This window comes from Acomys russatus, chromosome 1, assembly GCF_903995435.1.
Source record: "Acomys russatus chromosome 1, mAcoRus1.1, whole genome shotgun sequence".
NCBI classification, from domain to species: Eukaryota; Metazoa; Chordata; class Mammalia; order Rodentia; family Muridae; genus Acomys; species Acomys russatus.
Window position 1 is genome coordinate 83884204 of NC_067137.1, and position 72089 is coordinate 83956292.

Consider the following 72089-nt stretch of genomic DNA (forward strand, 5'->3'; position numbering starts at 1 on the left):
AAAGGCACAATTTATTCAGAATTTCTGTCTTTAATTCTGCAAAGAACTCGATATGAAGCTTTAGCCTAGGACTCTTCCTCTGACATGTCACCTGCTGCACACAGCTCCAATTTTATCTTCTCTTAAGCTACTGAGGATCTAGCCCACGGCAAATGCTCTATCCTGAGCTATGCATATAGCCCCTTCGTGGTTTTTTAACTACAAAAAAAATACAGTAAACATGTGGTCAGTATGTATGTCGTATGTCTGTTATATTCAGTTATTCCTTATTGTGTTTTCTAACACCTGCCTTGAGCCCACTTTTCTACTAGGTAAATAACATCCTATAAAAATCCCTTTGGGTTTTAAGACTCAATTAAGATGGTAAGAATTCTGCTCTTGTCCCTACTTCTTTGCGAATGCATCTCCCTCTGTAAATGTCTCTGTTCTTTGTTGTTGTTGATGCTCTCTGCACTTTGACACGACCTGAATCTGGTCAGGGCTGCTTCTCTTCATTCATTCTAGTTAAGTATCCAAGAGTTCCTTCAACCCAGAGGGTTTTTGTTGTTGTTTGTTTGGTTGGTTGGTTGGTTGGTTGGTTTTGGTTTTTCCCAGACAGGGTTTCTCTGTGTAGACTTGGCTGTCTTGGAACTCACTCTGTAGACCAGGCTGGCCTCGAACTCACAGAGATCCACCTGCCTCTGCCTCCCAAGTGCTGGGATTAAAGGTATGCACCACTACCACCAGGCCCAGAGATTTTATTTTTACAATCATGAAAGCCTGTGCTCTTCTCCCTTCAAATATGATTCCTCATAATTTTCCACTTCAGAAATGATATTTTTCCATGGATGATAGTTGTCAGTCAACTTACGTTCCTCAACTCTTCATATTTTAACTTTCTCTATTTTAAGGCAAATTCCCCACTATTACTTTCTACTTTATTAATGTTGTGTACAACTGTATACAGTTTATCTTGTCGACCAAAACTTTCCACTAAATAACTATAATTTTATTTTAAATATTTTAAGTTTTATTTTGTCTTATACTCAACAATCTCCATGTCTATGTCTTCTGTATTAATGCTTGCTATATAGGCTTTGATCTTTCACAAACTCACTTTATTTGGGGTTCTTTAATGCCTATATCTCTCTTCAACCCACCTACCCTACATAGAAAAGAAAAGAGGTTAATAGGGTCAATAGAAGTAGACCTTTTTTAGACCCAGTTCCTGGGCTGATTCCACTCTTTGTCATCAGGATTCCAGCAGACCCATTAAACAGCAAATCCTGCAACTCAGTAAAGTGACTGCCACTCTAGCAGCCGGAACCTGGGATGTTGAAGGGTCCTCTGGAGTGTCTCTCTCTTGGAGCATCTCCTAGGAGCATCTCAAATCACGAGCGATGAGCAGCCAAGTGAAGGGACATATGTGAAGCTATGCAAAAACCAAGACCCAAGCCTCTGTTTAGGGGCTCATATTTATCTCCTCTCAGAGTCCATACCAGGATGATTATCAACTGGCAAGGACCATGCCCCTGCAAGAGGCAGTTCCCTTTCTAGTGGACAAGCATCATACGCCTTCATACAAATCCATTTCACATCCCACACTCGAGATCAAAACAAAAGCATGTTTGCATCCACTACATTGCTATTTGTTTTAAAATGGAAGCTTGGGATTTGGAAGCACTTCTGAGGCCAAGACTGAAGTTGGAAGTAGTTGTCATACCAGGAGTCGCCAAGCTTTTGACGTCACAATAGATGTATTATCTTTAAATGTAGTTGGCCACATTCATATCAATTGAGAGCATGTGAGCTGTGGCTGCGCGTTAGACACACCTGATTGCAGATGTTGTTTAATGGGTGATTATCAAGTCTAAGTTGTCTCCAACATTAAGGGTAGAGAAGAGGTGGGACCATTTAAAAGAAAAGAGAAAGGAGCTTAGGAGTTCGGTGGGAAGCCAGGTAAGAATTATCTTACACAGAAAAGAAGAAAGGGTCGTAGGATCCACTTAAGTCTGCCTAGTGAGAAGTGAAGACTGATAGTGGGTAGAATGGTGGAGGAAATGGCCGACAGAAGTGATTGTAAAGAATGTTAATGTCCCTTTAAAACATGGCAAGAAGCAGCTGTGTGGCTACGCCCACCAACCCTCACCCTCAAGCCATGATGAGCTTTCATGGTCCGCCTCAAATGGAACTTGTCAAGTCCCTAGCTAAGTCCCTTCTCTGCTCACGCTGGGAACAGTGGGTTTGTGGTTTGGAAGGATGCGTCTCTAGGATCCAACCACACCAGTTTTCATTTTCTATTCTGTCTCCTGGTGCTATGGTCTCACAAGACCAGAACTGTGTATCAAAGCAATTTGAGAAGAAGTTACAGATCGATTCGAAGTTCCTTACATTCTTTAAGCACCCGAACATCTTGGTGTGATAGGAATGTCTGTGGAACAAGCCACCCCCAAAACTTGGTGGCTTAATAGAGTAACTATGTATTGAGCCTGTGGTTCTTCCAATCAGGCGCTGACTGCCTGTCAGCTGAGGCGACAAGGGTGGCAGGTTGTCTTTCTGGCAGGCAGGCTTCCCCACGCGGCATCTGAGCAGACGTCTTGGAGAGAGAACAGAAGTTCACAAGACTTCTTAATGTTGAGGCTTGCAAGTGGTACAATATCCCTTCTGATACCAGCTACAGAGCCAAGCGGGCCACATGGCCAGGCTCCACTCTAGTGACATAGCAAGAGGTCATGGATACGAAGAAGGGAGGATTGGCGACATTTTTTGTCAAGTAGATGCTGTAATGGTGTATGACATGGGAGTTGACTGTGGTGGGACGCATTTTAATTAGACGTAAGGAGAAAAGACACCAACTCCAGAGCACATTAGTAACTTTGGAGTGCTGCATATGTTCAAGGAGTTGGTTTAAGACTAGGCCCAGCAGGAGTTGGTTCTACATGCAATTTAAGACCAGTTCCTCACTGGCTGCTATAACCAGAGAACAGGCTGGGAGCCCTGGGGAGACAATTACTCTTCTGCCTTTTAAGGGCTATTACTTGAACAGAGAACCCTGGCCAAATCTCTGGCTCGACAAGGAAGCTGAATATTAAGTACTCTGAGTGGATGAGTCAGGGAGAAAAATCACTGGAAAGAGGTAGACTGTATGTGTGGGTGGAAAGGAGCTATGGGAGGAGGTTAAAAAACACAAATGGGGACAAAGATGGTGGAGAGTGCTTGTACTTTGGCCAGCATCCTTAACTGATGGAAAAGCCAAGGGCTTGAGCAATGCTTCAACTCTCAGGAGACAAAGGGACTAGGATCCAAGGTCTCCCAGATGAGTTTCTTTTGTAGCTAAACCAGAAGGAATTTATTGCTTTTAACACTGAAGGAACACTTGTATCAACAAGAATTCTGCACACTTCAGCAAAGGTGGGTCCTTGCATGTGATTGTTTGGGCAGATTTTTAGGGAGTTACCAAGACACCCTCTTTATAACATGACTGCCCAGTGAAGACTGAAAACAGCCCAGAGGCCCATGCATGGAGAACATGTCAACCTGCGGGGTCTTTAGTTCAACTCTGCAGTCACAAAAGTTTTTCTTTGTGTAGTTATCTGCTTTCTGAGGTCTGCAGGACCAGAGGCCATTCCTCATGAATTCTTCCGGTTACTTTTTCTTCTGCTTAAACCACTTAGTGAATTTTTTCATGCTGACCAAATCTCACTAAGATTCCAATTCCCAGACAGAATTGGCTAATCTGGCTTTCTTGGCGGTGACTGGTCACTATTACTATTATTGTCGCTGTGTGCATGTGCATACATGTGCACAGGCACACCCACACTCTGGCACTCCTGCAGAGGTCTGAGCACAGCCATTGGGAGCTGGTTCTTGTCTACGGTGTTACCTGGCAATAAAACATAGGCCATCAGGCTTGCAGAGCAGGCAGTTTTACTGTTGAGCCATCTCACTGGCCCTGGAATGTCTTTAATGGGGTGATCTTTAACATGTCTTTAAAAGCTCTTAAAGAGCCAAGTCTATCTGAGCCGCTTCTCCAGAGTCAGATTGCTCACAAACTTCTGTTCTTGGAAACCACCAGAACTCCACCCTCTGGAGCCAGAATGGAGATGGCGCAGACAAGCCTTACATTCCCGTAACACCCAACATCTCCCTCCAAATATGAAGAGCAATGACGCAAACACAGTCAGTCATTTCACTACAAACCCCACCAGTCATCTGATAATGAAATGGCAAGGATTTATTAATGGTGTCCTTTGTGCCTTATCTCTGAAAGGAATTTAACACCACACTACATTGTGAGTATGAATGGATGCTACGGGAAGGGCTCGGAGATGGAAACTGAAATGTTAGTGAGCTGTGCTGAGGATCTGGGGCTTCGCTTTCTTCATCTGCCAAGGCTAGTCCATTCTCCCGTCCTTTCCTTTCTGCTCCTTTAATGATCCAGGGTCCCCTCTTCCCTGGCTTCTTTGCCAATGTCTTTACTCACAGGGGCAGCATCTTTAGGAGTTGTAACAGCCCCTATCACAGGCTGTGTGGCTTCCCTCCCGACGTCTATACCTCCCACGCCTCTGAAGGCAACTTTGAATTTGGAGATGGGGTCTTGAGGGAAGTACTGAAGGTAAAGTGAGGCCAAGTAGATGGCCCCAAAGTTGATGTCCTTATAAAAAGGAGCAATCGAGACAGAGACACATATAGAAGGAAAACTGTAAGGACAGGAGGAGAGGTGGATAGGAGAGACAGCCATCTATAGACCTAGGAGAGAGGCCTCTCGATGACCTCTCTCTCTCTCTCCTCTCTCTTCTCTCTCTCTCTCTCTCTCTCTCTCTCTCTCTCTCTCTCTCTCTCACACACACACACACATTTTTGACTTCTTGCCTCCAGGATTGTAAGGAAACCATTTCGGGAGACTGGGTACATAGATCAGTGGTAGAGCTCTTGCCTGGCATGTGCAAGTCCCTGGGTTCTATCCCTAGCACCAACACAATAAACAAACAAACAAGCAAACAGGAAAAAGGTTGTCTAAGCTCTCTGGCCTATGGCTCTTGGCTATGACAGCCCTAGTGAAACAATACAACCTCCAGTCTGGGCTCCATGTTTTTCTTTCCAATCATGGTGTGTGTGTGTGTGTGTGTGTGTGTGTGTGTGTGTGTGTGTGTGTGTGTGTGTGTAACAAGTGCTTTTGCTCACTAAGCCATCTCCCTGGCCCCCATTTTTGTCCTTCTTAAGTTGGTACTTGTGAAACTGGTGTTATCTACCTCACCTACCTCACTTGACTTTGTCACCTGCTAGTTTAAAATCTTCATAGCACACTTCTTTCCCAGGAGTGCTTCCCACAGTGAGATCGCTGGGGTTAACAGTTCTGTGCAGTGTCTCCCTGGCATGAGGGTTTGAGAACTCCCCATCTCCAAGTGAGGCACCACTGTCCATTATCTCTCAAGGGACTTAAGGAGTCTTGTCATCAAAAACCTAGTTAACTTCATTTTATCTTGGTGTTTTCTGAACTTATTTAACTATGGGATTTTTTTTTCTTAGTGTAATACACATTTCACCTTCTGCAACTTGTGTCTATAATGTAAAGTCATAACCCTGCTATATATAATCAAGATGCTTTGATAATTAAGCAGAGTTCTGATGATCAGATTTAATAAGCAAAGCATAGGTAGCCTAGTTAAATCTGACTTTCAAATAGGTCGGAAATTCATATTCAGCTGGCTACTTCACCTGGCAGCTCCAGTCTCAGCATAGTGAATAGCCTGAACCACAGCAAACTGGAGAAGACACCCCACTCCAGCCCCACCCATGCCAGGTAATAGACTAGGAAAAAAAAAAAAAAGGCAGTCAAGTTTGATTGCTAGCACTTGGTGTCTTCCTTCCTAAATGTCACCAATACTTATTCATATCTTAAAAATCACAGAAAGAGCTTTGAAAAAAATGCCCATAATATACCCCTGGCTAACAAATTTAGAGATAACTGAACAGGGAGTCAGAAAGGCAGGGCAGGAAAAAGAGTGAGGTCTAGCAAGCATAGAGGCTACGCCCAGACACCAGCCCGCCCTTGACCCACTCTCTATGCAACTGTTGCCCCAGCCCAGTCCTGTTGAGAGATAAAGGTGGACAGAGGACTGAATAGAAGAGTTTGGAGGGGATTTCTGGGCTGTCTCGGATCCCATCTCTACATTCCATTCCTTTAAAAGGAAATGTCAACGTTTCCAAGCAGTGGCCGTGAAGTCCGGCCCGTGAGGGTGAGTCAGGACAGGCCTCACCAGGCCGATCTCCTGCAATGTAAACTCCCAGCAGGCTCTGGTTTCCTCTAGAAAACCACTCCTAATCTTGTTGAACTGCCTGGATTCCTCATTCTCCCTCAGTCCAGATTGCTCACGTTGCTGTAGGCTCTGTCCCTAGTGTCCCTAGAAGTTCTGTTTCATACTCACACACGGTTTTAAGTTTCTGCGAAGTGGCATGGATGTATACATTTCACTCTCTCCAGGGTTTTATGGACCTTCAGCCCCATGCTGTCCACCCCACCCCCACCCCCGCAACTTCGGCCCAGTTTCTTGGCAGTGATTTTTATGCACCGTCACTGGAAGACAGGTCAGAAGCGCATCGTTCATCATAGTCACTAGGACAGCTTGTCCAGGAACTGCCAAGGCCAACCGTGAGCAGCTGACACCCAGCACTGTCTCTTCCTTCAGCCCTGAGTCCCCTGATGTCATTAGCGCTCTGCTCTGGCAGGTGGCCAGTGCCTTAGCTGGGATTCTTTCTAGGCTCTCTGTAAGTTTTTAAAATGCTTTGCACAGGGAGGGGGGAATCTTTGTACTTTTCCAGCACAGAAAAGGGGTGCTAGTGGTTAATGGAAGCTTCCAGGAATGTTCAAGTTTGCTTGTTTCTATTGTGATAATTAAATGATGTTCAGTAATGTTCTCCCTATAATAGGACTCAAAAAATATTCCTCCTCAGGGGAAAATTTGGAAGAGGAAAATGCAATGGAAAGGGCCGACTCAGGCAAGGTCTGCAGTAATTTCCTTGCAACACGGAGATCATAGAATTGCACGGGAGTATCTGTACTTTGTTTACTAACCTAAATTCCATTTAAGAAGAATTTGTAGGTATTAAAATCATTGGAAGTGCACCACACTTAAAATGTATTACAAGGTATTAAGGCAGCCTGTGGCTGGAGAGATGGCTCAGTGGTTAAGAGCACTGTCTGTGCTTCCAGAGGTCCTGAGTTCAATTCCTGGCAACCACATGGAGTCTCACAACCATCTATACCCTCTAGTGCTCTCTTCCTGGGTGCAGGTGTACATGCAGATAGAGCCCTCGTATACATAAAATAAATAAAATCTTTTTTTTTTTTTTAAAGGGCAGCCTTACATGACTCCCTTTATAAAGGGAATTATCTTGATGCAGTTCTCAGGAGCCCCTGTGCACATGGATTTTTGTTACAGGCTTGAGTTTTGCATAGGCTAACCCCCATCGGATGGGGTGTCTCTTACAATGACAACTGGTCTAAGATCACAGATGGCCTCAGGCTCTAAGGCAGAACTTTACCAAAACTTTCTCTGGATTATGAGTAGCTAGTAGAATGCCATGGGAGGCTATACTCAGGCAACTGTTACCCAGAATCCTCTGGTCCTAGCCCCAGAGAGATGCAGGAAATTCCCAATGGGGGAATGGCCGGAGAGCCATGGCAGGCACACTCTCAAGTGTCTGGTGATGGTGGCAAGAGCACGAGCCTGTGGTCGGATCGCTACAGCTTGCTCTGCTCTGTCCTCTAACTGCATGAGGGCCCCAACATTGGTACCTCCACTATAGAATGATAAGGATGACAGCAGTACCCACCACAGGTTACTGTAAGGGCTACGTGAGGAATGGCAGCAAGGTCCACAGTAAGTATTCAGGAAGTGTTGGCTATTTTCAATGTGATAGATCTATTAGGTTTGGAGGGGGAATCAAGCAAGATTAGAGGCAGGGGATACCGCTCAGTTGGTAAAGTAGTTGCTGTGTGCAAACACAAGGACCTGAGTTCAGATCCCCAGCACCCATATAAAACTTCAGATGTGACAGTGTGTGCCTGTACCCCGGCTCTGGAGGGTAAGAGGCAGAGAAAAGGTTGTCCCCAGGGCTCACTAACCAGGGAGCTCCAACTTCAATGAAAGACCCTGTCAGACAAATGAACAAACAAACAATAAGGTGGAATGTGATTAAGGAAGATACTCAATATCAGCATGTGTGTACATGTGTAATCACACATACATATGGATTTTAAGGAGCTTTGATAGCAAGGCTGCTTGTGTCTGCTTAGGACTGCCCCATGTGAAGTGCCTACTAGGCACAGTCTGTTCACCTTTATCCTACCTACGCATGCTCACTGCGTTCTTTCCACTTCCCAGGGAAGGCAACCAATGTTCAGAGCTTACACAGCTTTCCTGATGTCCCGTGGCAGAAAAAAGCAGATACCTAAGACCAGACTGGTCTGTTCTTTCAACCCCGAGTCTGAAGGTCAATTTTCAAACATGAAAGCTCAAAGCCTAGAGGCATTTAGATGGGGATGTAAAATCGGTTCAGGAAGTGAAGAACGAGAGAGAAATGCATTCTTTAAACTGTTGCTTACTGAGAAACAACAGATAGAACTGCGAATGAAGGGGCCTGGGACAGGGCTCCGGTAGTGAGGCACTTGCCTCGCAAACATGAATACCTGAGTTCAGTCTCTAGAGAAAGCCAGCCATGTGTGCGTATAACCCCGGCCATGGTGTGACTGGAAACGGAAGCAAGTGGTTGTCTAGGGTTGTCTGGCTAATGACTCTGGGTTATGTGGTGAAATGCTAAGATGGTGGAAGATTCTGTCACAAACCACAGGTAGAAGGTCCCTGAGGACCGTGTGTGAAGTGTACATTACAGGACTCCTACGGAAGACCTTAAACAAAAAGATGTAGTTGAGGGTTGCAATTATTATGTTATTCAATTCTTAAGTACTTGGTAAGATGGGCAGTATTGTGGCCCCAGGGCAGGCAGCGGCAAGTTGCCCACCTGCTATCTGCTATCTTATTAAGGTAACCCTGAGTTGATGTGGTGAAGGGAGAGAAGCAGCTACAACGCACTGCTTTCCTTGCTTTCTTCAGGGCAGCTGCGCCTCAGAAGGTGGGAGCAGAAGTCACAAGATTAAACTTGAGAGCTGCTTAAGAAGCGTTTAGGCCTGCTTACACGGTGCTTTCTCACCCTTTCCCCTCCTTCCTGTTTCCTGCTTCCTGCCTGGAGGCCTGTCGGGATGTCTAAATTTCTGGCACCAGCTCATAACCCCACAAAGAAAGCCACAAGCTAGAAATGGAGAAGCAAGGATAAAGGGTGCTCAATAGCCTTGGAATGCTTGCCTCTGGTCTTACTTGTTTAAGTGAAAGAGAAATATATTATTGGATTTAAGCCCATGTTCATTGCTGGCTGTTGTGCATAGCATCTGATCCAACCCCTAACTTGTATCAGTGCTGGGCAGAACAAGCTGGGGAAGGCTGGCCCCCATCCTCAGGTGTTCCCACTGCCCTGGATGACAGGAGCCAGCCAGCGGTCCTTGAACAACTGGCTACCCCATTTGTCTAGAGTCATCAACTCCTTTGTGTCTGGGGCCAGCATCCAGCCCACAGCCTGGTTGGGAGCCGTCCATCAGGTATACTGAGTAAGTAACTGTCCTTCAGCCATTCTTCAGGGAACTATTTCTCAGGGACAGAAGGATCTTCACATCTCACATGTTCCCAGGCTGGCGTCGGTACGGAGCTTGTGAGAAATCTAAAGTGCTTTCAGATACTGAAAGAAAAACATAAATTGGAGGTGACAGATTAAAATGGAACAAGAGAACCCGTACTTTGGGCTGCACTTTAAAAGAGTGTGTTTCTGAGAGAGAAGTGCAGGTGTGTTTTTTGAAGGAGACAGGAAAGACTTTATGAAATGGAAAGAAGTGGCTATCTCAAATCCCCTTTGCGAAAATATTGTTTACTGGCTGTGGAAATAGCAAAGGTAACTTTGTAACTAATTGAAACAGTTTATAAAGATTTATAAACTTTATAAAGATTTATAAACACCTTTAGTCCCAGTACTTGGGAGGCAGAGGCAGGTGAATCCTTGTGAGTTTGAGGCCAGCTTGGTCTACAAAGGGAGTCCAGGACAGCCAAGGCTACATAGAGAAACCCTGTCTTGAAAAACAAAAACAAAAACAAACAAACAAACAAAAAGATTACATATGGAGAGTCCTTTTCCAGAAGAGCACAGTAAACAGCCTTCTCACCCTTTGAATCTCAAGTGTGTTCTATATGTAAGGCTGTCTGGGTGGCCTCCTGCTCTCCACACGCACTCACAGGCCTTTGGAACGCTCAGGGTTCTTTTCCCCCTCAAGTTCCTGTCTTGGTCATCTCCCCAAATCTGTGCATCCACCAATCTGGTTCTATTCAAGGTGGCAACAGGATGCTTATTCCAGTATCTTTCCCTTAAAAACAAAAGCATGTCTTGACGACACCTTGGCTTTGTTCTGTGCAGAGTCAGGGTGTTTGTTGAGAGCGTTAGAGATTAATGCTCACTACAGAGAATGAGCAAATGAGCGGAGAGCCCCAGCGGTCAGCAGGCAAGGCTGGAAAACATCCAGCTGTGGAAGGAAAACTATTCTGGCATCAATGTTTTGTGGCTAGCGAGCTTAGGGTCAGGGGTGGGGTTGGGGGCATCTAAGCTTAGGATGGTAGCCGAGCTTGCAGAGACTGTCTCCTGGTGGCTTTCAGAGGGCTGTGGCTGTTGCTGGGTAGCTTAGGCTGTAGCTGGGGAGGTGGAGGGCATGAGCCATGAGCCGTACTTGTGCCACAATCAAACATAGCCTCAAACATCAAAGTCAACTGGCTGGTCTCTGTGACCTGAGATCCCCTGATAGATGCTGAGGCAGCTGCTCCGAGGTTGTGTAGCCAACTGGGTTCAACCAAGACACTGAGGAAGTTGAGTTAATCATCAAGCAGGGATCTGAGGGAGGGAAGAGGTCCAGAGCCCAGATGCATAGATCTGTGGCTATGGGATTGATGAGGTAGAGAAAAGGGAGTAGACCAATGGGAGGACAAGATCACAAAGGGAGGAGGGTCCCAGAAAGAATCCAAGAAGCACGGGAAAAAGAGCTGACGGAAGAGTGGAGACAGAAGTGGTAGGGGACTTCTGCCTCAGCTTGTGTATGTGTCCAGATGTTTATATATGAACGCACACGTGTGCAGAGGTCAGATATCAGTATCAGATGTCTTTCTCAATTGTTCTCTATCTTGTTTTTTTCAAGCAGGGTTTCTCGTTGGCCTGGGGCCCCGTGGCTGATTCAGGTGGACTGGCTAGCCTGTGAGCCCGAGGATCTCCCTCTGTCTCTACCTCCCAAGTCCATGACATCATGCCCAGATTTAACGTGGGCGCTGACGGTTGAACTCAGGCTTTGTGGCTGTATAGCAAGCACTTTACTGTCTGAGCTGTCTCCCCAGGCCCCTAAAGATGCTTTGAAGAGACTGACTAGGGAGTGCCTTGTCTTAGGTGGAGACATCCCTGAGGCCGGCCAGCCAGGCCACAAGTGCTCTAGCTGGGGCTTGTCAGGCCCTTTGCCTGCCAGGAAGCAACTCACCAGGAACGTCTCCAGCGCCTGTCCGCCCACGTTGGTGCTAGGCACCCAGGGGCATCTAGTGTTATTGATTTGCTGGTGCTATGATTCAGGACTTTTCAAGCTGACCTCTTGGCTCAAGGAGAATTCCTCCACACCAAGAGGGTAGAAACACGAGGCTTGCCTTCTCATGCATACTGCAAAAGACACCAGGGATTATGGGAGAAACAATGTTGAGTTGTCTGGCTAGTTGCGATGGGGATCCATAGGGTAACTCAAAAAAGGAATACAAGAAGAAATAAGAGATGGGGATTCAGCTAATTGGTAGATTATTTATATAACATGCACAAGACAGGGCCAGGCGTGGTGGTGCATGCCTTTATCCCAGCACTTGGGAGGCAGAGGCAGACAGATAGCTGTGAGTTCAAGGCCAGCCTGGTCTACAAAGTGAGTCCAGGACAGGCAAGGCTAACACAGAGAAACTCTGTCTTTAAAAAAAAAAAAAAGACTTTAGGTTTGAACACTGTGGGGGGAAACTATCACTATAGGTTTGGACTTGGGTGATGGGAGGGTTCAAAGAAATAGAATGATGTGCATTGAGCATTATCAGGAATAGGGATAATTATGTGATTTTGTATCTTTAATAATCCTTAGCTAGAAGGCAAGCGGAATGAGGTAAGACTAAAGCTATAATTAGCAAAGAAACAGAAGTCACTCACATTAGCCAGGAAGGGGCATTGTTGGTCACTTCTGTGGTTTGGGCCATGCTCTTGTTTTTTTTTTTTTTTTTTTTTTTTGTATAGGTCCAGACATGATTATGGAGTAATCTTGTTTTGTTTTTGTTTGCTTTGTTTCTGCTCCATTGTGGCCAGAGTGGCCTTGTCTGCTGTTGATGCTCTGTGGAAATGCTTACCTTCAAAGGAGCATGGTGTAGGTACCAGGCAAGGTGTGTGTAGGCTTCCTCATGCTCAGGAAAAAGCTGGGGCTTGTATCTAAAGGCAGCCAGCAAGCAGCCCTCAGGAAACCGAATCTGAGGCTCCACAGCATGCAGTCCTAAGCAGAAACTCCTCCTGAAAGCTCAGAATGAGGCTGAGGAAAGCCAGGTGCTCTGGTTCAGGGTTCCCTTCTTGACAAGCACTGTGGAGCAGCAGCACACCACTTGGGGGCACGGTCAGAGGGTGCACATTGGCGAGAGACAGGCAGTGGAGGTAAATAATAAAGCACACAGTACCAGGTACGGCTAAGGGCTGTGTAGAAAACATGTAACTGGTACAGCTTGAGTAACAACTTCATAAGAACTTTAAGTAGGGCCTGGAGAGATGGCTCAGTGGTTAAGAACATTGTCTGTTCTTCCAAAGGACCCGGGTTCGATTCCCAGCACCTGCATGGCAGCTCACAACTGTCTGTTACCTCCAGCTTGAAGAGATCTGTCACCCTCATACCAATGCACATAAAATATTTTTTCTTAAAAAGGGACTGAAGTAGAGTGCCACGTGATTCCACAGTGTTTCAAGAAGAGACTTTGGAAACGTTTGCATCACTGGCAACAGGAAGAAGCAAGTCAGCTGCCTGTGAGTGCAGGGGAGACAAAGGCAGAGGCAGAGTGGGTGTCCTGAGGCCACTAAAACCATTTATAAAAGAGGTCAGCAGTAGAACAGCCTTTTCTTGTAAGGCAGAGGCTGGTCTGTCCCTGACACATTAGGGCCCAGAGCTGGAAATCTAAATTTCTCCTCGCTGTGGGAAATTGTGGTTCAGAGAAGGGGGTGTTTCTCTCCCATTGCTGCCAGAACAAAGTGCCACAGTTCATTGCTCCAAACAAGACACACTTGGATAATCCTGGAGGTGGGAGCACTTGTTATTAAAAGTAAGCGCTATTCCTTCCAGAAGCAAAAAAGCAAAAACAAAAACAAACAAACAAACAAAAACAACAACAACAACAAAAAATAGCACCTGTCTTCATAACCTACCTCACTTCTGGAGACCATGTATGCACCACCTTCCTTGGTCCCTGGACCCTTCCTCTATCTTCAAATATGACTGTACAGAGGCTCTGACACATTCTCTCTCTCTCTCTCTCTCTCTCTCTCTCTCTCTCTCTCTCTCTCTCTCTCATATTTTTTCATACACACTCTCTCACACACAAAGAGACACTCTCTGTCACTCTCATACACAAACACACTCCTTCTCCTTCACACTCTGTCACACACATTCACATACACAGTCTCTTTGTGTATCTGTCTCACTCTCACACACTCTCACACACAGACACTCTGTCTCTCTCACATATACACACTCTCTCATACACACACTTCCTCTCTCCCTCTCTCACACACACACACACACACCGTGTCTCTCATTGTCTTTCTCACGGTCTCTTTCTGTGTCTCTGTTTCTCTCTGTGTGTCTCTGTCTGTCTGTCTGTCTGTCTGTCTGTCTGTCTGTCTGTCTGTCTATATCTCTCTCTCTCTCTCTCTCACACACACACACACACACTGTCTCTCTCTCTCTGTCTCTCTCTCTCCACTCTGCACACTTTTACCATCTTCTATCATTCTCAGACTCTGATCTATCTCCCTCTGTAAGATTCTCTGTGATTATCCTGGGCTGACCCAGATAATATGGAGTAATCTCCCATTGCCAAGCTCTTAATTTAATAGCATTGTCAAAGTCCCTCAGCATAGGCCATGGACACACAGAAATGTCTGTGTGCTCTTCATTCCACACTCAGGCACTTGACTGTGTCAGATCCTTCCATTGGTGCTGGGGACACCGTGAGAGGTAAGACCTCCCTGTCCCCATGGAGTTTGGTATCATAAACCAAGTAATTCACTTGTGAGTGCAAAATTGTGACTAAGATTCCCTAAGGCAAGGCTCATGGTGCTATGAGAGTTCATCAGAGGCGCCTGAACTTGGTCTCTGGGCTGTGATAGCTGAACAAGATCTGATAGCTACGCGCGCGCGCGCGCGTGTGTGTGTGTGTGTGTGTGTGTGTGTGTGTGTGTGTGTGTGTGTGTGTGTGTGTGTCTAGCGGGAAACAGAGTAGAGTAGCATTTCTGGTTGAAGGACCACAAAGAACAAAGGCAAATGTGAGGCACATCGTGTGTCCAGAGACCTTAGAGAAGACCAGGGTGTCTTCACCCTAACCATTAGAGGGGACAGAAGTCATGGCCCAGACCAGGGAGCGCAGGAGGGTGTGCTGGCTCTAAGAGTCGTCATGTGGACAGGATCTCATCATTGCTGGTTTGTTTATAACCTGAAAGCAATCCATTAGATGCAGAAGAAAAGAATCATATTATCACCGTGAATAGGTTTGTAGACTGCCCAAGTTGTTCTTGGGTGTCCACAGCTGGTCAAAGGCCAGTGCACACACAGTGAAGATCATTCATAGCTGTCCTTACTCCTCAGAGGCTTTCCCAAGTTTCTCTCACACAGCATGGCACTGGACTCCCACAGAGCAGCTGTGAAGTGCCCTGCCATCCTGTGGAAGGTACCTAGCAACGTGTCCCAGTGCCCACTGACTGGGCCCATGTGGACCTTGAATTCATGCTGCATTTTCTAGATTTAAAAATGTATTTTCTCACAAATCACAACTGAGGCACCTGCTCACCCTCCCTCCCTTTCTTTCTCTTCTTCCTTCTCTTCCTCCTCCAAAAGCATAGAACTACAGCATTTTCAAGGTGGAAAGGGGGCCGTAAGCAGAGTCACAGTAGTCACCTTGTCGGAGGCTTCGTTTGGAAATTGTGGGAAGTTTGAATATTTTGTGAAGCCTTAATATTTTCTTTTAAGGAGAATAGAAGGGCCATTTTCCACTAGTGGAAGAGACAAGTAATTATTCTGGTCGTTTCTAGTGACTCACTATTGACTCTTAGCACATGTACTGTAATGGAAAGATTTTGTCCTGTCTTTAATTCACTGTGACCTCAGAAGGCACATCACCTCAAGTGCCCTCTGTCTCCACACCCTCAGAAGTAAAAACATGAAGCTACCACAAGTGATGATGTTGCACTTTTTTTTTTACATCAAAACTCAGTGCATGCACACACAAAACACACAGATGCACACAAAGACACAGACACAAAGAGATGTACACCCAAACACAAAGACACACAGACACAAACACACAGAGTCATATAGACACACACGGACATACATACAGGGATACCCACAGACACACAGACACACACAAAGACATACACATACACACACAAAGACACTGACACACAGAGAGACATGAGCACACACACACACACACACACACACACACACACACACGCATCTGTGAACACCCAGAGCGAGAACGCAGTATGAAAACAGATGAGTCAGGTAAGTTAGTCTACAGCACTACTCACTCACTGTCACAGAACTGGAAAGAAAAATTTCAACAACTGGAAAAACTTGGCACAAAAGTATGCTGGCAATTTAATAATGGCACAGTAATCACGCTTTCTTTTTAAGCATTGCTCTCATTTAAAAAAAAAACCTTACAATGCTATATAGTTCAGTAATGCTTTTCCAAATTTAATTAAATGTGATCAAAGTTGATCAAATACATTTCAGTTTATAGGAGCTTATTTTTAATATTATATGATGAACTTGACTTAACTTGTAATAGCATGGTGCTGCATGCTTAATGTTTGGCAGTGAACACACACATTTACCTCAAGATTTTCAGGAAGGTTGTAACGTTGTTATGATGTGTGCTTCTGAAGAATGCTACACACATGATGGCATGAAGTTTTGGATTTTATCATAATTCTGAATATTTGAAAATATAATAACAATGTCCACCCTGGTGTTTCAAAACTTAAGTAAAATAAAACCCCAAATCTCAGCATTGCCTTTTTGTCTGTGTTTCCTTCGCCCCCATAGAACTGGGGAAGTACTGGCTCCTGTGCTCCAGGCTACTCCAGAATGCTCCATGATGCTCCAGGATGCTCCATGATGCTCCAGGATGATCCAGAATGCTCCATGATGCTCCAGGATGCTCTATGATGCTCCAGGATGCTCCAGGATGCTTTGAGGGCCTGGCACTGTCCCCAAGCTCTCAAACACCTCTGATAACTAAAAGGAAGAATGTGATAAGGAGAGAAGAAGGAAAACAAAAAGGATGAATGTGGGAAGGGAAGAAAAGGAGAAGGAAAGGCAGGCTGGCCTTCACCAGCACCTCTCTGTGGAAAATGAAATTCAAAGACTGTTGCCAATACAGATTGGACTAGAGATCGTATTGGTGGAGTGCCCTGGTGAGGTGGCAGTTTTATGGAATTTCCCTGGGCAATAGGAAGCAAATGTTGCTTTTGACAGATGGAGTGGTTTAATCCTGGGCACTATTTCTATGTTGAATTTGCTATGGTAACGAAAATTATCACAGAGATGCTTAGATCACTGTATATAATTACTGTCTTTTCTTCTCTCAGGACCATTTGTGAGCCTTGGGAAGCGAGTCATAGTTTTGTGGGTTTTACTAATAATAAAAATAATAAATGCTTATAGTTTTGAGGAATGAAAAATTTAAACAGATACTAACAAGAAAATAAGGATTACCTATTCAGATACAATGCTTATTACTACCTGGTGTTCACATTTCAAAATACAAATGGAAAACCTGATCACGCTCATTCCACTGTAGGCTGTGTGCGTTCCATGACATAATCCCTCTGTCCATCTCTGTACATTATTGCATAACTTTTCCACTGTCCTTTGACAGATAGTTAGGCTTTCCAGCATTTTGCTACAATAAATTACGTAGTAAAGAACTTTCTTATGGGGCTGCATGAGATAGTTCAACAAGTACTCAGACAGTACTTGACAACATACTTGACAACTTGAGTTCAATCCTTGAGACCAACAGGGCAGAAAGAAAGGATGGATGCCTGCAGTTATCCTCTGACCTACACACACACACACACACACAGACTCACACACACTCACACACACAGACACACACACATACACTAAGTAAATGTTAAAAATTTTCTAAAAGAACAAGCTTGTCTGAAAATTTTTCCACAGTTATCCTGCTATTTCCCTAGGATAAATTCCTAGGTGTGCACATTTCTATGTGAATCATCACATTTAAAAAGTTTTTTCAGTTTTCCAAATTGCCCTCTAGAAACTTTAAATCAATTTACACTCCCTACAAATCTGTCCATGTTCCTGTTAGCTCATGCCTCGCAGCACTAGTTATTATCATTGTTTTTAACGTTTTATCTTCTCATTGTTTTCAGTTTTATAAGTTAAAAAGTATTTTCATTTGTATTTTAATAGGCACTTTATTACTAGTAAAGTGAAATATTTTTATGATTATTATCCATTAATATTTCCCCTTTAAATTTGATTATGTTTGAACTATATTTTGCCTTTCTACAGATTTCTTAAGATCTTCATAATTCAAAAATATCTTCCCTCACTATCTGTCCAGTTTGAAGATTCTTATTTCACAGCCCCCTTAAGCTCAAAGAATAATGGTTGGTGGTTTAGTTTGTTTTGTTTTTAGTTTGTTTTGGGGTTGGTTTTGTTTTGTTTTGTTTTTTTGTATGTGTGTTTTTGTTTTGGGGGGTTTTTTTGTTTTGGTTTTGTGATTTTGTTTTGTTTGTTTGTTTGTTTGTTTTGTTTTTGAGACAAGGTTTCTCTGTGTAACCTTGGCTGTCCTGGACTCACTTTTGTAGACCAGGCTGGCCTTGAATTCACAGAGATCTGCCTACTCAAGTGCTAGGATCTGGGGAGGCAGGACGCACACTCCCAGCTGGTGTTTTTAATCAAAAGAACAAAGTCAATTTACTTTGTAGTTTAGCAGAAGAGAGACTGTTGCCCCTGGATCCTAGAGTTTCAGATATGGAAAGACCTAAAACATTTTCTGTCCAAATCCTCCTACATTAAGGGAGAATGCTGTAACACAGACCATTTATGGTTGAAAATGGAGACTGGAACCAAGAATGGGCCCAAAGCTCGTTTGTAGAATTATGACAAGAGCCCAGGTATGGCCTCCTAAAATGAAGCTGAGTGAAGGTAGATACAGTTAGTGTCTCTCAAAGACAGTAAAAGCAGAATGACCCACGGGTGATCTTTCAGTACCTAGAAATTGCTTAATATCCGTACTTAGAAACTACCAAGTTCACGCCTTCCCAGTGATGTAAGACTCGCCCCTTCCCTCTCAGCTTTGCTATCTGAGTGTTGCTGGCCTTAAAAACAAAAACAAAAAAACCTTTATGAATATGATAGGTGAGTGATGTAATCTCAATATGGTTTTGATTTGTATCTTTCATGAGTGATATTGAGAATCTTTTCGTGTAGTAAGAGTAGTTTGTAGGGCCCCGCCCAGCGCACATGGTCTCTGCGTAACGAGACTACAGAGCAAGCATAGGTCATGCTGCAGATTCCAAAATGTCAGCATCTGTGTTTACCAGGTGAGAGGAGAGCCCACAGGTGCCAGGAACAAGTGGTTCCAACCTCTGGCCACCCGGCTATTCTTTCATGGGAAAGCTCCTGGGCCCCAGAGGTGCAAGGTTCCAGCCTCTGGCCACCCAACTCCCAGGATCCAGGAAAAGGGTCCCATCCTCGAGTCCCTGTCTCTACCTGTCTCACTGAGGAGACCAGCCAGACCTAAGGAGAATACAGAATCTGGCTCCAAGATGACAGCATCCAGGGCACATAGGATCTAGCCAGCTTGAACTCAGAGACCACACTGCTGTGGTGAGGCTACTGACTCTGGGAATCCACCACCACCACCACCACCGTGTAATGCTATGAAAAAACCTAACCATGAATAATAGGAATAGAAGAAGGTGACATATCCCCAGATCCAAGGACCAGAAAATACTTTCAACAACATCATAGAAGAAAATTTCCCCAACCTAAAAAAAGAGATGCCTATAAACATACAAGAAGCATACAGAATACCAATTTGACTGGACCAGAAAAAAAAATCTTTCTGCCACATAATAATCAAAACAAAGAAAGAATATTAAAAGCTTCAAGGGGAAAAGGCCAAGTAACATATAAAGACAGAATTACACCTGACTTCTCATCAGAGCCTCTAAAGACCAGAAGGGCCTGAGTGGATGTCTTGCAAACCCTAAGAGACCGCAGATATGAGCCGAAACTATTACACCCAACAAGCTCTCAATTACCATAGATGGTCAAAACAAGATATTCCAAGACAAAACCAAATTTAAACAGTATCTATGCACAAATCTAGTCCTACAGAAACTACTGGAAGGAAAACTCCATCCCAGCTATATTACTCTTGAGTATATACCCAAAAGATGCTCCACCATACCACAAGGACATTTGTTCAACTATGTTCATAGCAGCTTTATTCATAATAGCTAGAAACTGGAAACAACCTAAGATGTCCCTCAGCCAAAGAATGGATAAAGAAATTGCAGAACATTTGCGCCATGGAATACTATTCAGCTAATAAAAACAATGAAACTACCCCATATCGAAAAAACAAACAACAACAACAAAACAATGAAACTATGAAATTTGCAGGTAAATGGATGGAACTAGAAAAGATCGTACCTGAGTGAGGTAACCCAGACCCAGAAAGACACACCCTGTACTCACTTATAAGTGGATATTAGCCATATCTTGCAGGATAACCATGCTAAAATCAACAGACCCAAAGAATTAAGTAACCAGGAGGGCCCAAGGAAGGCTTCCCTTGAACCTCACTCGAATCGAGAAATAGAATAGACAGCCGAAGTGAATGAGGAGAGAGAACTGGGTAGAAGAGGGAAATGAGGTGGGGGAGGGTGATCAGATGTGGGAAGAGTGGGGAGGGGAGAGGAAAGGGCTTGGAAAGAAAAGGGAAACCAAAGGCGGGGGTGGGGGAGCATCACTGAGACAAGCTGGGGACCTGTGACAGGGGAGGCTACAGAGAGGGTATGTGGATGTTTCTGGCTGAGTCTCCTGCCAATGGAGAATATGGAGACTAAAGAGGCCACCTCCTAGCAAGGGAGGACTTACAGTGATGGGAAGGGAGCACCAATCCACCTACAAAACCTTTGACCCAAAACTTACCCTACTTACAGGATGTACAAAAATAAAGATAGAGTAGAGACTGAGGAGATGTCCAATTAATGCCTGGCCCAACCTGAGACCCACCCCATGGTAGAGACTCAACCCCTGACACCATTAACCATACTCTGCTATGTTTACAGACAGGTGCCTAACTTAACCATTCTCTGAGAGGCCTCCCCAGGGGCTGATCAAATCGGATTCTGAGGCTCACAGCCAAGCATTAGGTGGAGCTCAGGAGTCCTGTGGAAGAGTGTGGGGTGGGGGAAGATAGAAGGACCCTGGAGGGGACAAGAATGGCACAAGAAGACCAACAGAGTCAACTAACCTAGACCCATGGGGGCTCACAGAGACAGAAGCACCAACCAAATAGCATGTATGGAGTGGACCTAGACTCCCTACACATAGGTAGCCAATGGGCAGTTTGATCTTCATGTGGGTTCCCTAGTAAGTGGAACGGGTACTGTCTATGACATGGACTCTGTTGCCTGCTTTCAATCACTTCCCCCTAACAAGATTGCCTTCCCTGGCCTCAGTGGATGAGGATGAGCTAAGTCCCAATGCAACATGACATGCTGCGGTGGGTTATGGGGGGGCTTCCTTTTTCTGAGGAGAAGGGGAGGGCGATAGGGGAAAGAGGGTGGGAAGAAAGGACCAGGAAGAGAGGAGAGAGGGGGCCACGATGGGGATGGAAAGTGAATATATAAAATAAAAATAAAATTTAAAAAATAAGATAAAATATTCCAGAGTATTTTGTATTTCTGTCTTGTAAATTGCTCACTCCTTTAATCCATTTCATCTCAAATAGCATTGGTCTTTTTCATGTGATTTGCAAGTGGTTTTCATACACACAATAAGGCAATTCGAAGCTCAATCTGTGATCTTAGTGACAACGTATTTTCCTTATTTTATGTCCTTTACCCTTACCATTGGTGTTTTCAAAGCATTTTTTAAATTTTATTTGTAGTTTATGAATTATTTTCAACAAAGGATTTACTATTCTAAGACAACAGAAGAAAAGATAGATCCAAAGATAGAAAGACAGAGTACAGCCTCTCTGAAAGAAGGCCTCCCTGTAAGTCTCTACAGCTTTGTAGACATACCATGTCTGGCGTGTAGTTTAAATGTTCTAGGTGCACCAAAAGCTAGGCTCATGTAACTAAGGAGCTAGGAGGAAAGAGTAGAAACAATCAGACGTGAAAATTGGGAAGAACAGATAGTAAGAGCCATTGCATGTCTGAGAAGAAAGAGTGCACAGCGGAATCAGTGGCTGTCTCTTCTGGAAGGCTCCCTTCCACCACCACCACCACCGTCACCACCACCACCACCACCACCACCACCACCACAACCACCACCACCACCCACCACCACCCCACCACACACCACCACCACACCACCACCACCACCACCATCACACCCACACCGTCCCACCACCACCACAACACCACCACCACCACCACCACCATCACCACCCCATCACCACCACCACGCCACCACCACCACACATCACCACCACCATCACCATCACCACCACCACCCACCACCCACCACCACCACCACCACCATCACCACCACCACCGCCATCACCACCACCACCCACCACCGCCACCACCACCCCTTATAGCAACTGTCTCTTGATAAATCCTGCCAGCTCACCTGCATGTCTTGCTGTACTCAACGCCATGGCAATCTGTGGTTCACAGCACAGAGATTGTAAAACCACATCACACTCAAGTTCAAGAGCAACCCCATGTTAATTGTATGACCCTGGAAGTTACCTTATTTGTACCTCCCCCTGTTTCCCTGCCTATAAAGTGGAGTTATTAAGATAATTAATTGAGAGGTAATTAGCCTGACCCAGCTGCTGCAGCACCCTAAGTTCTTTCATGAGCCTGTGTAGCCTTAAGTTTACCTAATTTTGCCAGAGACTTTTCACTGGCATGATCTGAACCTGGCTTCTACTTTATTCTTTAAACATTTATCTGTTTTTATTTTATGTGTATGAGTATTTTTCCTGCATGTATATATGTATGTGCACCGTGTGCAGAGCTGGTGCACTCAGGGCCTGGAAGACTCCATCAAATCATATGGAACTGGAGTTATAGACCACTGTGAGACACTATATAGGTCTAGGAACCAGACCGAAGTCCTCTGCAAGAGCATCGCATGCTCTTAGCCACTGAGCCGTCTCTCAGCCCCTACTGCTCTGTTTTAGCCCAACTTTTTCTTTGCCTCACTTCCACATTCACCCTCTACAGACACTTTCCCTTTGTGTGCCATTGGCAGAGCCTCAAACTGAACCTGAACTTGCTCAATCCCTTAGTCTGTCTGCCCAAACACATTCTGTGGAATGTGATTTAATTCTTCTAACACCTAATAATGGTAATTTCCTTGGAAGATATTTTTGAGGAATTCAAGTATATTCATGCTAATTCAATTGCAATGACAATATATTTAATTTGGTCTGGATTTCTTCATAAAGTCCATTTGCTGAGTAATGTAGAAAGAGCATTATTCAGGAGTGGAGTCCAGTCTACATACTGTATACCCATTTGATACCATGAATGTTTGTTTCGAGAGATAAGTTCTTTTGGTAAAGTCCTTAAGATGCATGACTCCTTTGGTCAAACAAACTTCCCTATTTGAGTCTGGCACCCTCTGTTGTTTTTTGGAATTTAAATTAATCGGAATTCTTTGGTTAAACCACATAAAACCATAAAAAAAAAGTTAAGATGCTTAATTCTTTTTTTTTTTATTTTATATACATAGGGTTTTGCACACACACACACACACACACACACACACACACACACACACACACCTCACAACCATTGAAGCCTGGCCCTCTGAAAGAACAGCCAGTGATATTAACTACTGCACCAACTCTCCAGGCCAAGGCAATTCTTTGAAATGACACGTGTGTCTTTCCTCCATGGCATTTGAGTGCATGAGGAAGAAGAACTGTGGGTCAGTGGCATTATGACCACAGAGGAACCATTGTACCACCTAGAGTCTCCATTGCCTGCCTGCCCCGGGCTACATGGGTCAGCTCCTGGGTGTAAGCAATGGGGTGTGCTTGCTCACGTCTGGCTGCTGGTGCTCAGTGGCTGAGTCCACTGTGTTTCAGAGCTCAAGCCAGTTGCCTCTAACTCCGTACACTTCTTCCCTGTTTGTGACAGGGCTTCCGTCACCCCCTCAATCTTCTCACTCCTTCCTGGAAGGTACAAGAACTATCCCTGTGTCAGAGAAGCCCCCTCTTTAGATACCCCCTTACTTCCTGCTCCTGTCCCATGTAATACTTTCTTGGATTGGAAACTCTATTTTTTTTTTTTTTTTTTTTTTTTTTTTTTGCAGAAATGTTCATTTAATGCCTTCTACTGTTGTCTTTGTGGTGGTGGCGGCTCTGTCCAGTTTTGATTATCATTGTATCTTCGGTGACAAAACCAATACTGCTGAACAAAGGAGAACCCTGTAACTCCAGGGCCCTACAACAGAAGAGCATGGTTGATCTCGACTTAAAACCTTCCCTCCTACAACAAGAGCCTTTATTAGGTTCCTGTCAGTCTGTTCCATGTGTCCTTTGCTGTAAGAACATTGTTTTTTTTTTTCTTTGTAGTTGTTGTTCAGTTAGAAAAACATGCAGCCCAGGAGAGACTCACATAGCAGTCTAAGCGAGTCATGGTGTTTCCATTCACTTTGCCAGCAAGGTGTCAAAGCTACGCCACATTCTTCTGCCTAATGAGCTAGAAAGAGATGGCCTCTGGGAGGCTTTGGAAAACTTTGCGGGAGACAGAAACAGAGGAGAATAGTTTTTTGCGCTGTCTGCCTTGGCCCCTCCCCTTTTAAATGTGATAAGACATGAATGTATCTGTCATCTCAAAAGGACTGAAGAAATGACAAGGGGATCTCAGTGACCAGCTATTCCCATCTTGGACCAGCAGCACACTTAAGTAAAATCAAAATTGTCTTTATTTCTTAAGCTACTGTTACCTGAGTTTTCTGTTGCTAGGAGCCATTTTCTTCTTTAACTAACACTCCTTGGCATTAATCCAGCCCTGCATGCATTCACTTGTCAGCATTTTAGTGGTTCTGTTTTTATCCTGACACTTTCATAAATAGCTCTCAACCTGGGATGATTGTCAGATACAGTGTTGTGTGACGTTTCCGAAGCACAGGATGTCCATGTGGACACAGTTGGGATCAAGTAAAGCTGCAGGTCAAGGCTGCAGGATGGGAAGGCAGGATCAAAAGGACTGAGGAAGGAAGACGGAAGCCAGGGTGCCAAAGAAAACCAAAGAGCTAGAGAAATGCTTCCGAGGCTGAGACCATTGATTGTTCTTCCAGATGACCTGGGTTCAAATCCCAGCACCCACATGGCAGCTCCCAACTGTCTGTAACTGCAAGATCTGACACTCTCACACCGACATACATGCAAGCAAAACAATGCATATAAGAATTAAAATAAATAATTTTTAAAAATTAAAGTGCATGTGCATATGTGAGATTGGTAGAGTGTTCATCTTGCACAACGCTCTGGACTCTATCCCAGCACCACAAAAACTGAGTGTGGCAGCACACACTTGCAATACCAGCACTCAAGAGATGGAAACAAGGCCAGAAGTTCAAGGTCATCCTCAGCTACACAGCAAGTTTAAGGCCAGTGTGGGATACAAAGTGGCTAATCAATTAATTAAATAGTTTGCAACTGTCAAGGGGAAGACAAGACCAGTGGGGAAGAAAAAACTCAAGCCAATAGTCAACAACGGGGGCATCCAAAGGAATTGGAAAGGGAAAATTTAACCTTCTTAATTAGCTAGAAAATAAGCTAATACGGGCTGAAGAGATGGCTCAGAGGTTAAGAGCGCTGACTGCTCTTTCAGAGATCCTGAGTTCAATTCCCAGCTGCCACATGGTGGCTCACAACTATCTGTAATGTGATCTGACATCCTCTTCTGTCATGCAGGCAGAGCACTGTATATATAATAAATAAATCTTTTTTTAAAGAAAGAAAATAAGTTAATAAAGACATACAGGATTTTTGAAAAAAATTAATTATAGAACTAGATATAAACAAAGACATGAATCTAGTGGTACATCAATTACGTGGGGCAATTTAGCATTTTAAGAATATAAGGCATGTTCCTGAAGTCCTAGCACATAGGAACCAGAGACAGAGAGATAGTTTAAGGTTAGCCTGGGCTACGTAGTGAGTCTGAGGCCAGCCTAACTATGCAGTTTGACCATGTCTTGTTTGTTTGTTTGTTTGTTTTGAGACATGGTTTCTCTTTGTAGCCTTGCCTGTCCTTGAACTCGCTCAGTAGACTAGACTGGCCTTGTACTCAGAGACCCACTTGCCTTTGCCTCTAGAGTGTTGGGATTAAAGGTGTGAGCTGCCACCGCCACCGAGCAACTATGTCTTAAAAGAATATCAGTTTTTAATCCAGGTGGTAATAGTACATACCTTTAATCCCAGCCCTCCTAAGGCTGAGACAGGTGGATCTCTATGTGTTCAAGGCCAGCCTGTTCTACAGAGTGAATTCCAGGACAGCCAGGCATACACAGAGAAACCCTGTCTGAAAATTACCAGCCCTAAGCAATTACAGAAGGTCCTTCTTCAAACTGTAGGAATTTGACAAAGCAAATTTGAAATTTATGTAGAAGAATTAATATATAGGAGCAACTAACTTTAAAAGGACAAACAAAAAGTAGATCAACTTAATAGATATTAAGGTGAGTCAGAAAGTATAATTTTTAAAGATATGTATGTGTGTGTGTGTGTGTGTGTGTGTGTGTGTAGAGAGAGAGAGAGAGAGAGAGAGAGAGGAGAATCAGAAAATGAAGCAAGCTGCCCCTCGTAACTTGGTATATAGTAGGACTAAAAGAATAGATGAATCTGTTACCAATGTTGGGCAGTTCAGCTACCCCAGATCATTCAAATGATTAAAGACATCAATATTAAGGGTAAAATTCAGATTTTATGAGGAAAAATGTGAGAGTATCTCTGTGGCTTGGAAGTGGAGATATTTAATAAAGAAAATCAAGAAGTAAGAACTATAAGTAAAAGAAAACTTGATAGAATTGTCTACAAAATAACAGTAAAGTTACTCCAAGCCATATGTGTTGGCGTATGCCTTTAGTGTGTTAGCACTCCAGAGAAAGATGCAGGCAGATCATTGTATTTGAGGCCAGCCTGGTCTACTTAGTGAGTTCCAGAACAACCAGAGCTACATAATGAGACCCTGTCTCAAACAAACAAACAAACAGAAAAAGAAAAAAAACATTTTCAACAACAACAAAAAACAACCCATAAACAAAGTCAGCAAGTGAATGGTTGGTTGAAAAATGACGTGCAGTATGAACAACAGCCAGAGAAATCCAATTTAAAGAATCAGCAAGAGAAAAATCACAATAAAACACAGCAAAGATGCAGTGTTAGTGGACTATTAATTAGGGGAGCCATTCTGGCCAGGAGTCAATCAGCCCATAAAATAAAACCAAGTGAACACTAGTAAGTTAGTCATAAGGATATACAGAAGGGGTATTCAGTGTGTGTGTGTGTGTGTGTGTGTGTGTACGTGTGTCCCTGTGTACAAGCACTTGGAAACAACATGGCAATTGCTAACAAAGCAGTAGCTTGGTTAAGCATAAAAGGGATGAATCTTAATAAGATTTATATATAAGTACAGGGATGTTTTGCCAAAGCATAGTTTATACTGGATACATACATGTGTGTGCATGCATATATATATATATATATATATATATATATATATACACACACACACACACATACATAATTTAAATTAATAACACTTGCTTGCTTGCTTGTTTTATTGTGAGCGCATATCACACTACCCATGGCACCGTCGGAAGATGACTAGCAGGAGTCACTTCTCTCCTTGTACCATGTGGATCCTGGGGATGAAACTCATGTCACTAAACTTGGTGACAAGTGCTTTCCCCACTGAGCCATCTCATTGGCTCCAGAGCTTAATGATTCAACAGTGGAAGCAGCAGAAAAGCCTGAATAATAAGCCCCACTCTAGACACCCAAGGACCAATAAAAAAATACTTATAAATACATAGGTTAGGATTCTGGGGTCCTCCTCAAACTAAGGCACCAGCCAAGGAGAATATAGGCATTAAACTTCGAACCCCTACCAAGACCTAGCCGACGAACAGAATATTCTCCACCATTGAGTGGAGAGTGAGATCTGACTCTCACACGAACTCTGGTGCCCCTTTTCTGACCATGTCACCTGGATGGGGAGACCTGGTGGCATTCAGAGGAAGGATAGCAAGTTACCAAGAAGAGACTTGATATTCTAAGAGCATATATAGGGGGAGGAGGTCTCCCTCAGTCACAGACATAGGGGAGGGGAGAAGGAGAGAAATGGGAGGGAGGGAAGAATGGGAGGAAACAAGGGAAGGGCTAAGAATCAAGATGTAATATGAATAAATTAATAAAATTAAAGAATGGAAAAAATACATAGGTTAAAAAAAAACTCTTGTGCTTGTCAAATTTTAACATACATGAAGGTCAACTCAAGATAAACTGTTAAAAGAAAACAAAAACCAAAAACAAAAGTGAGAGAGATTCTAAACCTACATTTTAAGCATACACCACAGACTATTTCTCCCATAAGTGAACCATGAATTGTCCTTGGAGACACCTTAAACTAAATAAAATCAGGAGAACAGCACAGGAGTAGCAGCGTGGTGGCCGCAGGACACATGCATACCAGCAGCAGCAAAGACAGGACACACAAGCAGCTGGCCCTGTCAGCACTCACTGTCTCTCTTCCATCGCTTTTCGCGAGCCAATCTCAGTGAGCTCAGCCCAAAGGGTTTGGATGATAGAAATTGACAATTGCCATCTGGGGAATATATCCACAGACAGGAAGCCACTGGCTGTAGCTCCTTCCCACGGCTGCTACTGGATGCGGTGCCTCCAGGGTCCTAAACACAACATGCTCAGCCTGACTCAGCCATCTATCTCTCTGTTGGGCCGCAATTCAGGGAACAGTGAGCTGTAAAAAGACACACATGAGATCAAGCCATTAGGGCTTGAGCCTGGACTAAGAATGGCTGGACTGTCTCTCAGCCGACTTAATGGCCTCTTTCAGGGTACAGATGGTCTGAGCAATAGAATCTTGTCATCTCGGCAGCATCTGCTCTACCCTTGTCTCTTCGGTCTCTGTTTCTGCTCTGTGCTTCAACAGCTGGGCTGCTGTGTGGCATATTGTGCACCATGTGGTGGGGCATCGTAATGGTGACTGCTGTGACAGTGTGCAGATGGGATGTGGTCTTAGGCTTGCCTTTAGGGATGTCTGATGGCATGCTCAGGCCACATGCCTAGCCACAGAAATCTACCTCCTTATGAGCTGAATACAACCACCCCAGTCAGGAGCAGACTGTGGGCTGATTCTACCATTATTTACCCAGGCACTGCGCCCCAAATGGCCCAGAGCACTGATGGAAGCTCGGACTCACTGTCCCCTTCCTAATATGCAGAATGGCCTGGTTTCCTAAGGACAAGGAAGGTTTTTTTTTTTTCCAAATTTATACAAACAGACCAGGCATATTTGTGGGTAACCAGGTAACAAGCCCAGTTTGAAACTCCTCCGAACAGCATAATTCATAGTTCCAGACAGAAATGCTAATACGAACACAGACACTAAGGGACTAGCAGCAGTGGAAAAGACTAAGAAATGATCCCACGTATAGCTCTCTAGAAATCATCTGATCCTCCAATGGGCCTCTTTTTTTCTTTTTTTTAAATAAATGTGAATATTTTCATGTAAAGGGGAAACTGAGTACAAAGAAGGAAAGGGGCAGAGACCAGAGATGTAAATATTTCAGGCTTACTAATAGCCACTGAAATTTTCTTTCCCTCCTTAGGAGCTAGCTGCTTGATGCTGATTATGTGTGACGTGTGAACAGCAGCCTGTGAGTCTAAGGCTCCCCTGTGCATCTACAGGACTGCACCTCCCTGTGCCCACTTTAATGAGACCCAGGGCAACGGCAGCTTCCATTGTGCCCAGCATCCCAGGCAAGCTCCGCAAGCCACTCTTCTCTGGCAGTGATGTGTTTGCCTGAGCATGAACGTTAATGTCAGAAGCATTTAGTGCAGAGTGGCCCTTTCGGGGGGGCGGGTGAAACAGCCATTGCCAGTCTGTGTGTCTGAAAATTCATTATTCCTACTTATGGGGTGGGGAGGTAGGGTTAGGTGAATCTTATGGTTTCTAATGCAACTAAGAGTGTAAAATATAGAAACAAAGTAACGAAAGCCCTACTGCTTACAAAATCATCTTCTAAGGAGCGAATCCAACTGAAAATTTCATTGATTTGCACAAGCGACGCTTTCCTGAAGAACCATAAAACTTATGTCTTATGTGGGACATCCCCCATGGCCTCTTTTATGTGGGACAGATCCTCCTGGTCCCCTTAGCCCTGACTCAGAAATGAGAGAAATGAAAGTTATTTTGCACCCAGCCTTACACAAAGCAAGCATCCAATTAGTGGAAGTTTTGTTCGTAGGGTGGGAATATGATTTTAACCTCTGGGTCTTTCAGAGATGAGGACACATGGTGACAGACTGTGGGCTCTCCCTTGTCTTTCCTGTAATAGCGATGAATGTAAACAAAGCGAAAAGTCTCCCATCCCTATCGCAAGGAAGGCTAAAGGCATTCATTTTGAAGGCGGCTAGGCGATGCTAAGCCGGGGATTACTAACTGGGTCACATGGACCCCTGCTCACATCCTCACTGATGGTCTGTGCGTGCTGGATCGCAGAACCAGGCAGAGCTGGAGCTGGCTGTCTTTATGCTCTTTGGATGCACACAAATCAAAGCCCTTTGCTGTTCTCCATCCCCTTACCATCTTCCTGGGTAGATGTCCACACACTGGGAGAGGCATGTGTTAGGCCCTAAGTTCAATTCCCAGAACCATAAATTAAAGTAAGGGACTAAAATTAAAATAAGAATGAAAGGGAAGCCAAGCCAAGCTGCTGCCGGTCACCATCAAGCACTGATGATTTAAACAACACCCTTTCTGAAATGTTCCTCCCTGTCAGCTCAGTGTCCTATCTGTTATCCTCAACACAGCTGGGCTCAGCCACAGAGGAGTCTGTTGAGAGAAGTTTGTGACTGGTTAGGACCCTACAAAGCTCCTCCTCAGCACACCATCTGCAGCTGCTAGGACAGCCCACGTCCCTGCATTTGAACAGGTTCAGATTCCGCAGAGACCTTACAGAGATGTCCAGACGAGGAGCCTGGAGCATGAGTTAGCGCAACACTGTTGGACCACAGTTACAAACTACAGGGTATAATTTTGTTTGCTATATCCAATTCTTACTTCATATTTGAAATATGCTACTGACTTTGAGTAGCGTGAAAATTCCATTTTACTTCTTATGAAAATGGCTCATTGCTGAAAATCTAAAAGCCAGCGTTGCACTGTTCTTTGTGCCCCACCCCTACACTTGGCTGTACTGCTTACTGCAGCTGCCAAAACGTGTGTGCCTGTATGTGTGTTCTGTCTGAGCTTTAGAACCCAGAGCTCTGGCACATGACCCAGGATTCTCCCCCTTCTTCCTCCGTAAAGCATTAGGAGTAAGGACTCAAAAATGCAAAAAGTATTTTGGAAGCTGCTGTATCTTAGACAAGATCCTGGCTGTTGTTGCTGTGTAGTCTATAATTGTCCTGTGTCTGCCTCCTGAGAGCTGGGTTGGCAGGTATGCATCACCAAGCTTGACTTGCAAATCATTTTTACGGGAATCAAACTCTTGTCAGGAGAGAGTCTGGGAGCAAAGGTGTTAAGTAGACCTTCCCAGCATTGTGGTCAGCTGGAAGGCTTTTAGCCTCTGGTTATTTTTTTCTTTCTTTCTTTCTTTCTTTCTTTCTTTCTTTTCTTTCTTTCTTTCTTTCTTTATTATTTATTATTATTATTATTATTATTATTATTATTATTATTATTATTATTATTATTATTTAACTTTGAGGCATTCTAGCAAGTCCTTTGAAATCTCTGTAGGACATTGGGATATATCAGTGGGCAAAGATGCTCAACCCACAGCCCTCACACGATAGAAGGAGAGAACTTATTCCTGGAAGGTGTCTTCTGAACTATACACACCCCTCCAAGCATACTTTACATACTTTACACACACACACACACACACACACACACACACACACACACAATCAAACCACTCAAGCACATAACAAAACCTCTAGATAGGTTTCCTCATTTTTCTTTTGAAATAGTGACATTATTGTGGAAAGATTTTTAAAGTTTATAGGAAAAATCTTAAACCAGGGCTGGTGGCACTGTCCTTAAATTTTAGCCGTTGGGAGGCAGAGGAAAGTACATTTCAGTGAGGTCCTTTAGCACCATGCCTGCCTCGTAGTATAGTACTGAGCTGTGTCCCCTCATTCACTTGCTGAGGATGAAGACCTGAGCTGCTGGCAGGTGGCTTTTCTGCTCATGGTATTTGTTTTCTCTCTGCTACCTCACTGAGGCATGGCTGTATGTCTTTCCAAGAGCCAAAAAATGAAAATTTACAAAGGAACAACGTCCTCACCTGTTCTTCCCTCCCATCTCTAATATACACTCTTAGATATCAGCTTGGGAGCCCAAAGACAGCCTGAGAAAGGCAGCTGGATATTCAGTCCCACGAAAGCACCTACTCCTTCAAGGCTGCCTCTAATGTCCCTGCTTGCACAGCCCTGCCTTCTCAGTCCCCAGATGGCCAATGTGCTGGCCTTCCTGTTCTGCTGAGTAAGTCCGGAAATGACCAGGATCTAGTCACTAGCTGTCTCTCATCTAGACTCCATCAGGAGGAAGTCCGAGCTCTCTCTCTCTCTCTCTCTCTCTCTCTCTCTCTCTCTCTCTCTCTCTCTCTCTCTCTCTCTCTCTCTCTCTCTCTCTCTCTCTCTCTCTCTCTCTCTCATTCTTAGGCTCAGCCCTTAGTGTAATGTCTAGTACTCAAAATACATTGCTTATTGGATGAGTGGAAAAGAAATCCTGAACACCCACATCTTTGCAGACCTGGTGGCGGGGTTGTTCATTAACCCTCTCTTTGCATTAACCATGCAAACCCTCTCTTTCAAACTCTAAATATGTCCCAAGCCTTACCTGACACTGCCAGTGCAGTAGCTCCCCACTGCCCATGCTAAGACCCAAAATCCTTGAATGATCCTGAGCCTATTAAGGCTGCTTAGACCAGGGGCAGCCCTGCACACATATTTTAAAAACTTCACTCAGTAATTATTTGCTTAAATATTTAAATTTCTTAATGAGGAAGACTCCGTGGGGATGGTTGAACACTATAGCAAAATTTGCTTTTCCTCGATCTCCCTGTAAGCCCAGTGCTGCTCCCAAACTGCTACAGCCCACTGGCCCAAATTCCCAGTGACCACTGGACCCATCACTTTGGAGGTCGGGTCCGGAATACCCAGCTTCTCTTTGAACCTTCTCTTTGAAAGTCTCACTGTTTCGGTTCAAACAATTTGCTAAATTATACCTTCTGGTCACACGCAGAGGTCTTCTGGAAGGACTCTGGATGAACAGGAAGTGCTTCACCTTTTCAGGTGTGCTTTGAGGGACATCTTGTGTGGCTCACCTTTTTATTTGGCTCGAGGTTCACCACACCAGTTACATGGGACTTAGAAGAAAGATTGTGCTTATTAAATATGTTCGAGCTACATCCGGAAGTCTTGATCTTGGGAAGAAGAACAAAAAAGACACACACACACACACACACACACACACACACACACACACACACACACACTGCCAAATGCTGTGTGCCTTAAAATATTCTTTGCAGAGTCATTTATGGGAGAAAGTAAGAGATTATTGCTCCAGTTAAGAGTTCCGCAGAAGTAGATATGAAGTTCTTGGGAAGGAACTAGCTTCTACAATTGTGGGAGCTGGCTGGGTGAGCCCACAACCCATAGGGTAGGCCATCAGGAAAGACAGGCTGGGAGTGAGGACAGGAAATGAGGCTTTGTCTAAGCCACAGGCTTCAGTTCTGTTCTTAAGGCCTTTGAACTGATTGGTCCACTTCAATCCAGGCTTTCTAGAATAGCCCCTGTAATAAAGTTAACTGATTGTAGCTCTTTATCGTACCATTAAAGTCCTTCTCAGCAGCACCTACGTTAGAGTTTGGACAACTAGGTGTTAACCCTCCTGGCAAATCAGCACATGAAACGGTTATTTCCCAGTCCACGTAAACTACTATAGAAAAAGAACAAAAGATGTCTGTAATTCTGTCACTTAAAGACAACCACTGTCAGCACGTTGTTGTATACAAGTTTGTGTTTTCTGGATTTTTTTTTTTTTTGTTGTTGTTCTTTTATTTGGTCTTAGCAATTTGCAACAGTAGAAAAAGAAATAAACAATGCTTAACAATGGGATATGATTATGGAAATTATGGAATATGCATGAGGGGAAATTACGCAGGTTTTATAAGTTATAATGATGAAAATTATATCAACCTGAAAGTTGGGGGGTGGGGTGGGAATACAACACAAAAGTCATACCTCTCATGTGATTACCGCTACATAAAAATAGTGTCATGGGGCTAAGCAAGAGGAGACATAAGAAATGTCATGAATATGCATATCCCTGGGACATGTCCTCGTGTCCTCAGCCAGCACCTAAGACTACTGCCAACACACACACACACATAGCCACGAAAGACTTTCTCTGTCTTCTTTAGTTCATTCTTCTCATTGAAGATAAAAGAAAATTAGTAAGGAATAAACATCCTCTAAGCAACCCCCAGCCACTGACTCACGGTGGTGGCCAAGAGTAACCGGTCCTTCAGGCCAGGGATCCTGGAAGTAAAAGCTCCAGCAACTCTGGCTGCCCACAGTGGTAAACTGCCCCGTTTTTACCTCAGTCCCCTCCAGGCCTCAGCCACCCCCCTATCATCCCCTGCCAGCTTTATCTTTGTTCCCTAAATAAACTATATGCCTTATGTTCATTTAGTTTGGGGCTATTCATAATCAAAAGCCGTGATATACTCCGTAAAAGGTGAAAGAAAACTCATTGCCAAGAGGGCATGGGGAGTGTGAGAATGGAGGAACGGGTGACGAGGACAAGAGACAAAGGACAAGAGACTGAAGACAGAGTCATGCAAAGGCTGCGGGGAGGACACCTGGGTTCCAGGAAGTCTCTGTGCTTTTGTGGAAATCAAGGGAGATAAGAGCAGGCCCCAGGTGAGGCTTTGAGGTTAGGCTGTATTCAATCTTCACTCCAGAGTACTGGCCAGCTGTGGGAGGGCACAGAGCATCCTGTGTGGAATTGATTCTCTTTGCGAAGGCTGGATAGTGTGACGGGCCAAGAGGAGATGGAGGGACTAAGAGGGTGGATCTAGCCAGCCTGGCAGCTGGCAGCCCAAACGAAGAGATCCAGTCAGCTCTGCATCGGCGCTTGCCATCATGACACCTCACATTTTTGAACCAGTCCCAAAGAAGCCACTCAGAGCATTTGTAGCAAGTTAGTCAAGGTGCTGTGCTGACATTTTTTATGATAAGTGTCATTGTCCCAAATTTTCTTTGGGTTAAAAAGGAGGCCCGGGATCCTAAGTCAGGTCAGGCTGGGTGGATTTCTCATATCCAGGGAGGAGATCACTGGCTGGGACCCGAGGTGTCTGGAAATGAAATTGATGAGGAGTCCCACGAGCTGTTCACATGGACAGAATCACATGACAGGATGGCTTAGGCAAAAGCAGGTAGATGCTCAAAGTCCCTTTCTTACCTGTGAGTCAGTGAACTTTATGATCTTATGTAAGCGCGCATGATACTTTCTCCTTGTAAACCTGGAGCCTCTCGTAAAGCTCTTCTGAAGCATGGGGTGAAATTCCACTCCTGCCCTGAATGCCCCACTTGTGGGAAGTGAGTCATGCCGCCATCTCCAGCTTCTTAGAAAGTTCACTGGGACGACATGGATCTAAGCTTCTGCTTCCTGTGCAAGGATGAGGGGTGCACCTGAAGACGTGCAGACATAACTGCAAAAGCACCTCATCTTTCCTGAGGTCTAGGTCTACCTTATGTGAATAGCACGTTATTTCAGTCTCACCACAGCCCTTTGGATTATTGTGAGGTTACTGCTGCCTCTGGGACTGATGGGAAAAGCATTGATGTTCCGTCATGTACTTTGCACAACAGTCATAGACAGCTGGTAGATGGAGCTGTCTTGATACGTGGGGACTGTCGCCTCACTTTCTCTCTGAGAGGCAGAACAGTCATTCAATGAAAGGCAGCAGCTGATCAATCATAAAAGTAGGTGGGTAAAAATTATTAGAAAGACCTTTTACCAGAGCTTTCTTTAGTCTTTGGTACTTAGAATGGAAGAGTCCAGAAGGCCAGCATATCTCAGTGGACCATCTAGTTATTTATCTAGCTATTTATTCATGTATAATGCAGAATTCTTTGGCTTTGCATAGGGCTCTCTGAAGTTTTACCCTGCACTTCCTCCTGGAGGGTACCAGGTACATGAAGAACCCAGGTAATGTGGGACTCTGCTCCTCCATAAGGTTGAAGTCTGACTTTTCCAGATAGCCATTTTGTGCTAGGTCTATGAAGGTGGACTCCCTTTTCTCAGCGGGGTTCCCACTCCACCTGATCTGGTAACCCCAGATCTTGTAAGCAGTATCACATAGCCCTCAAGGAAGATCACAGGCTTGACCCTTTCCTGATAAGGAACTTCTTGAACAAGCACAGGGAATTCCTGGAAGTAGCCCGCCCTATGCTGAGGAGATCCTAGCCCCCAGCAAATAACCTTTGATTGTATGTAGAAGCTCGTTTCCTCACCCATAGGATAATTAAGTACGGATTTTCTCCTTCTTGTGATAGGACCCGTGTTCGCACATGTAAATGTACTGTACCACTATATGTAGATTAAGTATCCTGGCACCCTAACCCTAGCAAATCAGACACATTCACCCTCAAGTCTCTCTCTACTGTCCATGGCTGGCTGGCTGGGGTAGGAGGGCTCTCACTCTCTTGCTTGCCATTCCTCCACCACGAGCATCTGAGACCCCATTTATTCCAGGGGAGGGAGCCTCAGGTGGATGCCCAGTGGCCAGGCAGCAATGGCGGAACTGTCTTTACAGCTGCTGGAGCCTGCTCCATCACTACCGCTTGGTGCTGACCCCTGGGGAAGCACCTCGGGGCCTGCGTATCACCAGACCTGCCTGCCACCAGGTTTCAAACATCTGCCTGCTTCCTCCACTATGCTTAGCACAACAGCTCAAACAAGGAGCAATAACTCTTTGGTATTATCACGGGTTTGTGGAGCTCCCTCTTCTCTCCACTGCCATCTGAGACCTGCAGTCTCATTCTAAAAGAGCAAAATGGTGACAGCCCATGGAAAACTCATTTTCTTCCTCCCCCAGAGAAGCCAGGACCCAGCCTAGCACCCAGATGACTGGCCCCACCCTGAGCACTCTAGCCATCCATGAATGAGAAACAGGTCCTAGGGTCCCTCCATTCTTGACTAGAGGTAAGCAGTGCCTGGACCAGCCTGCCAGCCATCCACCACGGGATGCTGAATGACAGGGTAAGTCACTGTGACTTTGCAATACAGCTTCAAATAGCTCAGGGACCTTTGAGATCTGAGCATGCATAGAATCACAAAGGAGTTTCCTCCTCTTGTCAGAGACTTTGCAATCAACCCACCTACATGTTTGAACTCGGGTCTCATCTATGCCTTCCACCTTGGGTACTGGGGAAACTTCCTTTCCTCCTCCTAACTTGTCTCCAAGATAACTGCCCTTAAGTCCTTTCTTCTCTGTGGCCTCATGTCACCCCCATGGAGAGTTAGTCTTCCCTTCAGCTCCCTTGAGTCAGTGCAAGCTGCTGTGATGTGCAGAAATGGCACTCTCTGGCTTTCAACTCTAGGACATAAAAACCTAGATGCCTCAGAGATGAATTCCAATGTAACGAGTGTGGCTGTTCCGAGCCTCACTCTAAGAACCCCAGGAGACGGAAGAGGTGCCCAAGGAGAGCTGAAGTGCCGCACAGCTTATGGACTGCCATCTTAGAAATGGGCCCTGCTGCACCAACCGCCATTGGCACACCAAACTGCCTAGCTGAGCTTTTAAATTCTGACCTACAAAATCATCAGGCTATTTTTTTATTTAAACAATTGAGTTTTTGGGTAGTTGCATGTAATGATAGTTGAGATGAAACAGTCACTTAAACGTACTCAAGATTCTTGGCTTAAGAAATAACAATAGGGGCTGGAGAGATGGTTCAGTGGTTGAGAACACTGGCTGTTCTTCCAAAGGACCCAGGTTCAATTCCCAGCACCCACATGGCAGCTCATGACCATTTGTCATTGTACTTCCAAGAGAGCCAACGCTCTCTCCTGGCCTCTGTGGGCACTAGGCATGCATGTAGTACACGGGCATACAAGCAGGCAAGACACTCATTCACATGAAATAAAACTTAAATTTAAAGGGAAAACAAAAGCTAGGAATGGTAGTACATGTTTTTAAGTTGCATCACTGCAGAATCAGAGGCAAGTGGAGGTCTGTGAGTTCAAGGCCAGCCCAGTCTACACAGCAAGTTCCAAGTCTTCATTGTGAGAGCAAGTCAAAAAAGGAAGACAGGCGAGAAAGAACAATAAGCTCATGTTCATTCCAGAAACTATAAGTAAACTCATGGGATCACCACCACCACCATCACCACCATCACCACCACCACCATCACCACCATCACCATATCACCATCACCACCACCACCACCATCACCATCACCATCACCACCACCATCACCACCACCATCACCACCACCACCACTACCACCATCACCACCACCACCACTACCACCATCACCACCACCATCACCATCACCATCACCACCACCATCACCACCACCACCACCACCACCACCACCACCACCACCACCACCACCACCACCACCACCACCACCACCACCACCACCACCACCACCACCACCACCACCACCACCACCACCACCACCACCATCACCATCACCACCACCACCACCACCACCACCGCCATCACCACCATCACCACCACCACCAGCAGCAGCAGCAGCACCAGCACCAGCACCACCATCACTATCACCACCACCACCACCACCACCACCACCATCACTACCACCATAACCACCACCATAACCACCATCACCACCATCACCACCACCACCATGGTGGCATTGTCATCATCAGAAGGGGGGCTTGCTGGGAAGGAGAAGCTTTTCAGCTATAAAGCGAAGAGGGTGATGCAGAGTGGAAGTCACCGAAACTTAGTGTATTCCCACATGAAATTGCCAAAGAATAACTTTTAAAAAGAAACAATACTCACGAAGGAAACCTTTACATTCTCCCAGGCTGATGCCCAACTTCTTTTCTTTTCTTCACACCTAATTTGAGTGCTGGTCAAGTGCCTGTGTCTCCTCTCCTCCATCATCTGCTCTTCTACCCCCTTTTATCAGTCTGTTGGCCCCTTCTGCAGTGATAAACCATGGCGGCCTGTGACTGTTGATCTCCCGCTGGAAGCAAGCCCGTCTCTGCGCGTCCTCCTGCCCACTGGGCCTCTCTATGCAGCCTTCCTCCATCTCCTGATCTTAAATGAGTGACATCCCCTTGGCTTCTGACTTTAATTCTCTTAGCGCTATACACGCTCCCTCACTACAGCATTGCCTTACTGGCAGTGCTATATTAAGTCCACCATAGGAGTCAGAAGGTAGGAGTGGAACTTCAATAATATGAAAACCACAAAGACATCACAACAGCAAGATGTTGACACAATCCAAGTGTCTGTCTATGATAGAATGGATGGGGGAAAAATGTGGCACATGGAGACAATGGAATGTTATTCAGCCTTAAAATGAAGGAAATTCTGTCATCTCCTTCAGTATGGCTAAGACTTAGGAATATTATGCTAAGAGAAAGAAGACAGTTATATGTGACTCGCGTTACCGTCTCGCCAGCAAGAACGACGCTGCACACACAGGATCCTTCTGCAGTAAAGCTTTAATGCGTCTTAAGAGGGAGAGCATAAGCTTACGACAAGTAAAATGGAGACCCCAAACAGCAGAAACCCATCCCTTATATAGGAAACTGTTCTCCGCTTAGGATGTGTCAGTCCCTGATTGGCTGTTACTCATCAGGCGATATGACGCCACGGGAGAGGCAGAGCACAACAAGTGGAAAGTTCCTTCGCACATGCGCAGATTACTTGTTTACCAGTTTGGGACACAGGATGTCAGCGCCATCTTGTAATGGCGAATGTGAGTGTGGCCTCTCACAGTTATACATATAAAAAGAAAGATAAGCACCATATGATTCTTCTGAAAAAGTCAAGTTCGCAGAAACAAAAAGAATGGAGGTTCTTGGGCTGAAAGAAGAAGAAATGAGAATTTTATTCTTCTGATTGTTCCACACGTCTTGAGTTCTGTTTGGCAAGATGAATACATTTGTACATTTGTTCTCTCATAGCCACTTAAAATGGTAAAGATGATACATTTTGTGATTTTTTTAATATTATAAAGTACAAAATAAAAGATACTGCTATATTATAGTGACTTCTTACATATCAATATTGTAAATAGTCATTTTTTTAAAGTGCCAATAAATAACCAATTGTTCAACATGAGAATAAAATTATATTCCATGAAAAGAGACTTTCACCTTAGATGATAAGATATTGAAAATTACATATATTTACTTATTGTTTATTTCTTTAGTTAACATGTGTATACGTGCAAATTCAGGCATGTGCACACATGTTACAACACACATGTGGGGGTCACACACTTGTGGGAGTCCTTCTTCTTCTCTCATGTGGGTTCCTAAGATCAAACTCAGGTCATCAGCTTGGTAGCAAGTACCCTTACCAGGCTGATGAATACTCAGGCATGTCTGCGTTTGAAAAGGATGGGACCGTTGATTATATTCTACGGCGTCTTGGAATCATGGAGCTAGAGCTAAAGAGACAAGAAGGTAAGAGGGTTGTGCTGTGTCTTGACTGCTGTCCCCCCAACCCCAAAACCCATCACAGCTACAGCATAAATAACAGACCATGTAAATGATAACAACTAGGTATCTTGATTTCTTGGCCTTCTTGTTTGGTTTATCCAGCTTGGGTGTTTTGGTTTTGTTTTGTTTTGTTTTGTTTTCTTGTGTCACATTATTTTTGGAGATGTAAAGAGATGGCAAGGGAAGGGAAAAGGAAGGAAGACCCTGAACATAAGAGCAAACTTGAAATGTTGACGCTTGTAAATAAGGTTGCTTAAAAAAAAAAAAAAGTTACCTTCTTAGAAATGATAGAATATTGCATAGTTGTGTTTCCACCCAACTGACATCCTCTTGCAGTAAGTTCCTGCGATCATTGTTTTGTGTTTTTATATTTAAGAATAAGGGGAGAAATGAAATTGAAATACTACTGAAAAGTCCTTCCTGTGGTTGCAACACCTGGCAAAGATTGCCAGGCACTCAAAAGATGCAAAGCCCACCAGAACCTCGTGGTACCCAGGACTCTAGCAATCAGCAGAGCAAAACAAAAAGCCAGAAACCAGGGATTGCACGCAGAGTGAGCATCCTCAGGGTTGCTGCAGAGCACTGTAGGGAGTGGGAAAAACATCCCTAAGATATTTCAATACTGACTTAGGGGCTGAGCAGGTAAAGTGCTCACTGTCCAAACATGAAGACCTGAGTCTGCATCTCCAGGACCCACACAAAAGCTGGGTGTAGTGATACGTATCCAGAAGCCCAGGTTGAGACAGAGGTGGGGTGGAGGCGACCCAGGGGGACTCACTAGTCAGGCAGCCTAATTGAAAGAGAGAGATCCAGGTTCAGTGAGAGGCCTTGCCTCAAAGCACAACATAAAGAACAATAGAGGAGGTTGCCCTCTTCCTGTGCATGCCCAGGTGTGTACTATACACACACACACACACACACACACACACACACACACACACACCTGTGGATATGCAAACACACACAGGAGACCCATTTTAGAGTCAGCATCTTTTAAGTGGTGTCAGGCAAAACCAATTTAACAAAGAAAAAGTTTGTGACCACAAAGAACTAATGATTTTTGACTTGTTGCTGTTTATCAGAAATATTACAAAAAAAAAAAAAAAAAAAAAGAGACCATGAGGAAAAGGTTGTGAACTGGGGATCGGAACACACATGGCTGGCTCTGGCCACCTCTGCTGTCACTTATCTCCCTGATGCTTTCTTATGCTCAACAGACTCTACCCCTTCAGTAGAATCGGTTTGCTCTGCAAATGAGAAGAGCCTCGGATTTCTATGGTACACCACAGATGTGATTGCTGGTAGGTGAAAGGCGGTGTGTATAAAGGCCGCCTTCCAGCCTGAGGCTCCCACTTCCTGTCTCTTTTTTCTTATTAAGATTAAGCATGAGTCATCACACTGGTTAAAGGAGAGACAGGCTCTTTGCCAATAAATCTGTGCAATGATTCTGAATCAGAGCCCCTTCCCACAAAGGAGATTTGTGAGGTTGATACATGTGTGCTATTCTTTTGTCCCACACCCCCACCCAGCCACTCCCTTTACTCTGTGTCACTTTCAGGAACTCTTGCTTGCAGATGTATGTCAGAAGAAAGTCTGGAAGGGATGAGCTGTACCGCCATCATTTCTCAACTTTAATTTTTATTTAATTTGAGTAGTATGATAAATCTCTCTCTCTCTCTCTCTCTCTCTCTCTCTCTCTCTCTCTCTCTCTCTCTCTCTCTCTCTCTCTCTCTCTCTCGTGTGTGTGTGTGTGTTTATGTGTGTGTGTGTGTGTGTGTGTGTTTGTGTGTAGGTCAAAGATTGTTGTCTGATGTCTTCCTTAGTGGATCCCCACCTTGGTTTTTCGAGACAAGATCTCTCATTGACCCTGTGGTTCACTGATTGGCTAGACTTGCTGGTCACTGAAGTCCAAGAAACTGCTTATCCCAGCACCACCAAGCAATGAAGTTACAGGCATATGTCATAGCGCCCACCTTTTACAGGTGTGCTGAACAGCCGAACTCAGATCTTTATAGTTGTCCAGCAAGCACTTTACCAAATGAGCATCTCCCCAGCCTCTAATATCTACCTACCTACCTACCTACCTACCTACCTCTCTCTCTCTCTGTCTCTCTCTGTCTCTCTGTCTCTCTCTCTGTCTTTCTCTCTGTCTCTCTCTCTCTCTCTCTGTCTTTCTGTCTCTCTCTGTCTCTGTCTCTGTCTCTCTCTCTCTCTCTCTCTCTCTCTCTCTCTCTCTCTCTCTCTCTCTCTCTCACACACACACACACACACACACACAGAGAATATGGGTATGGTGGAACACGCCTTTAATCTGAGCATTGCACTTGGAAGCAGAGGCATATAGAAGTCTGTGAGTTCTCAGACAGACAAGCCAACATAGTGAGATACTGTCTCAGAAAGTTTTATTTTAGTTGAGAAGACTACAGTTGTCTCTCCATGATTAAATGCTGACATGAACATTTCCACTCTGTCTTTTTGGAAGGTGTGCATTTAATAATGACTCTACGGAATGTCTAATAAGCATCAGGGACCATATACAATTTCCAATTTAATTGTCATACTAAAGAAAGCATAGTATAGATGAGAAAGCCAAAGACAAGGAGTTTGGGGTAGGGTAGGCTCAATGGTTAGGAGCATTGGCTGTTCTTCCAGTGGACCCAGGTTCAGTTCTCAGGATCCACATGCAGCTTGCAGACATCTGTACCTCTGATTCCAGAAGGTCCAACACCCTCCTCTGGCCTCTATAGACACTAGGCACATGCATGGTGCACAGACATACATGCAACAAAACATCCATTTTTATGGGAAATTATACCTACATGATGAATTCACACACACATGAAGGTTTGGTAAATGTCTCCATTCGCTGATAGCAATAGATATATAGCTACTGCTAGGACATAGATAGCTTAACAGATATAGATAAGTTTTTTCTAATATTTTTAGCGTTTATGTATTTATTATGAATATGTGTGTGGGTACCTAAATGCCATGACATCTTGTGAAGGTCAGAGGACAATTTGAAGGATTCTGTTCTCTCCTTTGACCATGTTGGTTTTAGGGGGGACTGAGCTCAGGTTGTCAAGCTTGGTGACCTCTGAGCCATTTTTCTAACCTTCTTGCTTTTTAATTGCTAAGTTAGCAATTACTTAATGCTTCATGTTTAACCGTACAACCTTCCATGGTGGTTCATTCTATGTGTCACTTTGGGTGAGTCATAGTGCCAGACATGGATCAATTATTATTCTGGGTGTTTCTGTGAAGGTATTTTTGGAAGAGATTAACATGTCAGCTTGTGGGCTCTGATGAGGGTGGGTCTCCTCCACTCACCTCAGAACTTGAACAGAGGAGAGTGGCATGTTCAGGGTAATACAGACACAGGGTAATACAAACAAACAAACAAACCTAAGTAAACAAGCAAGCAAACCAGAACCCCAATGACCTTTCCCAAGTACAAGGGGACTCTGACAGAAGGTGCCTTCTAGTTGAAACTGCTGATTTTGAGCTTGCCAGCCTTCAAGACTGCATGAGCCAATTTGTTGAAATAAACCCCATGGGTTCTGTTTCACCAGAGAACTGTAAACCACCAGCACACTGCACAAGTCAGAAGATACATCTGATCAAAGATAAGCCAACACAAGGCATAGTCACATAATGACAATGCTTTTTTAAAAAAAAATCATTTGGAGCCAGCAAGATGGCTCAGTATGTAGAGGTACATGTCCCCAGGCCTGATAACCTATGCTCAGTTCCTGGATCATATAAAGGAACAGGAAAGAACAGAGTTTTGAGAGCCATTGTCTGACTTCCAAACACACACACACACGGGTAAATAAATAAATATAAATATAAAGCCAATAGTTTGAAATTTATTGGTGCTTAAGAAACCTACGCCCTATCTCAGACTTACTGAATAGGATTTTCTAGGACTAGAACCTGGGTGTGCATATTTTTGTTAAGCTCCATGCTGTGGCACCAGGCTGGTTAATCTCAGATGTCAGCGGGATGGGCTCTCCTGGGTGACGAGCCTCTCTGGGCATTCCTGTTCTCGATTAAGCTAATTAAGGTCAGAAGACCCATCCACTGTGGGTGGCACTATCCCCCGAGCTGAGGTCATGAGCTGTAGAGAAAGGAGGAACTGAGCTGAGCATGAGCACTCACTGTTCTCAGCTTCTTGGCTGTGGATGCAGTGTGACCTGCTGCACGGGCTCTGCCACTGTGACGCCTCCACAAGGATGGGCCATAACCTAGAGCTGTGAGCCCAAAATAAAGCCTTCTTTCCACTACGGTGATGTCATCAGGTTTTTCTGTCGTAACAACAGGAAAAGTCACTAAGGCGAACATCATATGCTGGCTTAAAAATAACTGCATTGTAAGAAACTAGAATGACCTCCTATCAGTCAGAAGAGTCAAGGCTTTGCTGTAGTAACCAGTAACCCCCAAATCCCAGTGTCCATGCTTCATGGATAATGCTGGCTGGGGGAAGGGTCTGTTGTTATGATACTTTCCCTTGGCTCTGTGTGTTAGGGTCCTGACAAGAAACAGACGACATACTCACCTAAGTGGCAAAGGAGAAGTTGAAAGATGGGCTATTTACAAAGATGAGGATAACCAACATCAGTGACCAGAAGATAAGAGTATGTACCACTCAGCAAGAACTGGAGGTCTTTGATGGAGAGTACAACCAGCCCATGGCATCCTGGAAGGAAAAGGCGAAAAATACTGGCTATCCCAGATTTACTCTCCTTTGCCTTCTGAGTTCTGGCTACTTCTTTTTATAAGTGTAAGGAAAGAAAACAAAACTGAGCATGAAGTTGTTTCTAACTGCCCAGAAGTAATGTGGCTTCATATCATTGACCTCTACCAATCACGTAGGCAAACCTGTTACAAAGTGTGCTAGAATAAAATCGTCCTACAGGAAGGGACAGTTAATACTGATGACAGTAAATGTTCTACCTTGGCTGGCTGGGAGTCTGGGGAGAGGAACACTTGAGATATAGATATAGATATATATATATAGATATATCTATCTATATATAGATAGATATATATATACACACATATGTGTGTGTATTACTCTTTTGAATTATGCAGCTTATAAAGAATAGTAAAAAATATTAAATGCAGTCTATAGTCAACATTTGTCTTTCTTGGCTGTCTACTCATCCTAGCTGCTCATCCCAGTGAACCCTTCTACTGTGAAAACTAGGACTATTCCAGATACACGTTCTCTGTTCTTGCTTCCTTCCCTGCTAGAACAGTGACTGTATAACCAACTCTAACTAATGCATTTTCCCAAGGCTATCACCTGGAATTTAGAGCTACAAAGAGGATACAGAACAAATCATTGCGGGTGATAAATGCTGGTGAGAGTGGGACTATACCCAGTGCTGGCCATGCTAGGAAGGCCATCCAGAGTGCCTGCCACCCAGCAACAGTGACATTATGCACTCATAAAACTAATTGTATGGCAGGGTTTTCATTACTCTTTATTTATGTAGGCTTTAATGTTGATCTTACCTCTTCTGGAGAGTTTAAGAACAATCTGGTATCTTTCGATTATATTTTATTTGCTTCTTGGATTAGCCAGGTCGGTGCCTGCTGCTTGAGCCTGAGAGTGCTCACAGGCACGATGCCTAACTTGCCCTCTTATTACAAGAAAGTGAAAGTTGATGGATTGGATAAGTTAGTTATGTTACTCTTCTCCTTTCTATCATCAAATATCTTATAAGAACCCAGTTAAGAGAGGAAGTGTATTCCAGATTACAAGGTATGCACAGGTGATGATGGAGTCACCTTGTAGTCAGGAGGCAGTGGACACGAAGAGGGGCGTGGCTACCAAACCTCAAGACCCTCCCCTAGAGACTCACTCCCTGCCCCTCTCCCCACCCCCAGCAAGGCCCCACCTCTTAATGAGTCCTTGGCTTTTCAAAACAGAGCCACCAGATGGGGACCAAGTGTTCAAACACAGGAGCCTGTAGGGGACATTTCAGATGCAAGCCACAAAATAAACAAGTCGCAACCTAACCTCCCTTTGGCAGTCCCATACACAGAAAGATTTTCTGAGCTTGCAGTTTATCGCTGCCTAGAAAAGCTGCAAGGTCAACCCAAGGCTTTAAGCTATTTTAAGTTCTTGAAAATAAAGGGAGTGTTGACAACACTCTAGATACAAAGGACTTGGGGATTATTTCTGTTTAGGGTTTTCTTTTAATTACTAAGATATTGTGCAAGCAAAATCGCGCAGTTCGAGTAGAGCGAGGCCAAGGCTGGGAATCCGACAGGGATTAGCAGATCTCTGTTTTCTCATATGAATCAGAGGATTGCTGAAATCCTTCATCGCTGATACTCTGCTTCTAAATTGGTAAAGCCCAGAGGGAATTCTGTTCCAAATTGGGTAAAGCAGCTCAAAAAAGGCGCCAGCCAGATAGAGTCAGACAGAATTACCCTGTATTTAGCTTCTCTGTACTTAAGATTCTTTCCCGAAAATGCATGCTTCGAGTCAGTGCTTTGCAACCCGGAAGAAGGTCATGGTTGCCTTCAGATGACTCTGATCGGGGCTTTTCATCTGCAAGTCACAACCTTTCTCCTACTGCTTTATATTTCCTTAAACTCAGGGGCTGAGAAGCTGGTAACCAGAACAGCATATGAGACAATTCATCAGGCAGGAGATGAGCTGATTACAGCTGTCCTCAAGCCGATTGCTCCGGAAGGCTAGGCCGTCCACCACTCCACCCAGCAACAGGCAGATGAGAAAAGATGTATTCAGAGGCACATACAGGAGGCTGTTCTTAACTGCCAGTGAAAACCTACAGTGGGTGGCTTTCGTAGAAAACCTATGCTTTTATTCAATTAGACATTTCACCCGCCCTCCACCTCATCCTTATTTTTTGATGAAATATATAATCTCTCATTTTAAAAAAACCTAGAAGGAGTTCAAAAATTGAATCCTTTCCAGCAAATGCAATTGAAGAGCTTTGTAGAAACCTTTTAATCACATTTCTCCCCCAACTGTACACAGTTGGAATAGGAAGGCTTTATTTGCACTTCAAATCAGCCTCCTCTCTCTTACTGCTGACTCAGACCTCTAAAAATTAGAGTCTGTAGCCAAGGCTAACAATGAAAATTCAAATTGGACAAAGTCATCCTCCAAAATTATTGACTCAAAGAGGGTTTGTTTGGTTTTTTTTTTTTTTTTTTTTTTTTACCCAAATGATGAATTGAGTAAAGTCTGTCTCCTGAGTTTGAACTTCTTCTAGCTCGTTTGCTGGTTTCTTGGCCCCTCAGAGCAAGTACACACCTTCTCTCCACTCAACAGAAACTATTTCCAATGGAGGGTTGATACCACATACTCACATTTGGTTGGAAAGAAGTCCCTCTGTCCCAAACCCAATGGGTACTCTCCAGCCTTGCACTTACTAGACTCTGACAGGACAGGGGCGTTGAGGTGGCTGTTGTCACATCCTTCTTGATGACAGGACTCCTGTTTTATTTGTCCAGACCACAGGATTTGCCATGATTAATCCACGCCAGCCACCTTGGCCATGATCGCTTTCACCCTCAGCCAGTGATGCGGGAATGAAAAAGAGCCTTGTCAGTGATACCTCAGGAAAAATCTGACGGCCTCCCCTGGGGAAATCACAGGAGAAAAGTCTTAATGTCCCAACTCTCCTTAATTTCTGCTTGGGATGTTTCCTGATGCAAACTTCATCAGACTCCTCGATAAGTCATTTTGTGTGTGTCCACTTCCACTTTATTCTGGTACATGCGGCCAAGGGCATCCTAGCTAATATGTTCTGACTTCTGTACTCTTGATATTGTAGACCTTGATTCTTTAAGATCCCTCATCTCAGTGTTCATCGGCCTTCATGTGTTTTTATTCCATTGTCTGATAAACTCTGGTGAAAAGACCGGCTCTGGCATCCCCTCTCTGCTTGCTCCACCACACACTTTCTGCACAAGGCCTCCTGTCAGCCCATTACTTCAGTCACCACCAGTCTGGCCAATCGCTCAGTCTGCTCCCACAGACACCTTCTCAGTATGCTGAAACAAAACCCAGGCATTCCCCTGGGCAAAAGTGCGCTCTCTGCTTTCTTCTTTATTTCAACTGGGCCTAAAAGCTCTGCCCAGTCCTGAAGACAAAAACAGGGGCAACATTGTACCTCTTTCTCTTCAGTAGTTTATAGTATAAATGTATCCCCTCTTCCAGCTTTCAACACATGATAACAAGACCACACTCCTTAACCTCCTTACTTTTCAAAATCCCTCTGCCTGTCTGTTCTCTCTGCCCCTTACTAGCTCACACTTTCCATCTCTTGTTAGAGATGTCATGGAGCTCTTCCAGTGGATTTATTTTGTAGTCTTGCCTCCTTCATTGAATCCTGCACACTCCTCCGATCCTGATTTCCATAGCACAAATCTTAGAAAGCCCCCCTTTACCTAATCCGTCATTGACTTCCTAGGCTAGAGTTCAAGTCCCTCTATGGCTGGAGCTCCTAGTCTTTTCATAGCCCAGTATCCTCTGAGATCAAATAATGAAGGGCCTAGTTGACCTGCAAAGTCTGCTTTCTCTGAGTGCCCCCACTATGTCTGCCCGGCCCACTTGCATTTTCTCTTCAGTTCAGATATTACTTCAACCATGGACAGTCTTTCTTGATCCTTGTCACCTTCCTCTTTTCTCATTTTCCAAGACCGTTAGATATTCCCACATAGTGTGTCTTGTGCATTCTTCTTCCAAAGTGCTCCATAAACCAGTTCCGGCCTCCTAGAATATGTTTTCCAATCTCCATTAAACTCTGAACACCTTGAGGACAAAGACTCATGTTTGTGTTTTTACTCTGGTGTCTCGCAAACTCCTAACAGATAGTAACAATAAATGCTTCCAGGTGGAAGAATTAAATGAATGAGTGATGTTCTGACTCTCAAGCATTTTCAGGTTTAAAAAGATGAGGCAATAAATATTAACTCATTACGGCATGGAAATGAATTTCTGATCATTTGATATGCCATCTTAGGGTCCAGTGATGAGGCACTTTCTAGATGGTGGTGACTCATGCTACCCAGATACCTATTAATCCAGGATAACATCTTTGGTCTTGCCTGTTGGGTAACTTTCCTCTAAGGGGGAAAAAAATGACAGAAAATTTGGCCTTTCAACAAGGCATTTCAAAGCCTATAGCTTGTCCAAGATTAATTATAGCCTTTCATGAATATACTAGTGTTTTTCATGTGGTTCTGGCTTCTTTAAGGGACATATATAAAAAACATAGTTCTTAAAAAATGGATCCAGAAATTTTATAAGATGGCTTCAATCATGTTGTTCACCTAAGATCTGGTTACAAATAGCACTTGTAATTGTTAGATTGCGTGTACACGTTGTGTTTAACATAACAACAGCAGAGCAGATTCCACTGTTTTTAAGCCACGATAATCTTTCATCACAGTATGTGTTGTGCTGGGTCTTCTTCATTTCTTTGACTCAGACTTGTTCTCCATCTTCTTCCACCCTGCTCTGGGAGGCCCCATAGGTCACTTGCTGTTGGAGGTTCCTGGTTGGCTTGACTGATAGGTGTCATCAGCAAAGGAAAACTGAGGAGGAAGCAAAGAGCAATTGCTTTCTGGTGGCTGCATTTCCCCCACCCAATGGGACTTTCCATCTGGAACTGCTCTGGGTTTCTGTCATCTCTGGTTCCTGCTGCCTTTTAGGTCTGGAGATCAGCTGAGTGGTGATGGCTCGGTTGTGTTGCCAGCAAATGGAGCTGCCCCATGCCTTCTTAGTTTTCCTCCATCCTACCCTCGCTCTTTTATGCTTTTCCTTTGTGAAACTCTCTCAGCTGCACAGGGTCCATTGCGCCTGATTCCTGCCGGGAGGCGCACAGATGTCTCAGAGGATGCTAGAAGCCTTAAGGTTCTTACCGTACCACCCTCGGCTCTCACCTTTGTTTGCTCTATTCGTTTCCCCTGAGGACACAAAAAGGCCTCAGCTGTGGGAAAACAGTCCAGAAGATCAACTGCAAAATGTTACTTCTTGTGTTTCCACTATCTTTCTCTCCTGTTCAGTTTCAACACAAAACTCTCCATCTCTGGAAGCAAAACACTAACGTACTTATGCGCTAAGACACCCCACCCCCCTCAAGCTGACTTTAAAAACTCCCTTGGGGGAACTAACAACAAAAGTGCCTCAGTGGAGGTAAAACCAGAAGGAGACCTGTAAGTGCCGGAACACGCCGGTAAGGGAGTCCCACCACTCAGGAGGTTGAGGCAAGAGGAACTCAAATGTTTGGCGTACAGCTTATATTCACAGCAAGTTATTATTTCAAAAACAAACAACAAAATCCAAAGTCACTGGTATAGTGAATGTCATGAGAAACTGTAATGAGTATGTGTGTGTGTGCACGCGCATGCGTGTGTGTGTGTGTGTGTGTGTGTGTGCGCACACACACACACACATGCATTATTCAGAAAACATATTACTACCACCATTTACTTTACAACACTAGGTCAGTAACTTAACTTCTTTATTTCTTCATTTCTCAAATTCAGAATGAGGGTCAAGCTAGAGCACCTCATGGAAGTGTGGTAAACCACTTATCAGTTGCTCTAGGTTGGAGCAGAACGTAGCTGATTACAATAGCTCTGTGCCCTTCTATTACCTAAAGGACAGTTTAAAGCCCGTGGTGATGTTCACAGAACAATTTACAATGGCTAATGGCTAATCCTTAACAGCTCGGACATGGACATGCAAGATCCATACCCTTGTACAAATAGATAAACAATCCTAAATGAGTGTTTAGGGGCTCTGGCACTTGAACAAATTTGAGCAGGAACTCTCAAGTTACAAAATATCTTCAGTCTGTCATTTGTTTCTTGTAGTGTGTGCCTGAGCACATGTGTGTCTGTGTGCGTGTGTGTGTGTGTGTGTGTGTGTGTGTGTGTGTGTGTGCGCACATCTAGGTGAGGTCAAAACCTCTGGTGTTATTCCCTAGAACTTACCCATCTTATTCCTTGAAATAAGCTTTCTCTCTGGGACCTAGGGTTCACAGGTGGACCAGAAACCCTCAGGATTCACCTGTCTCTGCCTTCCCAGCTCTGGGATTTCAAGCGAGTGCCATCGCTCCAGGCTCCTTTATATGGGTCCTGGGAGGTTGAACTGAGTTCCTCACATGTCTGCAGCAAGCGCTTTACAGACTGAGCTATCCATCCAGTCCTCTCAACATCTGTGAGAGCTAGTTAAGCCATCTTGTCTTGTAGTCACAGATTCTTGATCAATACAAAGGGCCACTCATATTTGTGTAACTTCTAGCATTTTTCAATGACGTATTACAAGTTATGGAGTCCTCTGCTGAAGAGGCCCCTCCCTGTTGCCTCTGGTAATTTCTCCAGTCGAGATGCAACTTTCAAGTTTCCCTTCTTCAGAACACTATGAGAAAAACACCCCCAACCTCCATCAGCTCCAATCATCTTCCCTATGTGGATGAAGAAGACTCTTCGGTTTAGTCTCCTTGAAAATAACTATCTGACTTGTTCTAGTCAACGAAAGGCAGAAGAGTCCCAGGCTATGCAAAATTCTCTCATTCCTTACCATGGTCTGTGAAGGCCACATAGCTGCAGATGTCACTCCGCCATTCTAACTTGGCAGAAAGGAATTCTTCTAAATTACCCAACTTACTAATTAAAAACTTCAGCAGACAAAATGTCATAATAGAAATAAAGTAGTTAATGATTTTTTTTTTTTTTTTTTTTTTTTTTTTTGAGCTGGGGAGTAACCCTAGGGCCTTGAGCTTGCTAGGAAAGTGTCCTACCACTGAGCTAAATTCCCAACCCCTTTCTTTTGTGTGTGTGTGTGTGTGTGTGTGTGTGTGTGTGTGTGTGTGTGTGTGTGTTTATGTGTGTATGTGTGAGTATATACATATATACATATATTTATGTGTATGTTGTGTATATGCATATCCTTAAGGTGAACTTCAGATAAACAATGTAGACATTTAAAAATGAACACACAACCTATATAATTTGGTAGTCATATGTATACTGAAAGAATTATTAACTGTCTCCTTGGAAGTGAAATTTTACATGATATTTGAACGAAATATTTGAAATAGTACCTACACCTTGTTTTCCTGTAACTCACCTTTCTTACCTGGTAACCCCAGTGGCACGGTGTCCTAGTCAACAGTGTGTTTACTGCTGTCTGTGCCTAACTGCTATAAAGCTGAAAGAGCAAGCACAAACTGGACAGCTGCCCTCAGCAATATGCTGCTTGGCTTCACATGCAAGCTATGAGCTAAGAAAAACTTACGAAAGGAGCGTAGGTTACAGTGTTGGTGGAAAACTTTTTATGTATTCCTATATCCCTTTGACCTTACTTTCCTTAAAATCCTTGGTCTATGTTTGTGCCTGAGCCTTTTCTGTGGCACCAACTCTATTCTGTGGCCTCTGTCAGTTCTTGTAAAGAGAGGCCTGACTCACCTGAAGTCTGTAATGTACACATCTCACTTTCCACCCCAGAGCTCTCTTGCTGCACTAAGCCAGTGGTTCTCAACCTGTGGGTCGCAGCCCCTCAACCCTTTCACAGGGGCCATGTATCAGGTATGCTACACATCATATGTTCCCATTGTGATTCATACAGTAGGAAAAACTACAGTTATGGAGTCTCAATGAGATAATTTTATAGTTGGGGGTGGTCACTACAACATGAGGAATTGTATTAAAGGATTGCCTCATTAGGAAAGTTGAGAACCACTGCTCTAAACTGTGATGCTGTGAGGCCCACTTGCTACCCACCTGGGAAGAACATTCATCAGTGGCAGAGAGGAAGTGGTGAATACAGTTCTTCCCTCTTGAGACCCCCAAACTAGCTGAGATATGAGTTTGTATAATTTCCATAAGGCAATCATGGAGATGGAGAGATTATCTGTGTTTGATGCCAAACAAAAACTCAACTAAGAGAGCACATGATGGATACCGGGTTATGACACTGTGTTCGTGTGGTAGAGAGAAGGAGGACCTGGCATCAGGGGTCTCTTGCTCTGGTCAGATCTTCACCATTTGCTGAGTGAATAGCCACAGGGAAAACAGTTAGTTTGTATCAGTTGCATGCTCTTATCTTGTAAAATGGGGTTGAGAGTCTGTACATCAGAGAGATGTTCTGAATATGACAGAGAGGTGGAGGGGAAGAGAGAGAGAGGAGAGGGAACAGTTGGGTGGGTATGGAGGTATAGAGAAACATGGAGGGATTGGGGGAGAGGTAAACGTGATCAAAATGTATTACATGAAAGAAATTCAGTAAAAAAAAAAAAGTTTTAAAAAGGTAAACAATGAAAAAAGAAACGGGCATTTAAAACCCACTGATAGCTAGCTATCTGTCTTGGCATTAAGCGACTTAGAGATTTCCAATCAGTACCATTAGAGGTTGGGGTCCTCATCACCTCTACTTAGTAAATGGAGTCACTGGACCAAGTTCTGATTCCGGTTCAAAGGCAGTGTGCACAGCGACAGACTCTGAACCTAGGTGACTTATCTCCAACCTTCTGCCCTCAGCCATGACATGACACTCTTCCTCCAGAATGCAAACATTACCTAGTACGGTGTCCCTCTCAGGCACTGAGGTGTCCACGTCCCCAGCTAGATGGTGACACTCTCTGTCAGGTAGATGTGCTCCCGTAACTAATCTCTGATTAATACTTCTGGGTGGCGCTTGCTGGGGAGTTTCCTTGGGTTCCAGGGAGGCAGCTCCTCTCTGATTCCTCCTGCCTTATGCCTGCAGTGTAGACATGAGGGCAGGGATACAACTGGCCACTGTGCAAAAGGCACACAAGAAAGGCAACGGGTACAAGATATGGTGGAGGTGCTGTGTGAGCCACAACTAGCTAGTCTGAGATCTGCCTGTAGTCTCTGAAAGAATTACCTTTCATGGGGATGGTACTTGTTTTATTGTCATGTTCATGTGTTTTTTCTTTTATTAGACCAGTCTAGGTATCCCAATGTAGTCTTAATGCAGGATTTCACCAAATTTTGGCTGCCTGCCTGTCCGTGTTATAAACCATAAAGCGGCACCTGTATTTTGGTTGTATATATTGTTGATGAAGCGGGTATCCTAGTGAACCACAATTCCTACCTAAGAGTAACTTCAGTTGGAACAAGAAGAAACACGAACCCAAGATTAATTGATATTACTACACAATTCCACAACACAGTTGCTGTCACATAAATGCAACTCAGTTTTTTTTTCCAGCTCAAGCTCATCTCCTCTCCAGGCAATATGCTACTTACTTCATCCAAATATATTCCTGTTTTCTAGCAAGACATTGTGGGAAAGAATGTTCATTTACTAAGGCGAACTGTAAATTGAACATAATCTGTAATAATACTGATTAAAAACTAATAGAATAGTCAATATTTGCTTTTGACCATTCATTGGTCTATGTGGAAAGAATTTGGGATATTACTTTTGTGATAACTACTCATCATTGTATCCAGAAAAACATGTAGCTTTTTAAAATTTGCTGCTTAACGTCACTACGACATACAATATCGAAGAAGTTATTTCAGCCTCGTAAATATTTCCCTGAAGGAGAGATAAACATGTTTTTTGTTGAGATCACAAATGTGGGATGAGAAAAAGACTTGTGAGAGAGCAGGTGATGTTTATCCCCTTAGAAGTCAAATCACCGTGTGGGGGAGATTGGTTGTTAACCAGCTGAAAAACATCTTTGAACAAATTCTTAGAGGAGATATAAATGTGAACCAAAAACAGGAGGCGGGACCTTTGGAGACTTGGAATAGTTTTGGCTGTTCATCGCTCCACTTTGAGACACTCCTAAAGAGAACCACTTGAGGGAAGGCTTCGGCTCGGGGCTCAGGCTGAGGCTCTGGGTTCCGCTGGCTCCAGGTTCTACACCAGGAGAATCGCTCCTCAGAACTGATATCCTTAAGGTTTCATTATTGTATTCTTTAATCTCCTTTTCCTTTTGTTTAAGTTAATCAGGTTAAAAGTGAGGTACTTTCAGTTAATAAGTTCGTAATAAAATGTATTTGTTCAGAAAGTTGAGCCTACATTTGCCTTATTCTCCAACCAAAACAGTTGAGTCTCATGACTCTTGGATAATCAGAATTAAAAAAAAAAAAAGATTTAGTTCTTTTGATTTTATTTGTATGTGTGTCTATATGTGTATGCACCATATGCATGCAATTCCCATGGGGACCAGAAGAAGGCCTCATATCCCTTGGGACTAGAGTCACAGAAGGTTGTGAGCAGTCATGTGGGTGTTGGGAGTTGAACTCTAACCCACTGGAAGAGCAGCCAGTGCTCACTGCCGAACCATCTCTCCAAACCCATGAATAATTGAAAAAATTAAACAGCAATCAAGCAGAATTTATGCATATAAATGCCTTCCCTAGTCTATTTCATACTTATACCTTCCCCACTTTGTCATGATTAACATAAGCTACCATACTTAGGAACAAATTTCCAATTTTTTTAATTCACATGAACTCTGGTGCCCCTTTTCTGACCATGTCCCCTGGATGGGGAGGCCTGGCGACACCCAGAGAAATGATAGCAGGTTACCAAGAAGAGACTCGATATTCTAAGAGCATATATAGGGGGAGGAGGTCTCCCTCAATCACAGACATAGGGGAGGGGAGAAGGGGGGAAGTGGGAGGGAGGGAGGAATAGGAGGAAACAAGGGAAGGGCTAACAATTGAGATGTAATATGAATAAATTAATAATAAAAAAATTTTTAAATAATAAAAAAACCAATTTTTTTAAATTAGAAAGGTAAAATTCACTACATACTTGAACTAAATTAATTGCTACAGCTAGTCACTGAACCTCATTTGGAGGTTTAAGTAGCTTTGACAAAAATAAAAACATATTGGACCATATGTAAAGATGTGTTGTGCTTCTTGTCTGATAAAAGGAAGCAATCAAAGCTGCTCCAAATGAATAGCTGCTCAAAATAAAATAAAATATTTTATAAATTTAATAAAATAAAATTTAATAAGTTTAATAAAATAAAGTTATTTATAGATAGAATTTCTCTGTGTTGTCTTAGCCATCCTGAAACTCATTCTATAGATCAGATTGGCCTCAAACTCAGACTCACCTGCATCTACCTCCCAAGTACTGGATTAAGGCTGTGCACTACCACACCCACTTTATATAAAGGGTTTTCTTGATGAATGATTAATATAGGATTTCTCTGTGTAACCTGGCTGTCATGGAGGTTGCTCTGTAGACCAGGCTGGCCTCCACAGTTCTACAATTAATGTCTGCAACACTATGCCTGGCCCTTAACTCTTTTTTTTTTTTTTTTTTTTTTTAATGATCTGATTCTGTGGTTTTGCAAAAACACCACACACACACACACACACACACACACACACACACACACACACATCACAATTGTAACAAATTGCCACAGAATTTTCACAGTTATGTGTAATTAATTCCTTCTGTCTCCCTCCTTCCTTTCTCTTTCAGTCAAGAAAGCACACATGAATGCAAACTAGGGTCACACTGTTGTGGTTGTTATTTGCTTTATTTAGAAAACTATACGTCATCGGCAGAGCGCCATTTGGGTATCAAGTTACTTGCATCTTGGGCTCATGTCCATCTCTGATTCCTCTCAACTGTAATATTGAACTAATTAAAGAGCTGATGTTCAATGCTCATGTGACAAACATGAATGGAACAGAATAACTTCCTGTTGATCATTACCAATTTAGTTCCTCAGTGCAAACCTTGTGTTTTCTCAAAAGGGAAAAGTATTTACCATCAGGACTTTCCATACCGCTGGGTGGGGGGAAAGGGGTTCTTGCCTTAAACTACGTGATCCTTCATATAGCGTCGATGACAGTCATGATTTTGTGGAGTTTTTCACTTAGATTTTATAAAATTAAGGTAAAATGGGTAGCACAACATTAGTGCCTATTTTGCCAAACCCAGAGGAGTGGAATGACCCAGAAATACCACAATTACCTACCCAGAACTACATTCCAAAAAAATCCTAACTCTCTGGCTGGTTGATTTCCTCTTTCTTGGTATTTCCTGGCAGACTCACCTATGAAGCAGTTTCCTTTTGTGTTAGACTTAGGAGGATTAGGAAGGAATAAAACCCTACATGTGAGTGGAAAAACAAATCATAAAAATTGGATTTCTTATATCACACGAAAGGCATATGCTTATGTACACAATGTGGCTAAAAGACGTGCTATCTCAACACAGGGAGACTAGAGAAACTCAAAGAATGAGGAAATAGTGTCTTTGGATTGCCCCTGTCAAATGTTTGGTTCTTCAAAGGCATTTTGTGACCCTGTAAAGGGTGGAGGCACCCTTTTGGACTCTAAAGAAACCTAACCAGGGTCTTGGGGAATCAGGAATAAAAGAAGAATAGTGATTCTAAGTTGGGCAGAAAGAATTATTGCTCTTCCATCGTGGCCTAAAGCTTTGAGACTCTCACAGCTAATAAACATTAAGCTAATGTTTCCTAAAGAACTCTCTTGACTCTAGCTGTGAGTCTAGACCAGAACTTGACAATGCTGGGTCATTCTGTGGCAATTATGGAAACAGCATTTTAAAATCAGTTCTTAAGAATAGGTATTAAAGATCTAGAGGGGTGACCTATCTATATGATACACTGGTCCGACAGCAGCACTGACACGGTGGGTATAACCAACCACTATCTGATTGGATTGAAGGCACCCGCTTCATGAGAAGGAACCCATGCCTGGCCCTGCTCACACAGCCAAGACCATAGCACTAGATAGGCTGTGGTCCTTGTGGTAAACCAGATATTATTGTTTGGCTAAAAGAGCATACCAAGAAATTATTCCTAACAACATTCGGCTACACTCACAGATCTGCATCTCACTCACCCATCATCAGAGAATCTTCCCCCTACAGTAGATGGGAAACTAGTAAAGAGACCCACAACTGGACAGTGTGCAGGGAGTAAGAGACCTTGGAACACTCAGCGCTAAATGGGACAGCCTCATCAAACCCCTCCTTTTAGGGGCTCAGGGAACTATGCAGACAAGGAGGCAGAAAGATTGTAAGAGGCAGCGGGGATGGAAGACAACAAGGAAACAAAGCCTTCCGAAGCCAACAGGACTAACACACATGAACTTACAAAGACCGTGGCAGCGTGCACAGGGCCTGTACAGGAAGATCCAAGCCAGATGGAGCCCAAGCCTTGAGAGGGGGCCCGGACACGAGCCCACATCCCTAACTTGGAAGCTAACTCCAATTGACAAGCAACTACAAAGGAAAGTTTTGGAGATCTCACTAGGTATTTAAACCACACTTACAGGAGGCCCCATGCCCGCAAGTAAGTAGACAACACAAAACAAACTCAATGGTATTTCTGGAGATGTTTTGTCTCATATTGCTTTGTTTGGGCTTTTTTACTTGTCTTTTGCTTAGCTATTATGGTTTCTGATTTTGTGTCTGTATGGGTTGCGTGTGCGTGCGTGTGTGTGTGTGTGTGTGTGTGTGTGTGTGTGTGTGTATTCTCTCTCTTTTTATTTCTTTTGGTTTATCTGTTTGCTTTGCTTTATTCTGGTTTGTTTGTTTGTTTGTTTATTGATATTTTTTGTTTTGGAGAGAGAGGGGAAGGGAAGGGAAGTTGTAAGGGTGGGGTGCTGAAAAGGGAGGGTGATCACAATCAAAACACACTGTATTGGGGGGGAAAGCATTTTCAATTACAAAAAAAAAAAAAGAATAGCTATTAAAATTTACTGCCTTGGATAGGGAGATGGCTCAGTCAGAGAAGGATCCAAGCCCGAGGACCTGACCATCTGCCTGTGGTGATTTGAATGAAATGGTTCCCATAGGCTCGGATATTTGAACACGTGGTTCCCAGTTGGGGGTGTTGTTTGAGGAAGTTTAGGCAAAGTGGAGGAAGTATAACACTGGAAATACACTTTGAGAGCTTAAAAATGCCACACCACTTCCAGCTTATTCTCTCCACTTCTCACTTTGCAGAGAGGAGGTGAGCTCGCAGCTGCCTGCTCTAGCTACCGTGCCTGCCAGCTCGTCTCCCTGCCACACTTATCCCATAAACTCTAATAAAAGCTTCCTCCTGTAATTTGCCTTTGTCATGGTGCTTTTGCACAGCAACAGAAAAGTAACTAGTACATTGACGGAGTGGCTTTATCTTTCAGTTAGCTGAAGAAGAACATCACGCGAAAGAGCTATGATGCTCTTTCTGCAGACTGTGAGTCTGTAGGTGCATTTGAAAAAAAAAGGAGAATTAAGTCATTGGTGGAAACACTTCTTTTGCTCTACCTGGAAGTAAAGATCCTGTTCTTCTGCATAGTGGAACCAAATGGGACTTACACTCATCCTGGCTTCCAACAATTTAGGCGCAAAGCTTCAGTACAACACCTTAGCAATGGTGCCATATCACAACGGATACTAACACTCAATGACCCGGAAGCAAAGAATATAGTTTGCTTCTGTTTTTTAGAATGACAAATGGGGAAATTGTTCTGTACTGAAAAGGGCTTTAATTCCTTATCTGTGTATGATAAAAATAAATAAATAAATAAATAAAACAGAGAAGAGCTAGTAGTGGAATTGACACCATAAATTCTTTGTTCCTCAAAGGAGTGTTAAACTGAAAAGCTTTACCCCATAATTTGAACAGACAAGTGCGCTTCTGAGAGCTGTCCAATACACTAATGGTCTGTAATTAGAGAGATAAATGGTTCCCCTTTCCCTTCAAAGGGAACACTAACCCCCCAATTATGTGAAGAACCTCAGCCTAAGGCTCCAGATTGTCCATCTTGTACACGGCTTAGTGACTAGAGGCTGAGAACCTGGCAAATAAAACAGACAAAGACCTGCCCCAGGTGCCCACTCTGTAGGCCACACTGGGCTCCTTCGGGACTCTAGTGGTATCCCTTCACCACTTATGTGTGGTGCCCTCTCATCTAGAGATAGCTCCATATTGACCTAATGCTCTGGCCTAATTTATTAATGACACTTACTTCTTTCTTCTAATGGTCTCAATCCAAATGCCACTGCACCTTAACTCTTACCGGCCTCTAGGGTCTTTCTTCCACCCTGACCATCCAGGATTTGATAACACTGCCAGTCTCAGAGTTAACCAACCAAAGAGCAGTTGAGATAAAAAAGATAGCTCAGCTCTCTGAATGACTGAGAAGGTCACTTGCCTCTCATTTATGTCAACTTGCTCATAGAGAAGAAGGACATTAAAGTAAATGGTTTTTTAGCAATACACATCATCCTGGCTAAAATCAACCCAATGTTGGTCCTATCTTCTTTTCTGCAATGCATTCCTATGCACAAGGTTCATGTGAGAAGAGGAGTTTTTGATGAGTAGTTTTGCTCAGGGTGCTAGCACACCACAAAGGGTCATGTTATAGTCTACTTAAAGTATCCCCTAAGTAATAAAGCATCCCCTAAAGTAATGAGCGTGACTACTGTATAGTACTTATGAAGGTTGCGTTGAGTTTCTTTTGTTGGTTGGTTGGTTGGTTGGTTGGTTTGCGTTTGTTTTTTCAGACGGGGTTCTTGATATCCAGGCTGGTCTAGAACTAGATATAAAGCTCAGGATGGCTTTGAACTCCTGATTCTTCCACCTCTACCTCCAAGATGCTAGAACTATAGGCATGTCCTACCATAGCTGGCTGGCTACAAACTCATTATCATCATACGCCAAGCTTATAAGCCATTCAAGCCGAATGCTTTGAAACTTTGGTTTTTCACCTTAGTTTGTCTCCAGGAATAGTAATGTCCTCTTTAATTGCCTATGGGACTTGACTCCCATTCCCAAGAACTATAGATATATAAATAGACACATGTTTATTATGTCTATTATTATTTATATGGTTATATAAGAAGAAGGACATTGAGAAAATGCCTGTAGGCAAGTCTATAGGACTTTCTTTCTTTCTTTTTTTTTTTTAAATACATTCATTTGATATCCCTGTAGTAACCTCCTCCCTCCTCTCCTCTTGGCCTCTCCCACACTCTTCCCCCCTCCCCTTACCCTCAGAAAAGGGAAGTCCCCACTGCCAACCCACTCAAACACTACAAGTCACATCAGGACTGAGCTCTTCCTCATCCACTGAGGCCAGGCAACACAGCCCTGTTAGGGGGAAGTGATTAAAAGTAGGTAACAGAGTCCATGTCATAGACAGCACCCACTCAACTTACTAGGGGGCCCACATGAAGATCAAACTGCCCATCGGTTACATATGTATAGGGGGCCTAGGTCCAGTCCATGCGTGCTCTTTGGTTGGTGTTTCCATCTCTATGGGCCCCCATGGGTCTAGATTAGTTGATTCTGTTGATCTTCTTGCAGCATTCTTGCACATTCCAGATGCTTCCATCCTTCCCCCATACTCTTCCACAGGAATTCCCCAGCTGCACCTAATGCTTGGCTGTGAGTCTCAGCATCTGATTCAACCAGCTGCTGGGTGGGGCCTCTAAGAGAACCATTAAGTTAGGCACCTGTCTGTAAACAGAGCAGAGTATCCTGTGTGTCAGGGGTTAGCTCTCTCCAGTGGGGTGGAAAACAGGGTTTCTCTGTGTAGCCCTGGCTGTCCTGGAACTCATTCTGTAGGCCAGGCTGGCCTTGAACTCACAGAGATCCACCTGCCTCTCCCTCCCAAGTGCTGGGAACAAGGGGATTTTCCTGATTAATGAATAATATTGGAGGTCCCAGCTCATTGGGGGTAGTGCTGCCCCTGGGCAGGTGGTCCTGTGTGGTCTAAGAAAGCAGGCTGAGGGGGCTGAAGAGATAACTCAGCGCTTGAGCACTGGACCCAAAGGACCCAGGTTCAATTCCCAGCACCTACATGGCAACTCAAAACTATCTGTAACTTCAGTTCCAGGGGATCTGATATCCTCACATAGAAATACATTCAGGAAAATGCACATGAAATAAAAATAAATAAATTATTTTTTAAAAGAAAAAAGGATAAGAAACCCAGCTGAACAAGCCTCGAGGACTGAGCCAGTTAGCAGCACATTTGTATAGTCTGCTTCTGTTTCTGTCTCCACATTTCTGTCTGAGTTTCTACCATGGCTTCTCCTGGTGATAGGGTGCATCTGGCAAGTCCAATAACAACCCTTTCCTTCCCAAGTTGCTTTTGATTGTGGTGTTTTATCAGAGCAGAAACTTTACTAGACCAATCAGCGTTTGTGATTCTGTAGAGATGGGTAGGTGTGTGTGTGTTAACCGATTCATCTTTCCATCCCTGAAAAACACTCTTGTGTGCTCTGTTTTCCATAAGAGACTTGAGTTTGCTTTCATCTGCTCATTAGTGACTACACTCGTGTTAGTTCAATTATTAATTGCTTTATACTTCAATTATTTCTACTTCATTAGCAAGAGAAACTGCCAGGTGAGAGGTGAAGACTGAAGTCATTATCTTTCAAAGCCAAAAATCGTGCGCAAGTTTACATTATGAGGAGAGATGTGAGAAGAAGGGATCGAAAGAACAAAAGAGGATGCTCCATCGAGAAAATGGAACAGATGCTCCTGGCAAGAAATTGCAATGCCTCCTCGGATGAGAAATGAAGTCGTTCTAGTTCTCAGAGGGACCACTCGCCCTTTTTCATACTTCATCTATGTTTGGACTCTCCTCTATCCTTCCAGCCTATCCTCTTTTCATTAAAATTCTGGGTGAGTCTATAGTCATTGAACCCAAACAATACACTGAAAACTCTATAGAGCCTTGTTAACTGAAGGCTCAGTGTCCCTGCAGTGCAGGTGAGCTATCAGTAGGAGCCTAACAGCAAACAGAACAACTTCGGATAATGAAGATTTACAAGGTGCTGTTTGCGCAGGTGTACGCATAGACAGCAGAGACCTGAGGTCTGTATCCGCTGTGGAGTAGCTAACTATTCCTAGGTTTGAAAAGTTAAAAGGAATGCCGCTAAAGTACAACGTGGCTGGGATGTGGAACTGGAGAGCTCGGATTCTAATCTGCAAGAGCCGGAGTTTTACACCAAAGAATGAAGGCAGCGGGTAGTGACCCCATAGAGAGGAAATCTGGGGAAATACAGGCTGCCATAAGCCCCCCTCTTCCAACATCCTAGTGGGATTCCCCTCTGGAGGGGCCCTTCTGGAAGGCAGCGTGTAGCGAGAGCTCTCCATGTTTCTACGTGGTTCTGTGTCTCAGGACAGACCCAGTACGAAAAGCTGGCTACATTCACATTTATCTGAGTACATTGCAGACTGCAACTTCCTGAGGAAGAAATCAAATCTCTATCTTTGTAGCTAAGGTAGGAAATAGCTCTCCGGAAGGCCAAAAGGAGTCCCCGGCTGCAAACACAAGCACACCGCATTGCCTGGAGTGCCTCCTAGGCAGAGCAAGACAGGCCCCGTGCACCAGCCTGTTTCTGAAGTGTTGAGTTCATCAGCCGTTGAGAGGCCTTTTTCTGAGACAGGGAGCAGTGGGGGCCATAATGAGACGTGGCAGCCGAGTGCGAAATGCTGTCACTGGCCAGAGGCAACTGGAAACAAGACCCAAAATAGCCCAGGCAGAGTCCTAGCTTTGGACAAGGATGGGGACGCTGCTTTTTACCAAGAGGCCTCCTTCATGCCTTGTAGAGGACTAGTGAACGCGATGCTGTTGTGTTATTTTTATTCCAACCTCCCAGGGGAACCCTGAGCCACAGTGCTATTCTCTGTCACTAGGAAAAAACAGGGCATCTCAGTAGTCCTTGGAAAGCAACACTGAGGGGACACAGACAGATGACAACATACAAGAGCTGGGGCCCGGAATAAATCTGTATGATGAACAACCAGTCATTTCTGCCTTCGTTTCTCCTTGTAGGGAGAAAATATTCCCTTTCAGCCCTGGCTCTGGATAAAGCAGACAATTGTGTCCTCCGTTCTCAAATCTGTTCCGTGGAATCCAATATGGCCGCCTCATGGCGGCACCCTCGGAAAAGAAACCACAGCTCTTAAATACAGTCATCAATTCCAGAACAGAAATCCGATCCACTATAATTCAATAGACTGGCATTGACCGATGGACAAGGCACCAAGAACACTAAGGTTTGTTTAAAATAATGTGACCTTCAAAGAAATGGATACATAAAGATTTATAATGTAGTGTGCGTTGCATAAAGCAAGACTTTGTATCTCATAAAAAGTAAGGTCATTGCAAAAGTGAAGCCATAATCTAACTCTGAGTGGAAGTAAATGGGGTATGAACTCGGCCTCTCCCAATGAAGAGGAATCCACAGGACAGCTGAGTGTGGCAGAGCCCGAGTAAAGCAGAACGGGATATGTGTAGGCAAAATAGCCTAAGCTACTGAGCTGTGTCAGGAAGGAGAAACGAGTTAGCGCCCCTGAACCATGCCGTTTCCAGGGGAGAAGATCGAGAATAAGGCACGTACCGCATGACACCCAGCAGGCAGCAAAATGTCGCCACCAGAGGTGAGTTCTGAGAAATCTAATGGCGTGCGGCAGCCTCAAAATAGTCTCTTTTCTGGGTTTTGTTTTCTTCTCAGTGATTCCATGAGGGTTTTTATTCCCATGAAGTCCCATCTCAGTTCCGCGTTAGAGGAACTCTTGTTAGGAGGGGTAGACACCAGCGGCAGCTGCAGCGAGCTTCATTTGTGTACCTCAGGTGGACCCACAGAAACAAAAAACACTGCTGAAGGCTAGGGAGTGACAGCAAAGTGTTTATAGAGTGACATGGGGGGGGGGGGTTCAGATTCTCAGCTAGCGCTGTCCTCTGACTGCACTATGAAGAACTGTAAAGAGTGGTTCATGAGAGGGTCCCTGGGACTGTGGGAACAAACCAGCTCGAACTGGTCAGCTTAAAGCAACAGAACTGCATTTTCTCAGATCTCTGAAGGCCAGAGGTCTGAAGTCAACCCTTTCTGGGACTTAAGGCGAAAACCCTCCAGTGTCACTTCTAGCCTTTGGTGGCTGTCAGCAAACTGGCTTCCTTGCCTTGTGACCACATCTCTTCAGTCTCTGCTTTCCCTTTCCTCCTGTATTGTAATGTTGTTTGTCATTATAGCAAAGAGCCACCTGGGGAAGCCAGGGCGCTCTCATCTTAAGATCCTTAATGATGTATGTCTGCAGACTTTTTCTGAATAAGATAGTATTCACAGCATCTGGATTGGGCACAGACACAGCTTTGAGGGGATGGCACCCTCGCCCCACTACTGAGAGTTACCTTATTTCTCCAGCTGGGTTAGGATCCCACGCAATGTCACACCCCCATCATCTGCTGGATACGATTCAGCTGGTCAGGAGTTATCAGCTACCACACCAAGGATCCTGTGGGCGGGGTCATTAGAATTAAGACAATCAACATGCAGCGGTGAGGGGTAAGGGTGTAGCTCAGCTGGTGGAACGCTTGGTTGACACTCAGGAAACTCCGGGCTTGATCAGTAGTAAGTAGCACTTCATAAACCGAGCACAGTGGTGAAGACAGGAGGGTGAGGTGGAAGTTCAAGGTCATCCTTGGCTACATAGCCAGCTTAAGGTCAGGTTGGAATACACAAGCCCCTGTCCCCAAAACAAACATAAAAATAACTCAGTGGGTGATCTGAAAGCAGAAGCCAGAAGGAGGGAGTCATCCTGTGGTCCTCACAAAGCCACCGACTGCAGTGGGAATGTAAGGAGAAAGTGATAGGCCAGGGCACCCAAACGCTGCAGGGACCGGTGAGGACGGTCTGCCCAGCCCTTCCATGCAATGCAGCATTCTCCTTTCTGCTGTTCTTTTCAAGTGAGCCTGCAATGTTAGCTTAAGTGATTGGCTGTGTTGTGTCTGATTTCCTTGTCTCTCCCTCACCAGCTGAGATGTTGAATGAGAGATGAGGGCCAGTTTGGTTTTCTCCAAAATGCTCACTACAGGGGTTGATGGTGGCTGTTGGCAAGTGCTGGTTTCATAGACCTAGGGGAAGGGAATAGTGTGAAAGTTGGAGGGAGGGAAGAATGGGAGGATACAAGGGATGGGACGGCAATTGAGTTGTAATCTGAATAAATTAATAAAAATACTTTACCGAGGGATGATTGATGCATGAAAAAGCTATACATGCTTAATCTTTACAACTTGCTGGGTTTAGAGGTAAGTATGTAATATGCTAAAATGTATTTCCTGAATGAACGAGCACCTCCAGTGGCAGGACAGTAAGGGAACCAGGCAAGACTCCGAGTAGACAAGTTACGTAAGGCTTCCCATTGGGGCAGCTTTAGCTGTATGTTCCTCTCTCTGCAGGTGCTAATTTTGCTCCTCAGAGCGACTTAGATTGACCCTATCATCCTCTGCATGAAAACGTCTTTCAAATGCTCTCAGCAGAACTGTTGTGTCCCCTCAGAGCCCTCTCCACTTAAGTCTCTTCACTTCCTTTCACCTTAAAGCCCTGTCTCAGTCTTGTTTTAGGACTCCCCCTCACTTCTACCTGGCCTCCTTCCGCTCGCTTCACAAATATTTGCGTGCATCCACTGCTGAGCACACAGTGCAAGGGCTGTGTGTTCAAAACGGAAAGCACAGACTACGTCATCCTTCCAGCTCACACACGTTTTTCTGAAGCTGTTAAAGGTACCAGTCCCCAGAGCTAAGACCAGTTGTCTCTTCCTTTGTTTGGGGACTGTGTTTTCGCTGTTACAGATTATTTTTAAAAGAAGCTATTATTTTTTTTCCAATTGATTTTCTGAAGTACCCGGCAAGATACAATATTCATTGTTTGTACAAACATGGGCCATGGATTTAGTGTACTTTTTCTTTAGAAAAAAATTTTAGGTTTAGTGTGTGTGTGTGTGCTCGCGCGTGCGCTTTGCCTACATGTACGTCTGTGCACCACATGCATGCCTTGTGCCTGCGGAGGTTTGAAGAAGGTGCCAGATCCCTGGAACTAGAGTTACAAATGGTTGTGGGCCACCATGTAGGTACCCAGAACTGAGTCTGGGTTGCTCTGCGAGAGCAACACGTGCTCTTAACCACTGAGTCACCTCTCCAGGCTCACACTGTGTTCTTAATTTTTGATACAAGGGCATCCATGCAATTAGAGCATATGCAGTATACCTCCTAAAGACTTCCAGCCCTTAGAAAGAGAATGCATGATACGCTAACAGTAATGCAATGACTGGAGGCCAACCCATGCATCCTACAGGGGCTGTATGCATCCTACAGGGGCTGTATGCATCCTACAGGGGCTGTATGCATCCTATAGGGGCGGTATGCATCCTACAGGGGCTGTATGCATCCTATAGGGGCTGTATGCATCCTACAGGGGCTGTATGCATCCTACAGGGGCTGTATGCATCCTATAGGGGCTGTATGCATCCTACAGGGGCTGTATGCATCCTACAGGGGCTGTATGCATCCTACAGGGGCTGTATGCATCCTATAGGGGCGGTATGCATCCTACAGGGGCTGTATGCATCCTACAGGGGCTGTATGCATCCTACAGGGGCTGTATGCATCCTACAGGGGCTGTATGCATCCTACAGGGCTGTATGCTCCCTAGAGGCGGTATGCATCCTACAGGGGCTGTATGCATCCTATAGGGGCGGTATGCATCCTACAGGGGCTGTATGCATCCTATAGGGGCGGTATGCATCCTACAGGGGCTGTATGCATCCTATAGGGGCTGTATGCATCCTACAGGGGCTGTATGCATCCTACAGGGGCGGTATGCATCCTATAGGGGCTGTATGCATCCTATAGGGGCTGTATGCATCCTATAGGGGCTGTATGCATCCTATAGGGGCGGTATGCATCCTACAGGGGCTGGGCATTTGATCAGGGGCATCTATGAGAAACAGGTGCTCTACAAAGCCAGAAATCGTAACCAGCTCCTTGAAGGCTCAAGCTAAATCATGTTATTGAGTGAAGCAAACAAAGATTACTTGAGTGGTGGGCCCAGAATTCCTTTCTTTTCCTATACTTTTATGTGCTTTTCTCTTTTTAATAATGAAACAAACCCGCAATAAAATGAAGGGACATCAACCAAACTAATAGGAGTTCTTTCATTAAAAATGACATTTTACTTTATTTATTCACCAAGGCAATCCCCAGGGCTTTAGGAACGACATTCTTCTTTAAGGGGACACAGATGTCTGACTTAAAATCCCTTATTCATGACATTTCAATATTGCTATTCTCGGTTTTTTCCTAATGAAATTATAAGAAAACAGAATCTGCTTGTCCCACAGCGTTTTGGCTGTGATTCAAAAACCTTTCTATTGAAATGAAATAACATGCTCTGCAGATCTAAAGACAGAGGCACTGAGCATGCTTAGCACACAGTTGTCTGGGATTCAAATAAAGAAATAAGGCACAGAGAAGCAGTAGGAGGGAATACAAGCATGGAAATTGGTTTTGTTGTTGTTGTTGGCTTTTTTTGGGGGGGGACGGGTTAATGTTCTAAGGAATCTGCTTTTGCTATGGTCAAGTATGGGACCAGTTGATGCTTTTAGATGGAAATTTAACATTTCATACCTCACTTAAATTTCAATATAGTTTTACTTTTTGAGACAAGAATTTGCTGGGAACCCTGAATGGCCTCAATGCTCTAACTCTGCTGTCGAAACCTCTGAAGCGTTCAGATGACAGGTGTGTACTTGGCTCTCATTTTAAAGTGACACATTTATTTGGCCTGCATAGAGCACAATTCATGTGGACAGATCAAGGTTGCTTTCATGTGCACACCATTAAGATGTTCAACTTTAGCCAGTAATTGGTGTAAGAGCCAATAGGCAATGGTTAGAAAACAGGCCAGGCTGGGTGTGGTGATGCACACCTATAATCCCAGCACTCGGGAGGCAGAGGCAGAGGCAGGGGCAGGGGCAGGGGCAGAGACAGGGGCAGGGGCAGGGGCAGAGGCAGAGGCAGAGGCAGGGGCAGGGGCAGGGGCAGAGGCAGAGGCAGGGGCAGGGGCAGGGGCAGGGGCAGAGGCAGGGGCAGAGGCAGAGGCAGAGGCAGGGGCAGGGGCAGGGGCAGGGGCAGGGGCAGGGGCAGGGCCAGGGGCAGAGGCAGAGGCAGAGGCAGAGGCAGGGGCAGGGGCAGGGGCAGGGCCAGGGGCAGGGCCAGGGGCAGAGGCAGAGGCAGGGGCAGGGGCAGGGGCAGGGGCAGAGGCAGGGGCAGGGGCAGGGGCAGGGGCAGGGGCAGGGGCAGAGGCAGGGGCAGGGAGATCTCTGTGAGCTCAAGGCCAGCCTGTTCTACAAAGCAAGTCCAGGACAGCCAAGGCTACACAGAGAAACCCTGTCTCAGAAAAACCAAAAGAAAAAAAAAAAGAAAGATAGAAAGAAAGAAAGAAAGAAAGAAAGAGAAAAGAACGTAAGGAAAAAGAAAAGTGGCCAGGACATATGTATGTATGTATTTATGATGTATGTGCGTATATATGTTTAGAAAAAGGCATGTGTAAACATACTGAGTGTGCCCAGTAAAAACTGCCTCAAATTTTTGGTTCTTTTACTTTACCAAATCTTAAACTTTAAGTGAAAATATCTGATGAGTCAATCAGATCTCTTGCTCAATAAGTTTAGCTTTTTGTTTCTTTTTTTTTTTTTTTTTTTTTTTTTTTTTTTTTTTTTAGTTTTTGCTTGTTTATTTAGAGAGCAGTGTCTTCCTGTATAGTCTATAATGGCCTCAGGTTTGTGGTCCATATGGACTGCACATCTGGATTCATACAGAGTGTGGTTTTGTTGTTGTTGTTGTTGAGACAGGATCATGCTCTGTAGCCTAGACTGTCTTTGAATTCATGGTGATTGTACTTCTACGTCTGCCTCCCAATCACGCGTGGGTTGATAGATGTACCTGGCATGCTCAGCTGAGTTTTCTGTTCTGCGGCGTTAAGTCCAATGCTAGGCACATCAGGTGCCAAACATTTGTAAAGATAAACCCACTAAGTGAACCGAGGAGCAAATAAATGTTGCAACTCTGTGTTATTTTCTAGTTAAAGGTATGTATGTGTCACTAAACACTTATACATTCTGACACCCATAGTCGATATGCAAGCATGGTCCACCTGCCCTGAGTATCACTGTGAACAGAATGGTGGATGGATGTTCAATGACTTTCTGTAATAATTAACATTTAGCTAAAATATTTTACCTTATAAGGATATTTTATCTTCGAATTTTATCATGACTAGAGTATAATTTTGTCCTCAGTGTTTTCCAAACTCTGCCGTGGCCCTGATCAATGAGGTAATTCATTTTGATGACTGACATCTTTGCAAGTCATTTGAAAATCGATGGTTTTCAATGATAGTTATAGTCACGTCTCACACACACAATCAGCCAAAGCCAAATGGTTTGCAGCAGAAGTGTGCTTGCACCTGCTTGTGTGTATGTGTGCACGTGCGTGCGTGCTTGCACCTGTGTGCATGTGTCAGCAATGAGGATTTCTGTGGGCTACTTATTTTAATGGGACAGTAGTAGCCTTTGCCTATCAGTCAATCCTACAGGACTTTCCCTCTTCCACTGTTTAAATGAGCAACTGATCACAAGAAGCCAACTTGACCACAGGGAAGAAACTCTGGTGCATCCTGCATTAAAGCCCTTCTTGACATCTTCTCAGTCACTGCCAGCACACTCAGGGACTGCCAGGGTATGGTGGACCTTCTCAGAGCGGCTCCCAGTGTTGTGCAAGGCATTTAAAAACACAGGAGCGGATAATGCATGATGTCACAGAGACAAAACCTCTGCAGGTAAAAACTAGCACAAAGCAGATAAGCATTCTCTGGCTGGGCTTCAGAATGCTAAAACGTCTTAAAATAATTAAACCTCACTCTGGAAACACTCTGTACCTGATGAGAGAACTGCCCAAACTTGTTTGTGAACAGTTCCATTTTGTCTGTAGAGTTTTGTACACTAATTCATGTCCTTACATTTCAATTCATGGTTCAGTAAACTATTCCACTGCTTAGGTCATTCATTGCTCTCAGGGAGTTAAGAGAGATGTTGTTATAAATCAAATATATTGCTTATTTCAGTTAAAAATAAGAAAAAAATCACTTCTGGTAATGGTTATGGGTTCATCCTATTTGCTAAAAACATATTCTATTCACCTATGTATATACACCAAATTATCAGAGCCTCTCTAACTGGCCAGATCAATTGTTTGGATATCAATGAGGCCCACATGGTGGATTAAGTGGCAGGAATATGAGCTTGGGGGTGGGCGTAACCTCATCTCTAATAGGAAGCAAAGGGACAGAAATTGACAAGGTCACAGTTCTAGTCTTGGCTGAGCCTTCAAACAGGTGTAGCTTGGCCAACGGAGGAATCCCCTCTAGGCACTCTTGGCTCTCCTCAACACAGAGAAGTAGGTTTGGCTACACCTACTTCTGTAGATGAAAGGACTTAGACACTTTTCCACGGTAAGGCCATGAGTTAGGGTCAAAGCTAAGATTCTCCATTCAACGGTAGTGTGTAGAAAGCATGCGTAGAAAGACTGAAGTGTAAAGAATGATTATTTTTACATAGGAAATACTTATGTGCTGAAACCTAGAAAGAGGGTGGGCTATAGGG

General features: G+C 44.2%; 1 long non-coding RNA gene across 2 annotated transcripts; it reads right to left on the bottom strand.

Moving 5' to 3' along the window:
- Nucleotides 1-16527: 16527 nt before the first annotated feature.
- Nucleotides 16528-48169, bottom strand: LOC127196384 (uncharacterized). Of its 2 annotated transcripts, none has more exons than XR_007831479.1 (3): nucleotides 48028-48169; nucleotides 45170-45310; nucleotides 16528-16633 (listed from the first exon to the last, which is right to left on the bottom strand). It is a non-coding gene; the product is annotated as an uncharacterized LOC127196384 (long non-coding RNA). The 2 variants fall into 2 exon arrangements; XR_007831478.1 differs by lacking the exon at nucleotides 16528-16633 and adding an exon at nucleotides 44497-44731.
- Between the last annotated feature and the right edge of the window lie 23920 nt (nucleotides 48170-72089).